The following is a 72,089-nucleotide window of genomic DNA, read 5'->3' on the forward strand; positions in this document are numbered from 1 at the left end:
CTTCTTTTTATTCAATGCCCGTTCAATTCTTTTGGTGTCTGAAATAGAAATCAGCGTGTTGGAAATATTGCAGTTGATGTGTGGGAATCAAACTCTTGCTTTACTGTTGGGATCCAATCTGTCTTCAGGGCCTCATTCTCCACTGATTGCCTGCTAGATTTTGCTTGGAGTCTAAAGAAAATAACACGAGAAAGGGCTAAATTAAAGAAACAGCCTGATCTTGGCTGAGTATCCTTTATCTAGTTTAGGAAGGTTTATAGCATTGCATAGACAGACCGGGAAGGCATTTCACAGCATATCCTTTCAAGTGTGAAATGCCAGATGTTTGGGTTTTTTTTGCTTTTTGCAGCTTTCCTTAAGAAGTCACCATGGTGTGAGCTGCTGACTCAGCACTGCCTGACAGTGAGCTGCAGGATTTGTGAAGCCGGAACATCGGGCATGGAGCAAGTCCTTCCATCAGCAAAGCCAACCTCTGGGGCAGACTGTAATCACACAGCTGAGCTCTGAGGTGATAATCAAAAGGTTGATGTAAGAGAAAATGGGATGTGCTGCCTGGGACACCAGGGTGGGCTGCTCCTGAGACGCTGCCCTGCTTTTGCTTGCCTTGCCCAGCAGCGTTTGCCAACTTTCAATTCCTGGTTCTCAGTATGGAGAATTTTTTCCTTTTTGCCAGGTGGAATACATTCACTGAAGTGAGGGTACTTGGTAGTAAATTCTTTCTGGAGCTCTGTTTAATGTTACTTGGACATAGCACCATTTGTCCATCTGCTCATTGGCTGCTGTGCCTCTGATGGGTGCTGAGACATTAACAGCAATTCACTCTTCAGTTTTACAGCTTCCACTATTTCCTTCTGTCTTCCCAGGCACTCTGCTGAGCAGGTGCCTTGCTGATTTCAGCATATGAGCTCAGATGCAGATGCCAGGACCTGGAAGCCATTTCAATTCCTCCAAAGCCTGGGCATTTTTCAGTAGTTTTTCAGCAGCCTGTGTCAGTATCTCTGAACATGCTTTGGTTTTGCTTTGTATTTCATCCCTGAGCCCTTTGTCACTGGTTCAGTGCCACCAGTTCAAGAATGGATCTAGTTTAGATTAAAGCAGTAGCTTTTCTGTAGCCTCTACAAACTGAAATTTCAGCCTGCACATTTTTCATCATTGCTCTGCCTGTAATTCGCATTGTCTCAGCAGCAATAGGGTTGTGTCATCATCTGCTTTTAATGGCTGCCAATTTCCTTTCTTTACCACATAGCTCAGAGGAAGTCAGGGTAACCTGGCAGGCCCTGAGCTGCCTGGCTTGTTGGCTTTCTCTTTCCTTTTTGCATGCTCCTGCTCATTCTTGTATCCAGTATTAGCCTGGATTTTGTAGTCTCCCTCTCTGTGAGGCTCTGCAAGCCATTCGTGTTGGAAAGGTACAAAATTTCACCCCTCAAATCCCTACAGCACAATGCAGTTACTTATTTATTTACTAATTTTTTGCTGTAAAGTGCAGCATAAGGATTTCTCTGGGTGCCAGCAGTGCTTGTATCTTCACTAGCCAAAGCACAGCCTGTGATTGTTTTTCTTTGCAGCCTTGCATGCTTCCCGTGCTGTCTTTGGTATAAGAGAAGAGGCTGCGTCCAGAACAGAGCAGCTTATCACAGAAACACTCATAAATCAGGTCTTGCCTTTAACCTTATCCAGAGCTCTCAGTGTAAGATAAAGCGGTGCCAGACCACACAGTTCATCTCGGGGCTGGAGGTATAAGCCCTGGAGCCTGGCTCCATTCCCAGGCAGATGCCAGCCCCAGACATGCTGCTCCAAGGGCCGGCCAGCTCTGGCTTCTCTTGCTTTGGCTGCTGTTCAGCTCTGGATTCATAATACAGCTTAGCGACAGATGTAATAAACCCCTCTCTCATCTGCCTCCCATTGCTACCAAAGGAACATTATGATTTTTGTCAGCTACTTCTTGACCCTCTCATCTCTTACTGCAGCTTGCAGTGAAATGTTGTCATCAAATCTTATCCGATTTTTTTCCCTTTTAGGAACCAAGGCAAAAAATAAAAGAGCTAAATTGGGAATTCAGGTCAGCTGAGTGTCCCTTTTCCCTTCTTGTTGATTCAGGTATGTATAAAATTGACAGATGACTTTAAAATTAATTTACATATAGTAGCAATTATTCAGTACTCCTCCACACTTCAAAGTCAGTGCGAGTGAGTTAATACGTGCCAACACTGCACCGGTGATGTGGCACACAGCTAAATGGCCTGACGGCTCATGGAAGCTTTAACGACCCAAAGCTCTGCCAGAGCTGTCGGTAAGAGGCACTTCCAGTAGCACATCTCCGACTAAGCCTAAACCCGAGACCGAATTCTGCTGCTTAAACGCAATTTAAACTCCACCTGCTGGCTGAGCTCCTTAATGGCATCATGTCCTCTCACCAAGGATGCTTAAGCTTCATCCCTTTTCAGTGGTTACAGGCTTAAGAATAATCTGGTGATACATCCAACTAAGAAAAAGACTAGGTGAGACATTCCAAGGGGATTACTGATTTTGAAACCTCTATTTAATAGACATAGCTCTGCTTTGCAAGATCACTGATCACCTTTGAAAATGTTGGCTAGAACAGTATAGAAATACTGGAATGCAGATTGGACTATGGAGGAGTAAAAAATGTCTGCACCAGTCCAAAAACAAAAAAATAAGAGAGAGAGAGAGAGATTATGTTTTATGAAGCAGGCTTGAGGTAGTGGTTGTGTAACCAGATGGTGCTTCATTTGCCAAATCCAGCTTCCACAACTGTCAAATAATTACATAACAGTGCACTGAACTGTACATACGCATGCAGAGCATGATGTATATGGGTGATAATGCAGGCAGTGAGGTTGGTGCAGACAGTGGACATTAATTTCATTGAAAGTCCCTGCACGCCTATGTTTTTATAAAACCATGTTCTGAAAGAAAGTTTGGATTTTGTTTTTTTCAATCTTAGTGCCTAAAAAGCAACTTCAGTGGAAAAAAAAAACATATAAAGCAGATGAATATGAGGGGCATAAGAAGCATAAGAATGTGAGGTGTGTTCAAGTACTGTGCACTACTAAATGCTTCCACCTGTGATAAGGGCAATTTAGCACCAAACTGCACATCTCTTACTTTCTAAAAACTGGCCAGGCGTTAGAAAAATGTTATCATATTAATGAGATGGAAACCTCTGAGAATTCAGTTCATAGAGAAATCAAAAACTAATTTGGGAGGCATATTCCCAAGACATGGGGCTTGTCCACAACAATCAGTGCTCTGCAAGTCACCAAATATTATTTTCTTTTCAAAGTATGCATAGAAGTATTTAGATTTTCATTTTCTCTCGTATTTGTATTTCACATTCATTTATTTTCCAATAAACTATATATGTGACTGTATTTCTATTGTATGATGTGTTTGGAAAGTATTCACCACAACTATCACCTGGAGAATGCTTTGATTTTCAAGGTTTGAGACGAGGGACAGATCAACCAGCACACGAGACTAACCCTGCTTGCCTGGTTCATCCAGGAGCCTCTCCATGACCCTCAAGGCACCACCAAACCAGTATCCTGGCAGATCTCTCATGGATATTCAGCCCAATGCTTACCATAAGCCACTTCTTATGAACAAAAATGTAATCAGATGAATTAGCAAGGAAGGAGTAGAAGGGAATAGCATAACCCAAAATCATCTGTAGGGCTTTGTGTAAAAACAGCAACAGAGGATATTTTTCTGGAAGGAAGGAAGGAAGGAAGGAAGGAAGGAAGGAAGGAAGGAAGGAAGGAAGGAAGGAAGGAAGGAAGGAAGGAAGGAAGGAAGGAAGGAAGGAAGGAAGGAAGGAAGGAAGGAAGGAAGGAAGGAAGGAAGGAAGGAAGGAAGGAAGGAAGGAAGGAAGGAAGGAAGGAAGGAAGGAAGGAAGGAAGGAAGGAAGGAAGGAAGGAAGGAAGGAAGGAAGGAAGGAAGGAAGGAAAATAAATCTTTTCTATTTGTGCATTACAGATACCTGCTTCTTCTTCTTGTGCTCTGTGACAATGTGAAAATGACAAAGAAACCTGCCTCTAACATCTCTATACCTCTCTAAACATCTCTAGACCTGTGCTTGAGTTTCCTGCCTTTGTATAATGTGTTCCTTCTTCCAGGAATCATGTAGAAATACAGTCTTAGGGATGCACACTTAGTTGCATGCTGGCTACCCCATCAAAAGCAGGACGTGGGAGCACAATCATATTGCAAAGCACATGGGAAAAAAAAAAAGAAAAAAGAAAAAAAGAGCAAAACTCAGCAATAATCATTGGGTTTCTCCTTAACATGTGTAAACTGTTTAAATGCACAAGTTCTGAATAGTTGTCAGGAAACCAAGACTTCAGTTAGGAATAATTGGTTATGGTTCATCCCCTCAGCATCTGCTCAGTGTCAGCCCTACAGCCCATCTGCAAGCAGCAGAAGCAGCTGGAGATGTGTGGTCAGCTCTGTGAAGGTTTGGGAGCCAGAGGCTGGGGTGCAGTACAGGTGATTCCCACAGAGGGAGATGTTGCTTTCTTTATTCCTTAAGTTTTTTTTTTTCCATCTAGCCATGGGAAAACTTCCATGTGTTCCAGTCATTACACAGACAATTGAACTTCATATTCATGGATATTCCTGAATGATGTTTTTTCTATTGTCCCCATGTATAGCTTTTCTGCTCCACAAAGAGCTGAAGGTGGACTGTTACAAAGTGACTTGGCAGACGTTTTTGAGCCAACATTTATGACAGCCCATGCCTGTTTTCTTAGCCCACCCCGATTACATTCCACAGACAGGGATGGAGCACCCAGCCCAGCAAAGCAGTGGAGTGGCTGTTGCTCCCCCAGCACTTCCTTGGGTCTTTCAGCCACTTTTGCCACAAACACACAGGGACAATTCTCAGCTCAGTCTCAATTGCAAAATGGTATCAAATACTACCATTTGTTGCTTTATGCTCCTTTATCTGCACAGAGAAGTGTAGCAGAAATGCTAAGTCAGGGTCTGAAGCAGTGATGGAGCACCTGGTGGGAAAGCAGGGCCAGCCCAGGGGACTCAGGTGCATGCAATGCAGATGAGTGACCTGAAGGGCTGGAGCCAGGATTCACCCCTTCCCAGACCTCATTTAAGAGTTGGCAGTGGCAGTGAGGGGATCTTGGTGGAGATCCCTACTTACCTGAGGCCTTCTGAAAATAAGAAGCTTCTTTCCTTTATTTCTGTGCTCACAGCTGTTGCATTTGAGCAAATCCTCACTTGCTGAAGTCCTCACATGTTAAAATCCTCACTTGCTGCATCCTAGGACCTTGCTGCATTGTTGTTGTTGCTGTACTTTCTGTTGTGTTTCAGTAACTTATTTCAAAATAAACAGAAGTTGCAATGGTTGCTCTGATGTAAACAAATTTATAAAGTTGTTTAAATTGAGTGCGTTAGCCTCTAGTGGTCATTTGTTTGCTATGACAATGATCTTCACAACTGCAGATCTTAATTTAATGAGTAGGGTTAATCTCATGAGATGACTTTGCAAGTCCTTGACTGCAGTGCTGCCTGAATGGTGTTATAGCAGCCTCTCAAATCCTCCATGAACCATATTCTAGATAATGTCTCTTGTCCAGCACAGGAGCTTTTTCAATTAATGTTCCTCAGAGACGTGATCTGATTTTGCTTTTGGAGGCAAAGAAATGAGAATTGGTTCGTTTTAAAAATAACCTGTTATGTGAAGTGATGCATCATAGAGCTCTCACACAGAGGAGCAGTTAGTAAAGTATTCCATAGCAACAGCCACATCTTAATAGAAGATCATCTCCTGGACATCTCCCTTTGCATTTCTGCAATTACTGACTCTGTCTCCTACCATCTGCAATTATATAAAATCCCTCTGGCAACCGTAGCTATTGCTTACATGGAAAATTAACATTGTGGAAGCTATGGGATTTAATAACTAAAAATAAGAAATATGAGTTGTTGCATGACTATTCACCAAGCTTTCCACCAGCTACGAGGAATCTCTGAGCGGATCATCGTGGGACATAATTTTGAATCCTCTGGCTTCGTGATATAAAACATAACTCTTAGGTTTAATACTTCATTTGCACAATAACTCAGAACTTCCCCCCATCCACTTGACATTAAAAAAGCAGTCGTGCAGGAGGCCAGAAGAATATCAGAAGAAAATCAACTGTGATGCTTAACACACAGCCTGAATCAGGTGATGCTCAGGGCTGACATCAGAGGCAGATCAGTGCTCCTGATCTGTGTGCTTCGGTCTTATTTTAGAGCACGCTTCTTCCATGCTGCTGGGAGATAAGCACTGATGTTTCCTGACATCTCTGCGTCACATTGCAGCAGTTTTGCTACCAATTCTATAATTCAAAACAGCATTTATCTTTTATTTAAGTGAAGTATGTTTTGAAATGCATTAGCTGGCTTTTATTTTGAAGGAGGAGGCTTTGAAATGCGTTACACTGGAGGTCAGTGTTTTCTCTTCTCTACAGATTAATTATGATTGTACCAACTTTGTCATGTTCTTAATCACAGCATCCATTATCTGCATAAGGGACTTCATAATCCAGGTTAAAAAGTGCAATTTTTAATTTTCAAGATTTGCAATGGGAAAAAAAATACCCTTTCTTTTAGAAAAAAAAGTATTTTTATCTTAAAAAATTCAAAGTGATTAAAGATTTTTTTTATGGGAGGGGCTAAGCATTGGTTACAATTAGCATAGGTGATATTTTTCTGAAAGAATGCAATTATAAAAATGGCATAGAGATTCAAGAATTTGGTTTGTCCCAACTTTCTTTTGTGGAATTGCACAAAAGGTGGCCTGCCTACCAAAGAGGTTTTGAACAAAATAAGTCAATTACGTGCTGTAACTTGCAGGCTGTTTACCAGGCTGGAAAATGAGTCCCAGACACCCACTTGTGCCTGAAAGTATCAATCTAACCGTAACATATTAGCATCAGTTGACACTTCTGCTACAGCATAACAAGCCTGGCAACAATATAGAGCCAACAGTGCTTTGAGAAAACTGAGGCAAGAGGAAATAATTGTTTTTGACGTTCAGAAGAGGGGAACTGTATGATCAGAATCCTGGGATGTGGATATCAGAACTAAGAGTGACTACCTGAAAATGAAATTAACTCTGTTTGACTGAGGTAGAGGGCAGCTGGATATCAAACAGCAACTCACAAAGTCAGCTGGTTTTATGAGGCATGCTGGAAATCAAGCTTTCCAGCAGTTTTCTATCTGTATAATGAAGCTAAAAATGGATCATTATGATCATTGGCTCTGATCCTGCTCAAAATATGTACCAAAACTCACGCCAGCACATGTTCCAGCACCAGTGCTAGGTGTTTGTGATCAATCTTGCTTGCAAAAGCTCCTGATTCTGATGGGTTAATTTTGAATAATGGTGGATCTGCATATTTTTATGGTGGCAGGAAACCAGGGCTAAGTGAAAGAAAAGACCTGTTCCACATACATTCAACTTTGTAGTGCAGAATTTCTCACGACAACAATAATCACATTGGATTACAGCAATCTGTATGGAGGCCAGTGTCAGCCTGCTGGAAATCACAGTTAATACCCTCTGCTGTCAGGAGGGATGGATTCTAGGTCTGTGCAATGCATTAGCAGTGTGATGAGCATTGACTGGATTTGGTAGGAGGTCACCGTGCCCATCTGATGCAGCGAGGATGTCAGTGGCATCATACATACTACAGGCACATAGATGTGATTGCTACCTGACTTTAAGGGGTTAAATGAAGCATGGATCAGTGGTATAGTCTGCAGAAAGAGAGCAGACTAAGCAACTGAAGGAGTTTCAGAAGCCCCTCCTGAGAGGTCGGTCATGTCTGGGGAATCTGAACTTTCTCTCGACCAAGTGAAGGTTGAAGGAAACCAGCAGGAGTCTGTTGGCTTTGCACGCTAAATCCTGAGGAAATATTTCAGCAAACTGAAGTAACCTAGGCCATGCATTCGAACTATCCAGTGTAATAAACACAAAAACACCAGTGACTAATGAGGTCACAATCAGAATTAAGGTAGCTATTCCAAAGTGAAAAATGCTTATCTATGTTTAAGAATACTACATCAGCTGCATCCCTCCCCCCCCCTGCATCACTCTGTCCCCTCTCAAGGGATATTTCCTTCTCTGCTATCTACGCTGCATAAACAAGTTGGCTATTTAGATTCTCAGTCACTCAAAACTGTCTTCTACAAACAGTCCCTTGGTGTCGCTCATATTGATTACAGAGTCAGTGTCAAAATGAGTACGGACATGGGAATGTAAGAACACAAACTGTTTATATAAACCATAAGGGCAGCAGAGCTCTTAGAAAGGTGCTTTTTATCATTCTTGATCTAAATAAATATATCACTAATTTGGCAAAGGGAAGAAAACCGAAGCCAAGGTTTGTTTCAGTGAGGTAGTTTATTTAGTGTTGTTTTACAGACTTCTGTAAGGGATTCTCCCTTTTAGAAAATCATTTGTGCCATGTTGTGTGCTTTCAAAGCCAGATAGAATGAACTCTCTTTGCAGACCCAGCAGACAGTCAGTATGATGAATCCGTCCTTCAGTGGGAGGTAAGGCAGTCAAAGTTAACATTGAAACTATCATCCACTGCTTCTACACTAGCATCCTATTCCAGGCACAAATTGTTTGGGCTCTCTGCAAACTCAGGAAGTTCCAGAGCCTGTCCCAGTTGTGTTTGGAAAGCTTTCTTCAAAGGCTCAAAATCCAGAGATTCCCTTTAAAAAGAGACAATATGAACAATGACAGTACAAGGGCACAGAAAGCAAGCTATGTTGGCTTTTAAGATAACTGTCTTCACCTAGTAGACTTGTATCAGCCCCGTTAGACAAGCAATGTTGCATATTCTTCAAATTCCACACAGACCTTTGCAGCTTTTTCTGACAACAGAGATATTTGGGTGTCTTTGGTTGGTTTGGTTTTTAGTAACATTTGTGTGGGTGACAACAAAATGGGGTGGGGTGAGGCAAGCACCGCAGGAGCTGTTCTGCTCTGTGCTCTTGCAGCCTGCAGGAAGAGTTGTGTGTGGGCAAGGGAAGGGAGTGGAGCTTGGCTGCAGTGTGAATGCAGAGGAGGAGGTGGGAGATGGAGCATGATGGGAACGTGGGGAAAGCAGTGTGCATCCTCAGCTGTGTGCAATGATCCCATGGTAGATGGCCTAATAAGGAATGTAGGCACATCTTTAAGTGAAGGGCAGACAGAGTCTACTCAGGGCTTTACTCAGCAGAGAGTCTTTGTTTAGCAAATGTGCAGGCATTTCATTCAGCCTGCAGTGAGTGCTCAGGGCACACAGTCACACCGTGCCTGCATTTGACTGCATGCTGCACTGAAACGTAATGAGGGATGTCTTGGGAGACCAGGAGTTTAGCTGCACTAAAAAGCAGACCAATCCTGGCCATTTGTACAAATGAGAACAGTGAATTTGTAAGAACTGAGCTCACAGAACTGCACACAGCATGCTTTTGTAGGCCTGCTGTAGCACTGTGCACAGCTCAGCCTGTGCTACGCCTTCAGTCCCTTTGTTTCAGAAGCTTCTTCTGAGTGATGTTTCTCAAACCAGGTGCAATGCCAACCTACATCTCTTTAGTACGATCTGCCTTTTGCCCCTGAATTTTTTTCTTCCTTGTGCCACCCCCTTTCTTTCTGCTTTTCTTTTGACATGACCAAGTAAAAATAAGGAGAGCTGGAGTGTGAGTAGATGAGACAAACCCCTTCCCTCTCCCAGCTGCTCCTCAGCCCTTCTCACCAAAGGTTTAATAGCAATGACGCTGTGTCACAGTGCTGCTGTCACCTGCCACAGCTCCAGCCTGCAAAGAACAGGAAGGAGCACCAGGAAAGGCTGCAGGCTGTGCTGCAGAGCGGCAGCAGAAGAGACTGGGAGCAGCTGGGTGAGGACAGGAGCATGCTGAGGGGACAGCGGGCCCTGTGCTCTGTGACTGTGTGCTCCCAGCACAGCAAGGTGTGCTCAAGGACATCTGTGCCTCCACAGCATAAATTCCTCCCAAAGCTCCATCTGGGGCCTTTGCAAAATGGCAGCAAGCCATTTTTGTACAGCGCGAGGAGCAGAGCGAGCAATCCAGTCAGGGCTTCTCAGCCCCTCAAACGCCGCTCAGGGAAAGAACGCGGCCTTAACCCTCCGCTTTGTCCGCTTCACCCTGTAAGGGTTTAGGAGCAGAACACATTTGCGAGAGAGGAGCGGCTGTAGATGGAGGAGCCTGATTGCCAGGAGCGGCTCTCCGTGGAGGAGCCTGACTGCCCCCAGGGCTGCTTGCAGCTACGGGAAGCCTCTCAGAGTCACCGGGCTGCTGCTTGGGGAGAGGGGGAAGCGGGGCCGGAGCCCTGAGAAGGAGGCGGCGAGGCGGAGGGCGGGGCTGCGTCAGGGGCGACCGTTACAGCACCGGGCCGAGGCGGGGGGCAGAGCCGCGGTGAGGGAGGAGGAGGAGGAGGAGGACTGGAGGGATGTGACGCCAGGCAGCGCTCGGCATTGTGGGAGCGCGCCGCCAGCCCGTCCAGCCGTTCCCGTTGGCCCCGCGGGCGGAGCGCAGGCAGCGGGAGCGGGGCCGCCGCCGCCGGGAGACATCTTGGTGCCGCCGCCGGGAGCCGCGCTGTAAGTGGGCGCCGCCCGCCCTTCGCAGCGGCCGTTCTCCGTGCTGAGAGCTGAGCGGGGCGGGGGGCGCTGAGAGGAGAGGGGTCCCGGCTGCCGCCTGGCTGAGGGAAAGGCGGAGCGGAGGGAGCTGTTTGTTTTTTTTTGTTTTTTTTCTTTTCGTTTTTTTTTTTTTTTTTTTGTCGTAGTGGCAGCGGGGTGTTGTTTGTGCTCGGAGTGTGCGGCGAGGGGTTGGAAGGAAGCCCGAGAGCGGCCGGCTCCTGCAGCCAGCCTGCCTGCCTTCCTCCTGGCGGGGAGCAGCGGGGTGCGCTGTCAGCGCGGCGCCCAAGTTCGTGCCAGACGGTAAACGGCTCCGGGAAACAAAGCCCGACGGCGGGTTGAGAACCGTTGGCAGAGATGTCCGAAGCATCCTGGGATGGTGAAGATGAGCTTTAAAAATAAAAAAAAAAAAAAGAAAAGAAAAGAAAAGGGAGGGGGTCTTGGTTGTGGTAGAGCTGTCAGCCTGCGGTGTGTCTGCCTGCAGGGCCGGGGACAGCCGTAGTGCAGGGCGGGGGATGCGGTGTCCTCCAGCTGTGGGCAGGCAAACACGGCTGTGCCGGCAGGAGAGGCGCTAAGGGAGCCTCTGCTTCTGTAACTCGTCCCGTCTGGAGTCCTTGGGTTCCCGTGTATCTTCAGCAGCCACGGGCAGAAGGCTGCATCTGGAGCTGGCTTGGTAGCAGAGGCGCTTTGCTGGTGTTGGTGGAAGGAGACGCTGCTGTGAGGTGTCTGCAAGAGGCTTGTTTATTTCTTGACTGCAGAAGTGAATGATCGTCTTTCCCCCAGAACTGTGTGAGGCTGTGACTTAGCAACAGGTCTGTGGGGAACTTTGCGGATCCGCCACCTCTCCCCCCAGTCCTAAGAGTCAACAGAAATAAATGAACTGAGGAGCAGGGAGGCAATTATTGAAAGCAGAACCTGGGATTGTAAGCGCAACAGGGAGCAGAAAGAATTAGGCATAAGCAAGACCACTACAATTGCTTTGACAAACATGAGTGCTGTTGATTGATGTATTTTGTATCGAGCAGCCTTTAGCCAAGTCCTGGTTGTGTCTTTAGAAGTTGTCTGAAAGAGTTATACTGTGTTTTTCCCAGGCAGCAGCTTCAGGTTGTTCTGATGCAGTGTTGTTGTTTTTGTTTGTTCTTTTTTTTCCAGGTAGTGTTGGAGGCTGTTTTGCCGTGTTATGTGTCATAATCTATCACACCAATGTTTTCTTGACCCATTATAGTCCTACAGAGTAACTCTGTTTTGTTACTGAGAGTTTATTTGTTGCAGAACTGAGGCATACACTTCTGATCACCAGTAAAACCAGTGCATAACTCTTGATACCCATAAATGATTTAGAAATTCATAGCTAAGACTAGAATTTGGCTTAATGACAGTAAGATAGGAAGAGTACTTAAGCACTGCTTATTTCATAAATCAGCATTAACAAAAAGAAAAACCCCAACTGCAAACTCGCAAGGTAGGGATAAAGGAGCAGGAAGATGTAATTGATGCCACGGGAGAAAAAGGAGCCTCTAGAGAGAGCCTCCCTTGGGAGAAAGGTTATTGACCCAGCAGCTAGTTCAGGGAGCATCAGGTTTTGTCAGCTCCTTGCTTCCTTGAGGTAGATTTGGGGGGAAAAGTGAGCTAGATGCAGTATCTGTAGGAAAGTGCACTGAGGGGATGCATGCAGAGAGGCTTGGGTGCCTTAGCTAGAAGAGAGGATGTTCAGGATTCAGCTTGTACTACTTGTTCCTAAAACAGTGATGCAGTGATGCTCAAAGCACATCATTCAAGGCAGTGGGCTGAGTTCTTGCACTCTCTTCCATCAGCAGTACAACATCCATAGTACACTTCTGAATTTTCCATTGGAAACATCTGCCTGAATTCTTAGTGTTTTTGCTGTTGTCCAAAATGTCAAGCAGAAAACAAGTTCTCAAAGTGTTCTTTGAAACAGTTTTTCTTCTGAATTTATAAAACAGCCTCGTGGCTTGTATCGAATCCTGTGCTTCCTACCTAACGTACAGAAAGCTGCAACACACAAATGTGTTATTTTCATGCTAGTGCTTCCAACTGGTCAGCAAAGACAACTGTATTTACATTTTCCTGTCTATTGGTGGCAGGGTGCCCAGCTAAAACTTTTGTCATCTCCCATCGCTGTTCATAGTGGGGGCTTGCACATTAAGGAGGTTTTTGTTTCGGAGTTTTGGTCCCGTTGTGGGAGGAAGGGATTTCAGCCAGCTGAATAAAATTGGGCAATAGTATCCTCTTCTGCACATGGGTTTGATGAAAATATTATTTCTCTTTTCACATTGCCATGATGGGAGTTCTAGTCTCCCTCACCTTCAGTAAGAAGGACATCTGTAAGGCATTTGTAGATGAGGAATATTCTTTGATTTGTTGGAGTGAAAATAACTGTATACTGCTGCCTTTCCAGATAAGAAATCAATGTAGTGCCAGAGCAGCTGGTTTGCAACCAGTTTCACTCCTCTTTTTCAGACCACAAAGAATTACTGCTTTGAAAAAGTGCTTAAGCTAAAACTTGAAATCACACCAGACCAAATGATTGCCGAGTTGCTCTTCTTGTATTACTGTAGTACCTGGAAACCCTGGTCACAGACTGAGACACTGTTGTGTTGGACAGGCATTAATAAAGTCCATTTTATGCTGACTCTATAAGCAGTGCACTTTATAAATATGTCAAACTAGTTTCTGATCGGCCAAGAAGAGAGCAAATTAGTTGTCAAAGCAAATTCAAGCGCATCTTTTCAAAATGAGTTCAGTGAGCAGCTATTATTATGGTACATAAATAGATTTTAGATGGAGTGGCAGCTCTTGCTTGTTAATCTTTTGGAACAGTGAAAAGAAAATAGCATTGCTGGTAAGCTCCAGTGATACAAAAGTGAACTTTTCAGCTTAGTCTTCCTCCTGGAAAGAGGAGGAAAGGAATTGCTCAGTGTTAGCATTTTTCCTATTGTAGTAATGGTGTACTGCATTCCACCATACTTACAGATGTGATCTTATAGATCTAAGTGCAGTTAATGCACTCAGGTAACCCTGGTGAGAGCAACCCCTATCTGACAGCAGTAGAACTCTCAGTAATTTGTTAAGTCGTTAAGAATCGGTACCTGAAAGCTGTTAGTATTGTTGTTTTTAATTATTACTACTGTTTGATAAAAGAGTCACATTGACTGAGCTAATGAAGTGCTGGCATTTGAGCTATTGGAGATGAGATATTTTACCAGGATGTGTGGTCAAGTATTCCAGAACTGTATGATGTTAAGCTTTTCAGAAGAGCAGATGCCTATGATCACTTTAGGAAAATGGCATTTAAAAGTAGAGTATCTATCTTTGTACAGAAAACTGTGGCCAACAGCCAATTTCAACCAGGAAAATATCAATTACGTTGATTTCGTTGCTATACCTGATCATTATTTTGTTTCTTGGAATACATATTTCTGGCTTGCAAAGCTCTGACAGCAGGCCTTGTAGTTTGAATCTTCACTGTGAGTGAATATACCATGGCATTCTCATTTCTGTGAATCTGGGAGTGACAGAAAGCAGTGTGAATCTTGCTGCAGTCCTGGAGAGCTTTTCAGAAGGCCATGAATCTGGTGCTGCAGATAGGGCAATCTGTGGCCCAGCACATACGTATACAAAGTATGTGTGTGTATGTATATATATATACACATACATATGCACTTTTAAATACATTTAGTGTATTTTTCAGTAATTTTCTTGCTAAGGCAAGAGAGGAGTAAGAAAGAAAAAGACGGACTGTGATTTTCTTTTTGTTTTGTTTTTCCTCCTGCCCGAATCCAGTCTGAACTATGGTAGATGTGATAAAGTTCCCTTTGGTGAGCACTGCTTCCCTCATCTGCAGGCTTGCAGTGACTCAGCAGACAGCTCTGGTTCATTAACATTGGCCGTGATCCAGAGTTTCTGGTGTTACAAAGATAAATCATTTGAGAACATGTAAGGCACACAGTTTTCTTTGGGTTTTGATCTGTTGCCATGCTCTTTACATCTAACTTCAATACATTTCTTTGTGTTTGCTGCAAGTGACATCTATGTTCTTTCTGTACTTTTTGAGGTGTAGAGAACCAGAACTGAAGAAGACACTGAGAGCTCCTTGGGCCATCCAACCCTTTCTCAAAGGCAGGACAGGCAGGTTCTCTAAAGTAATGATCCTGAATCCATAGTTAAACCCCAAGAACTCCCATTCCAGGTTTTATTTGCCCCTTCTCAATAAGGTGATCAGCAAAATGAAAAGTGGTACTTAAAACCTAATTAGACTTCCCTCCTTCTCCCCAACATCTAAATTTCTGTGTGTTATAAGAATGGGATCCTCAAGACAAGAAGCCCTGAAACACATTTTATCACATTTACTCGTTACGTTAAAGTTGCAGAAGTGCTTGCTTTGTTCAACATTTGAGACTCCACCTTTTTGGTTTAGATAAGTTTTCCCTCATAAATAAGATAAATGTGACAAGCAGTACAAAATAAAGGGGGGAAATGAACCTCTTAGACATTGCAGAAGTGGTAAAGTAAGCTTATGTGAAAAGGCACCCTTTTATATACAGTAGTGTGAGATAATTCCAGATGACAGAAGGTTTGAAGTTATCCATTGGAACACAGTATGTTAAAGGGAAGAACATCTCCCGAGCGCCAAATCAAAGATGCTGCAAAGGAACAGCCAAGTGTGTGCTGATAAGGGAGGATGGTTGGTTGAGCATGGCCACAGCAATAGGCAGCTTGTCAGCAACAGAGCTAGCACTGCTTTGTGATACAAAGCCAGAGACAGTGATACACAGTACCCGTTTGTTTCTGCAGATGAAGGAACCATTTCCCTTACTGCACTGTGAACAGCCGCTTCCTTGGGACTAAAAATAAAAGGGCAGTGCTCTTTCATCTCTTTCTGTTGTCAGCTACAGCACGGCCATTCCATTTGGGCCTTTAGATTGGCAAGCTGTATTTACTTCAGATTCTTCAAAGCTTCTTTGGTAATGATTCTGCATTGCCACAATATTTTACTCATGCTTTGATCCAAATGTTGTAGCAGAATACGGCTTTCCTGGAGGGGAATAAAAACAGTCAGGAGATAAGAACTTCCATATTCTCTTCCATCTGTTCTGACCATCCCACATTCAGTGACCTGGATTTCATAGGTGATGACCACAGCTATCTGCAGAGGTGTTTTGTAGGAGCTCAGAGCTGTGCTGCTCCCAGGGAGAGCTTGATCCAGCAAGGTGTTCCATGGGCTCTCTTCCCCCTTCCCTTTGACTGCATTGCCCAGCATGGGGAAGTGGAGATGGGCTTAGAACTTTCCAGGGAATTTCAAAGTTATTTACTTCCCTTTTCTACTCTACTGTTATCTTCCTTTGATGTGGAATGTGCAACTTTGTGTTCTGACTTTGTAGAAAAATGCAGCCCAGAATGAATACAGTCCCATTTGAACAGTTCTCCTGAATATAATCATTTCCTCCTTTTTTTTCCTTTCTTCCTTTTTGCTGGGAGTGCAGGTAGTCTGTTGAATTGCTCCCCTCCCAATGATTAGACTCAAACCAGTTAGAAGGTAAGATCTGTAATTAACACAGTGTATCCAGTTTCAACTTTTGGTTCCCCACACCATCCTGCTCAGCTTCAGTATCCTTGCTACAGCTGAGGAAAGTAAATTGATTTTCACGGGGAATTAATTACCTGCTTTTAGAAGTGTTGTGTATTATAAAATGCACCTTGTTGTGACAGTTAAAATCCAGTTTTTGTCTTATACAGACACTTCATTATGAAATGCTTAATTTAGCATTCAGTGTAATGCACTTGATGTGCGGATTACTAAGATTTCTCCGTATCAATAAAGAACCTGATTTCTTTTTTTTTCTATTAATGAAGTTTGCAAGCTACCTGAGATTCTCACAAGTTGCCATTTATATATGCTAGCATAGAGCAATGAAAGTGTATCTGAATGTGACTTGCATTCTGGCTTACATGGCATCCAAAAGGAGAGCCTTGAGCATTTAGGCAAGCAGTTCATACAGTTCTACCATTTAAGTGTTGCAGGTTTTCCATGGAAAAAAAATCTGGTTTTCGTCATTCTGATCAGTTACACAACAGAGGAATGAAGGGGGAAGCTAGAAGCATGGATATTTCTTGTGTGTGCTCTCGTGCTTAAATTCAGTGAACTTCTTAATGAGATTAAACATCTGTGGCAATGATGACAATGGAGTGCAGACTATGAGAATATTTGCAGGCAGAAAGCCCATAGCCAATTGGAAACCACACCCAGCCATCTTCCTAACAGTGACAGAGCTCAGATGGAAGGCTGGAGCTAAATTGGAGGGTTTTAAAATCAGTTGTGCCTTTCATTTCCTCAAGGGAGGAAAGTGGGCATTTGTCTTCTTCACAGTGTGGCTGCAGAGCTGAGCTCACAGCGAGGAGAGGGAAAGCAGTGCTTTCAGTGGCTCCCCTTCCAATTTCCTGTCTGTTTGTTGATATCACTTTCATAAATGTGGTCTGACTTTTGTCTGGCTAAAAAAACCTGGGATTGTTTTGTTTACCTGTAACAATCAATAAGCCAGCTGACATTCTTTCACTTAACGAGTTACGCACTTACAGAATGTTTGATGAGCAGAGAATGGAAGTGGAAAGGAAAAGAAATGGCTGGTTTTTGAGTTTCTTTAGTTCTCCTGAATGGTCCTCATTTGATAGTTACATAGTCTGTATCTCAGTGACTCATTGGGGTTTAAAAGATGTCAGGACACGTCGGTGCAGATCAGAAGTTAGAGCAGAAGTTGTAAAAGTAGAGTTGGTGAACCTGTTTGGCCTAATTCAGAGCTCACTCAGTCGTGGAATCAGGTGTTAATAAACACAGTCAAGTTCATAAGGAGAAGGAGAGAATTCAGTATGGACATGAGAGAAAGATAAAAGGGAAACAGAGAACTGGTATGATGGGAAATGAAGCTTAAAGAGCTTCTGTTGAGGAGTATATAATCACATTAATGACTTTGCATTCTCCTCAGTTAGGGTTTAGACATGTAGAAAAGTGCTAGGATGTACCAGTGATGCATACCTTTGGTTTCTCTGGAGCTCAGACATGATGAAGGGAGGGAGGGAATATTTGGACAGTCTCCTTTCCCCCAAGTTTATTTTAAAACCCAGTGCATGATGCTGAAAGCCTGCAAACTCTCCTTCTCTTTGGATTTGCCAGCTTGTATTTACAGCCTAAGTAGAAATCAAAGAGAAAAAAAAAAACTATTTGACAGCTGAATTAGCAGGAGGTTTTTTCGCGGAGATAAACACAGATACAATCATCAGAGGGCTGCTGGATGTTTAGACCACTGTTATGTCATGGAAGGGTCGAAGGCTTCTGATGGGCTTCAGTGTGAGCAGAGCTGGCTGCTGGCAGGTTCAAATTGCAGGGGGTTCATTTCGCTTCCTTTTGAAAGACACATTTAGTGTACAGGAGATGTAGTTTACCTTACGTAGGTCTGTGTTCTGTAAATTCATTCACACTTGAAAATACAGATTCTTAAGGGAGAGTAATAAAATGTACAAAAGCTCTAGTGACTTCAGTGCAGAAAGCAGGCTCTGCTTTCATGCTGAAACTCTTGTTTTACGTGTTAGGTAGTTACCACACTTGACTCCACTAACGGTGCCAGTTTTAACATGTTAGGAATTCCAGATTAGTAATTTCAAAGCAGATCTATGTAAAATTACTTCCCCTATTACCACTTGAAATTATTTAAATGCTGTACTTCTTACTGATCAAATTTTTGTCTTTGTTTTTCCCCCTAATATACAGAGTGCTGTTCCAGACCCAACACAGACAAAATGTCCAGCAGGGGAGGGAAGAAGAAGTCAACCAAGACTTCACGCTCTGCAAAAGCTGGGGTTATATTCCCTGTTGGAAGAATGCTCCGTTACATTAAGAAAGGCCATCCGAAGTACAGAATTGGTGTTGGTGCTCCAGTGTACATGGCTGCTGTACTGGAATATCTGACTGGTAGGTATTGCAGAACAACATGAAACAGCAACAGCAAAAGAAATAAGACAAACTGAATTTGCACAGTGGAAAAGCTTTAGAAGATCCTTTGATTTATAGGAGGCTTTTGAATGAATAAAGAAGTTATGGCTTAAGTAACTGCTGTTGTTGACACATCTGAGCCAAAAGTAATATGCAGTCATCCCCACTCTTGCCTCAGATAGCTTTTGTGCAGTTCAGTATTTGATTTGCTCTGACTCTTTCCATATAGGCAGTCAGAAGGATTCTTACATCAGTGAGTATGGCTGGATCTCACATCACTGAACAGTAGGTTTTTTTACTGTGCATTTGTTTATGTTGGTGTTTGGTGCAAAATGTGCACATGTGCAGATGCAAATGTGTCCAGGGAGCAGTGATCTTTAAGCCGTGATCCTGAGCTGATTCTCTGAGGAAGAATTGAAGTTCAGTCTTCCATTTTTTCCATTTGAGGACAAAGTAGCAAAGCATATGGTTTAGCAAGTGCCCTGATTGACAACTATGATTATAGGCATTGAAGGCTATTTTAGATACAACTCATAATAGATATTGACAAGGAAGGACAGAAATAGGCTGATCTATTTTTTCTTTTTCCTATAAACCTTCCACCCCTAAAAATGAAGATTGGTAACAGAGAATAATTAAGTGCTTAATTTCTGTGAGGTACTCTTATTACATAGCTGAATTTTCTGAGCCATTAAACTTTGTTATTTTCATTTGTTCATATTCACAGTTTTCCTTATTTGAACCTTTTCTTTAAAAGAATGCTTTTAAACTTCATAGATGGCCTTGAAAATTAACGTTTCCTTCAGCTGGGTTTCCTGCTTAGAGCAATAACAACTCAAATAAAATGCCTCTTGACTGAATGGGGCTTTGAATGCTGCCCTTTTCAAGAAACAGAACAATACAGGTGAGCTCAAGATGCTGCTAATGAGCAGCACGTGTTGTTGGTTTACTGACTTAAAGGTTTTCTGAGGTAGTGACAGTTCAAATTATGGGCTTGGGAAATAAGTGCTCCTTTAACTAACGTGGATCCAAAGGTACTGGTTCAGATATTTTTTTTTTTTTTTTAATGAATAATTGCACACACTGCTACTTTAAGAAATAGTACAAGAGGTGCAAAGGGGAGAAGGATGAAGGAGAGCTTAGGAGGAAAAGCATCTTTACCTCTCCCTCAGAATATCTGTAAAGCTTCTGTGCTGTTTTTTTCCCCCTCTGTGTGTTGGTTAGCCCTCGTGACATGTAAGTCAAGATTATCTTTATGAAGATAAATGTGTCCCAAAAACAAAGATACTCTTTTCCTTCCCTTAGTTTTGTTCTATGACTTTTTCAGCCTGACGACTTTTTTTCCCCACTTTTCTGTAAGTTTTCTTGCACTCCCTGTAGCAAAGTTTTTTTAATAATTAATGATTAATATATTTTTCTCAACTTCAAGTTTCTTTGTTTTTCAGTATGATTCAGAAATCTCCTGGAATGGGAAGCAGAGAGATTTTTGTTCTGTGTGGTTTTTATTGCTTTTATCCTGTTGGCAGTTATTACATTACAAAATTGAAGTCTTGATTTATTTCTTGAGGCTCTTAAATATGTTCACATCTGAGACTAAGTGAAGTTTGAGCCATCTGAAAAAGCAAAGCAGGAACATGACATAATGGAGATACGACGATGATAAACGGCATAAGTCAGAAAACATCCAGGGAGGAGAGTAGAAAAGTAAAATATGAAACACAGTTACAGGAAAGAAAGTCTTCAGAAAAAAAACTGAGATGAAATGGCAGAAATGTGAGCTAATGGGAAGGAGCCTACTAAGGTTTGAAAACTAGTTCATGTGTGTGCAGCATCTCACTTCAGCCCTTTGGAAGATGAAGTGCTAAATTTTGCTGGCCTTTGTGAAAGTTCAACTCTGGATGTAAATCTGAAATTAGGCCATAACGTGATCAGATCTGGGATTTTTGATTTAGCTTGGGATTTAAACTTCCATAATGCTTCCAGCTGTTCAGACTTGCAATTCAGTTTTGGGTCCATCTGTAGTTATGACTTTATCTGCTTTTACTTTGAAGGTACCTGGTAAGATGTGCTCATCAAAAAGTGAAAATTCTCTAACTACTTACAAACGGGAACATGTGCTGTAATTTAAGCTCTTCAGTCTGTGCTCAACAAAGTTCTTTTCCATTTACATTTGTGTTCTTCCCATGCTTTTCTATTGGGTTGTGTATCTGCTCTTAGCTCCAAGAGCAGGAACATACGTGGTTTTAGCACACAGGTTACTCTGGCTGCTTCAGTTGCTATGAACTAAATGCTGTGTGCATTTGCTGTGCTGATTTTCATTCTCTTGGCTTCTGATGGCTTCTTCTGCAGGAGCCAGAATACATCTTCCCTGTACTCTTTATTGTAGTGACTCTAAAAGTAATAATAAAAATTCCCATAATATTAGCAGCCAATAAAGTGATTTTCCTTATCTCACATTTCATCCTACTTAAGTATTAAAGAGTTGCAAATTTCTGTTATTACCTGTAAAAATATTATAATTCTCCCAACAGCACACCAAGCGTTCACAATTTGCTTTCTGTAGGGATATCACCTGCTTATTCTTTCCTCCTTTTTATCTAAGGAAATCATATGCATCATCCACTGTAAACAGAGTGCAAGCATGTGTGCAGAAGATATCACTGTGTTTTACCAATAATAAAGCAGTGGGTATGCTTTCTTCACTCTGGAGGAATAGTGTGGATGAGGAAGAACTATAATTTATGGGTCTTATTTCTCTTGATTAATTTCTGTTTAGCTGCAGAACTAATTTTAGGCATTATTATTAACTAGTTGGAGCTGTCAAGAAGTTTGATGTTACTAATTCCTTCTGTCATCTTTCCTTATTGTGGCTCTTTTGTTACAGTAATTTATTGCTTCCTTATCTTCACATGAGTGGAAAGCTACACTCCTCATTTCGTCTGCAACAATGTGCATCGGGATCAGTTTGTATCAAATAAAATACAGAGTCAGGCAACAAGGTTGCCTTTGGCTGGGGCATTGCAGCCACTCAGATGGCCTTGCGTGGTTTGCATTTGTCCAAACCCATCCAGCTGTATTTGTAAACAGTTGTTGTCTCTTTTGATCTGCAGCTTGCATAGGTTACAGTATGGTCCTTTGGTTACAGTGTTTGCCCTTGGAAAACACTTGCCCTTGGAAAGCCCTTGCCTTCATGTATACGTAAAAATCTCATGAAGTGTGTTTAGAGGCAGCAAGAACCAGGCCTGCAAGCAATATCTGTTCCCCCTGCCCCCATCATCTTCTCTGTGTTGTAAACAATTTTCAATTGCTAAAATGTCATAGCAAATGAGGGAAATGGGAAGTTTATAGAACAGGAATACGGAAGAAATAAGGCTTTGATTTATTCTTGTTCTGTACTTACTGAAGTAAGGTAGGAAAAAAAAATGTCTGTTTTCTCCATTAGGGTTTTTCTTTTCCCCCAGTGAGATTTTATTGCCCATTGTGTACTGTTGACCATGTATTTTGTTAAAATGTGCTGTAAGCACCTTTTCAGTCCTAGGGCTAGAACTGCACCTGGGGCACTCTGCTGCTCACCTTAGGTTTTGTTCTCAGCCTTTCTGATGTCACCAGAATCCCTTGATGGAGGTTCACGCGCCACAGTTCAGTTCATTGCATTTTCACCTTGATTAATTTTCGATGTGGAAAACTTTCTCAAGCCAGCTGCTGATTGGCTGCAAAAGAGAAGTCCTTCCTGAAGGCACTGCGTTTAACTGCTCGCTTCAGATGCTCACTTTCCAAAGTGCAAACTGATCAACTTGAACTGCTGCTCACCTCTCGTGTTCTGCCTGCTGCTGAAAAATTTTACAGGGTCACAGAGGAAAACAATGATTTGCCCTGTTTGTCGAAGCAGAAGTACTGCTGAGCTTCTGCTTTGAGGCAGAGGGGTAGCTGAGAGGTCCACAATAAAAAAAAAGCATTAGGTTAAAAGCAGATTGAAGTTCCAGGCATTCTGAGACTGCCATAAATAATGATCCTCGGGGAATAATGAAATTTAAGAAGAGAATTAATTGACAGTATCTTTTTGATACAGTTGAGACGTATTCACTACTGTGATACGTTCCTTCTATTTAAGCAGACAGCTTCAGAAGCACTAATCCCTATTACAGTGTTATGCCACAAACTGTGTCCCAGAAGAGGTTTAAGGTAAATTAAAGGGCTTGTAGGGCCCATGCCTTATTAAAGCAAGCATGAAACTACCTCTTCAGCTCCGATGTGCTTTTAAAATGGATTAATACCAGGCCTAAAGCACATCACAGTTGTTTATGCAGTAGCCTTGCAGGCAGAAACCTTTAGAAAATAGCATCATAGCAAAGCACTTTTGTAACGTTCTTCTTTTACATAAGGCTTCAGTCTTTTCCTCAACAGAAGTGAGATTGTCACAGCTAGAAATTGCAACTCTTTAAGAAGTGGCAACTTAGATTTAAAACTTGGCATCATTATAACTTGAGTGGCTAACATTCTTTGCGAATTAACACCGGCATGAATCAGTGTGCTTCAAATGTATGTAAATGAAGAACTCTCTTTCATTGATTAGCCCTTCCTTGGCTCCTACCCTGTAAACCCTTAAGTGTGTTCCTGTCTTAACTTGTTGTCCCATGAACTTCAGTGCAGCCCTCCTAGTTACAAACGCTAAGCTAATCAAAGCAACTTGCCAGATTGGTGCTCTGCTGTATTCTGCAAGCCACGCAGATCAGGTTTGATGAAAAACAGTAAAAGTGAAAGCATTTTCACGTGGTAAAAGCCCTCACAACACATACTGGTTGGTCTGTATCGATACCTACTTCAGAGGGGTACCTTTGTATCAAAATTTGCATTTGTGCCATTCTGAGATAATGTACAAAACGAGACGTCGGGGTTGTTGGTGCTTATTTGATTTTTGTTTTTACACCTTGATTAGCAGATTATTGTCTCTCACTGATAGCTGCTAAATTCAAGTTATATTTTAATACTCTTAATATAGAATTGTGTTTCCTCTTTATTCTAGTAACATTCCATCTCTACTTGCCTGATTTACAAGTAAGCAATGACTTCTGGTATAAGTTGCTGTTCAATTTAATAGTCTTGAAAGTTTGGCTTAAAGGTCAATAATTATTAAGGGGAACAGCATTTCAGTAAATGTATGGTAGACTGAAGGACAGAGTAGCAGTTCTTTGTGAGGGCTGCTATTCAGGTATTAGGTTCATAAAATATGTAATCTTAGGGCTGTGCTTCATCACTGACTATTGTAGGCAATTTAAGCATCTGTTGGACTTTTTTCTCTGAGAAATACGTATTGTTGTTTAGGTGAAAATAACTTGGGTTAAATCCCATGGTCCCATTAGACGAGAGAGCTGCTAGCATGATGGGTCACTGCTACAGGCCTTACTGCTCTCTCATAATAACCCTATTATCCCTGCCTTGCAGAACATGTGAAAGAATGCAGGACATCACTGGGGTAAGTTAGCAGTAATGGCACACTGTGGAAATATCAAACACGGTGTTTTTGACATTTCAGACACTGCAGCCCATGCGTGTAAATGCTTTCATTACTTCAAATTATCAAATATTTTATCCTGTCCTCGGGCTGAGGGCTGCATTTGTATTGTGTTCTTAAATGTCCATGGCCTGTAATAATGTTTCAATTGCAAGCAGGCCTGGTCTGCTTGTATGGGATTTGTATGGGGGGTTTTCCAGCAATTTGAAGTGATCCTGGCTCACTGCTGCCAAAACAAATTTTCCACAATGTGTAGCAACAGGCTTTTATGAATTTTGATGGAGAGTTTAAAAGAGTAATATTAATTCTCACTTTAATATGTCGGATCTGTGCTTTGGGGAGGTTTTTTTTTTTTTATGACATCACTGATAAGAGCCAGTTTCTTTCCTCACATTTTGTCTGACATGAAGGGAAGAAAGCATTCTAACAGTACTTTCCTTTATGCCATAAGGTTTGCTTAAGAATGCTTGAATTCTGGTTATGCAATGTGTTTGCATTGGATCTTAAGTCTTTTTTTTTTTTCCACTCTACATTTATCCCTGATTTTCTTTCAAGGGTGAAATTCCACACAGATTTTTAGGTGCAGCAGGATGAAATGCTTCATCCTCAATGTAAACTTCAATGGGGAAGAAATAAATTGAGGGGACATGCAGTGAAACACAATATTCTTAAAATAAATAGGCAGTACTTTTCCTCCATTACAAAAATGCCTGGGTTGCAGTAACACTTATTGCAAGATATGGGTTCCAGAAATTAGAGTAACTTCAGAAAACTGTTTTACACATCCACAGAAATAAAATCCATTGGGAGGCTAAATGGGAAGATGGCATTTCTAGCTTCAAAAGCCAGCCCTTAAGTTGCAAATGGCTGGAATCGGAGGGATTACTCTGGAAAAGCAGCATTTAGGTAGTAGGAAGAGTATTTCAAGCAGTAATCCTCTGGAACCCTCATTGTTGGGTGCCTGTTGGGGACAGAATATCAGTAAAACGTGTTTTTTTGCTCTGATGAAATTGTAGCTACTCTTTAAATTAGACTACTGCTGAAGACCCAAAGTAATAGAACTTCTTGCACGGTGTGTCCTGCAGACAGATTTAAAACTAAAACAAAAAGTGCTGAATGTCCTATTAGCCTCTCCATAACTGCTTCTGTAAAGTAGCAGTTTGTATTTGTAAATACATTTACAAAATTCTTTGTACAAATATTTCTAAATGTTTTTCTTCTAAACAATAACAATTATGTTTGCCTACAGACACCTGTATTTATTATGGCTTTCATTGCAGTCTTAGTGCCAAAAAGGACTTGGAGTTGTAGAAAGACTTAGAGACAACAGTAATTTAATGAGTCATGATGTTTTCAGCAATAAATTTGGAATCCTGCTTGCTTTGCTGTCAGAGGTGGTAGCTAATAAAACCATTATTGCCATCTGCCAGATCTTTAGAAATGAGCGTGCTACAAAAACGAGAGCACAGCGTGCATGGATTGTGCATGGATTGCATCAGGTCCTTGTTCAGCAAAGGCTACGCTGTAACCTGTGTGCTTTGCTTCTCTCTACGTGGGCATGGCTGCAATGTCCTTGAGATACACCTCTATTTCCTCTTTCTGCCCAAGGTTTGGAGTCATTTCAGCAAACTGTAGAATTTCAGTACGAAGTCATCTCCTCGTTTTCCTTGGTTAATCATGTTATGAATGTTTACTGAGTTTCAGTAGATGATTGGCATCTGCCACTTGACTTCTTTGATGTTTGGATATGCAAGTTTCTAACGTGCCTACAGAGGTCAAAGACCGAGTAGGACCAAGTCAAAGGACGTCAGCAGTCTCCTGCCCTCTGTAACAGCCAGACCAAAGCACACATGCTGCACTTGATCGAGTAATGTCTGGCAGCAGTTAAATTAATCATGTCAGAGTGTATTTCTAAAGCATATGTAAACTGTTAGGAGCAAGAGCAGAGTGTAAACTGCTGGGTAGGGAAAGCTCCAAAGGAAGAGAAGGAAAAAGGCAGAGTTGGATGGGAGTCTGTAAGTCAGTGGAGGAGAAATAGGGGATCGCTTTTGAAATTAGTACTCGCAGTGTGACTGTGGTAATAAGTAACATTTTAGATTTCAGAAAGTTCCCTCTTAAGTGTCACCATGAAGTGAATTCATATACATTTTACTGACAACATTTAACCTGAAAATTTACCCGAAAAATAGTGTGTTAAATAGCATTGCATCTCCTACAAGGAAAGGAGAAACAAAAAAAGCAAAAAGTTTCATATAAATTGTGGAAATGAAAAAAGAGCTGAAGAGCAGTGTGAGTCAGATCAGAAGGCTCTAAGTGGAAGTGGCTTTTGTGGCCTGAACTCGAATTCTATGTAAACAGCAGTCTGTCATCTGCCTCACAGAAACACAAAACTTAGAATAACTTGGCAAAGCCCGCAGTTTCTCCTCTAAGGGGCCTAGTTTTGATACAGCTCAGGGACTGAAGCCTGAGAGTTTTTTATCGCATCCTAAGAGAATGATTGCCCTGCTGAGAGTTGAGGTTTCACCAAAGCTTGTTCATGGCAGTAAAATATCTTGAATTGATTTTCACTGCATCGAATTTCCATGACTTTGAACCAAGGCTGAGAACTGTTTTACTGGAATGCATAAGAGGGAAAGTGCTGTTAAATGATTCTGCTTCCACTGCTGGGACGGTGGATTCCGGGGGGATTGGGTGGAATACACAGAAAGAAGAATGCAGGAAGCTCGTAATAATCTTTGATGATTGGGGTTGATTGGGTTAAAACCTTCCGGAATCGTGCAAAATGATTCTGAAGTCAATAAATTGCTGATGGAAGGTTGATTAATTTAAAATACAATGAACAGACTCCTTGTCATATTGCTGGTCTGTAGCCAATACGCTTTTTCTCAGTGGAATTGTGTCAGCATTCATTTTTCTTTCATTTCTGGATATTGTTCTCCAATATTTTATTGTGAGGAGAGGCTTTGAAATTTCTTTTGGAAAAAGTTCCTTGTTGGAGCTCCAGCCTTCAGAAGTTGGCTTCATGTCAGCGCATCACCTGTTAGTTGTTAAGGGTTTAATTTTCAAAGCTATGATTTCATCTCCCTGAAGAGAAGGCAGACAAAAGGATTCAATGCAACAGCAGATTTTGAGTTTGAGACATAAACAACAAGAAAAAAAAAAACAAAACCAAACCCAAAGCACTTTTGGGATGAACTCAGACATGATTAAATCGAATATTTACATTTAGAAAGTACGACAGCCTGAATGCATGCTAAGCTAAAGGCTTTGTCATTTAAGCTCCAAAGGAGTTTTAGTCAATAATGACCGGTAATACTTTGTTAGGGTAAATGAGCTGGTGGGAGTGGGAGAAACACACACTTAATTTTGTTTATATCCAGGTCTATAGTTACTGTGCCTGATTTGCTTATGTCCAATAGTGATTTGTTTTATTTGAACCTCGGTGCTGAGTTCTTGTTTCAAAATCTGCAAGTGTTATGAAATACCCAAGGCCTGGTACTCAATGAGCAGCAGTGAAATAAATGCAGGTAATGGAACTGGGAACCTTGTAGGATGTCCAAGAGAGGATCAGAGCAGAGAGGTCTCTGCAAGTGAAGGATGAGGAACTTACTCTGGCAGCTTGCTCCAGGATGAGGTTTCTGTAGAGACTTCTAACATTTTTTGATAGTGTTTGAATAGGAAAAGCCTCGAGAGCAGCCTTTCCTGTGGTCTTATCTCAGGCTTAAGTACAAAGATATACAACCTGTTTTCTTTTCTCTTTTGAAAATGTTGAACTGAACTTTAGAAACCTCAAGAGGGACAAAAAATAAAAGCTAACCAAAAAAAAACCAACAAAACCCTGGTGCTTTTCTTTGAGTGCTGAGAACAGGCTTAGACCAGTTTTCATTACCAATATCCATTTGCCTTGTTCCAAGCATTGCAAAGGATTTGTCACTTGTATAAATTAAATGAAACTGAAGTTAAGAAAAAATTTCCCAACTTAAGACTTTCTTAAACTGTGTATTTTGAATCAAACCACTGTGTTCATGATGTAGTCTGACTCCTAACACACCCACTGCTACAGAAAGTAGTTCATACATCAGTGTATCACATGTAGGCATTCCTATTTAGTTTTTTCTTTCACAATTGTTTGCTTTCTTCCACTTTTTACTGGATTTTTTTCTTACATTTGCAGGTGAAGTAATGTGTGTTGTTCTTGGGTTTTTTTTTTTGTTTTTTTTTTTTTGTTTGTTTGTTTTTTTGTCATTTGAAATGCATTTAAAAGCACGGGGAAAATCATTTATAAGCCAACCATAAAGAGCATCTCTTCCTAGTAACCTAAATTCCAATATACGAAAATTGAAGAATTATGTCTTTGAAAGCTTGTCGTGATGAACAACTTGTGTATTTCCCTCCTGTTAAAAAAAAAAAATACATTAAAAAAGCTCCTTTTATAAAGTATGTCTCATAGTTGCCTTTGCCTGAGTGGTGGCCATGGAATTATTCTCTAGGGTGGAAATAACTTGGGTAAATATATGGCAGAAGCGGAGCAGACATTATGCAACCTACTTTCCTCCTTTCTGTGAGCCCTCATTTTTGCAAAGTGATCTTGCTTTGTTCTTCTGGCTGGATATATGTGCCTGGTGAGTCTGATATGGAAGCTCATAGGACTTTATTTATTTTGCCTCAGCCAAAGTGAAGCTTTACATCTTTGATTCTGTTGAATTGCATGGATATTCCTGAACATTCATTTGATGAGAGCTCTCATAGATGATCATTATTTATTTACTTGTTCACATACTCAGGCAGACTTTGATTGCTTTGTGTTCATAAATGAAAAACTTAGATATAATTAAATCATTAAATCTTTTACAGTATTAAAAAAAAAAATAAAAAGTATGTATCTGTGCATTAGGCCCTTCATTTGGTTGCCTGTGTTCCAGCTCCGTGGTGCTCTCTGTAGGGATGCTGCACATCATTAGAACGTTACCTTTAATGAAGCAGAGCGCTTCGGTGACTCAGCCCCTTGATGCTGATAGATGGGTGCTTCCAACATTGCCCCAAAGAAGGATCTGACTGCAGAATGGGGATCAAACCACAGTTTTAATTACCTTTTCCCACCTACTGCTCTTTCACCACGTGCCTAAATTCAGAGAGATTGTTCTGGAAATGTGAATCGGCTCCCTTACTGACAAGGCTGGATTTTGCCTCATTTAAGATCAGCTTAAAACATTGGATGAAACACCCTTTAAATCTTGTAGATTCAGAGTAGGATAAAACAGCTATGAAAGGGAAAACGGCTGCAAGCAGAATCCAGCCACGTATTTTGGATCCCATCCGGATCCAGAAGGTCTCCATTTCCAGGAGGATATGTAAGGGCTCTGATCTGCTGGCTTTGGATTGGGTTTGTCTCTGTCAGTTCTAAATCAAGAAGTTGTTCTCTGTATTGGTCCCATCCCCTTTGAGGGTCCCCTCTTTCTGGCCCTGTGCGCACAGCAGGGTTGTGCAGCTCCCTGTGCTGCAGGCTCTCTGCATGCACAAGCAATGCCCGATTATGGCTGGAGCTGTTAGGAGAAGGTCAAAAGAAAAAACCCACCCTCCATGCCCTCCTCCTCTCCCTGAGCTCCTCTTTTGAGGTCCTCAGCAGCAGTGCAAAGCGTTCTGTTCCCAAAAAGGAAGCGGGGTACCTCAACTTCCCTAAAGGACCATTAGAAAACTGTAATTTCAAAATGAGTTTCCTGTCCAAGGAAGAGGGCTTAGCACTTGCAAGAACAGTTCTCCACTGTACAGGGCAGACATTTGAGTTTTATGAGGAACAAATAAAACATTCCTCTGTGCTTTACAGGCATAACACTTTCTTAGACTCTTTAGTTACAAAATGACCTGCCTGCATAGCTATGCCGATGGGTTGCAGAGAATAACACGGCCCAACTGTTCAGCAGTGCCTGACGCAGTAAAGGAGCGGAGGTGGGGGAAGTTTGTTTTTTTGGCAAACCAAAAAGCGGCCTGCTGCTTGCAGCCGTGCTTTTCAGCCAGTAGTAAACTCTGAGATACAAACCAAATGATTCCTGCTCTGGAGAGGTGGAGGTGGTGGCATTGCAGTGCCAAAGAATCTTATTGAGGTCAGTGGGAATGCACAGGGTGTAACCAAGAGCACAGCTTGCCCTTTGGAATGTGATACAGGTCCTCTGTCACAACAGGCAAGGCAGGCTTAACCACAAATGTCTGAGCTGTGGCTTATGAGAAGTATGTGGAATGGATTATGCCAGCTTAATTCTGTTCTTTGGAGGTGTGGAAAGCATAGCCAGGTTGACCTTACCCTGCTAATCCTGCTTTAAAAATAAATTAATTGTTGTCAGCGTGAGATGTTATAAGAGTTCCTTTCCAGGGCTTAAACTTTGTGTTCTGTCTTGCCCTATAAAAAAGTAAATTGCCCGCTTTAAAGAACACAAAAATGGTGAAAGTCCACCAAAATCCTTGATGAAACTTCACTGCAGAAGCAGCTGTACGTTTTCCTGTGGATGCCATTGTTAGCTCCTTATGGGGCTTGTGATGAAAAATGATGGAGAATCACGTTCAGTCTAATGAAAAGCCAGTCTGTGCTATGTGGTATTGCTTAACAGTTACTGTGTGCTACAGTAAAGGCGTGTGGTCACACGACCCTTGATTTTGATCTTTTTCGTGTTAGGATTACAATCTTAATTTACTTCTATTTGCCTCTAAAGCAAGCTTATGGGAGGGCTTTCTTGATATAGTTTCTCATTAAATAGGAAAGCACTCTGATACACAGGTTCTAATGTTAAATTTTAGCATGTTTTCATGTTCTAGGTGTATAAAAGGCAATTTTTTTTTGTTTCCCTCCTAACACTTCCAGGTTTTAGAGAAGGTAGTGTTCCAAAAGCAGTGTGAAACAGTCTGTGCAGAGGGAGGTGAAAGTTTGGATAATGAAAGTATGGATAATGAAGACAGTCATAGCTTGTAACTGCAAAATCAGATAAACATATGATGTCTTTTTTTCTTGTTCCCCTGGCTTTGTTTTAATTTATGATGTTCTTTGCCTAAGGCTTGTTGAGTGGAAGACAGAGAAATTAGCAGGTAAGGCTCCTGCCCTGCACTTCATGGATCCTTATAGGAAAGCAAGTTAATCTTTCCTAATTCCAATGAAGGTCATCATAGGCACAGCTGTTAAGTGTAATTTGTAAGGGCTGGAAATTTCTTTTAAGAGGATGATCTACTAGGAGCAAACAAACATGATTTATCAGTTACCTTTTCTGGCCAACTTCTTAAAGAGACAAAAAAAAAATCATTAAGTGTAGCATCTGCATAGCTTGTATTTGCAGTATCCTAACTTGGATGTGTGCTTATATGCTTCCATAACATTACAGGTAAGGAACTGAGAATAGCAGTTTCTCTAGTAATTAAAAAAAGTGGAAGCCATGCAAACCAGAATTCGTATTTGTGACAGGTTTTAGAAAAATCTGCCTTTGTGCATCTGGTCCTGTGCCACCTTATAGAAAAGGGAACTGGGGGAAATAAACACACAATAAGCTTGAGAAGGACACAGAAAAGTTGAGAACTTTATAAGGACGACAAAGTAAATATAGTTTAGACCACAGGTCTTCAAATGTGCATTTCTGCCTTCAGTGACTGCACCTAGGAAAGCATGCAGTGATTTTAGGTGTAGATGTTGAGGTTATATGACAACAGTCAGGAATAACATCGTACTGTTCACATTTATTTATTTATATATATATTTAATGGATGCTAAATAATATGTTGTAGTCATTAAGAACAATCACTATGTAATTAAAAGGGGCTTACTTTTTTTTCCCAGCGGAAATTCTGGAGCTGGCTGGAAATGCAGCAAGGGACAACAAGAAGGGTCGAGTCACTCCGAGACACATCCTGTTGGCTGTAGCAAATGATGAGGAATTAAATCAGGTAAGAAAAAACCCCACCGTGTGAGGGCCAGGATTTCCTTCAGGGCTTTTAAAATTGTCTTTCCATATAGCTGAACTGTAATTCAAGACCTCTGCTTCTTGAACAGCCCACCACGAAACAACCAATTCGCTCACCAGCACACCGGCTGTGTAACAAAAAGCACTCAGCTTAATTATGTATTTCAGGATACTTCCAATGTGTGAAAATACACAGGAAATGTGGTGTGACATTTGCTTGCACTGTTGCAGTCACTTCTGTTGAAGACAAGAGCATTATCACAAACTCTCAGAGGGCTTTTTTGTTTGTTTGTTTTTTGTCTTCCCCCTTAACCAGCTTAGGACTCCATGGGACTTATCCTGTTCCCATCGAAGTCTGTCTTGGCAACCCCAGCATGAAGAGCTCTGGAACTCTTGCAAGTCTGTGTCCTTTACAGATTTCAAGATGTCTAATTTAGCAAAAAAATAATTGGGCATTGTTATTACAGTGTTGTGGTGTCAGCCAGAGGCACTGGCCACAGTTAACGTCCCTTTTTTGGAGGTGCTGTAAAACATCTGATAAGATATTGTTCCAACCCTGTGTGTCGTGATAGAGCCGAAAAGAAATCATCCTCCTTCTGTTTTTGTGTGGAAGTAAATAATGCTTTCCTTTTTAATAATATCTCCTTTTGTAAGCTGAGAGCCCCGCTGGGTTGTGGTTGGGGAGCAGTAAATGTGAATCAGAAAGTGGGAAATACCTGAGAGACTTTGATGTCACTGTTTCTATCTTCCCTAATACTTAATTAGTCCCAGTAAGATGTTAGGAAAAAATAAAAGGTTTAAGTGGCTTTAAATACAGACCGCGATTTATTTCACCTCTGCTTTTAAAGGCTTGAATGAACTGCACACTTTTGAGTATTGATCTGCTTTTCTTCAACTACATACAGATTTTTTTGAAGAAAGACTTCCAGGTATAGAGATTTGTACAGATGTTACCCTCCATTTCAAGTTCCTTTTTCTAAGAAATAATTTCTGTTTAAAAAAATGCCTGCCGATGGAAATTCAGCAATAGAGACATATGTTGTGTCTCACACAGCGTGGTAATTATTGCAGTCCTGTATCATGGACTTTAGGGTCCCGTTCCTCGAAAAACAAAGAATCCCCAGCCACAGATATGAGGGCTTTGCAAGGCAGCCTGGTTTCTGGTAGCTGGGTAGCAGCCTTCATTGCATGGCTTCACATGGCTTCACAGCTTAATGAAGAAACAGCTCTTGTGAGAGCTCAAGTGACATTCACAGTAACAGCGTATGTGCAAGCAGAATACGTACTCCCTTTACACTCACACCTCAGTATATGATTAACTTCAGATCTTTCGTGTGCTTCGTGTTGTCTTATTCAAGATACACGTTGAAAAACATAGCAGAATCGGTTAAAACTCAAGACAGTGTATGAAGTTTGCAGTAAAAGCCATTTTCTGTTGTTGGTGTGTAAATGCTGGAATTTGTCATCTGCAACTTTTATTTTTCTTATTAGCTGTTGAAAGGGGTCACCATAGCCAGTGGTGGAGTGTTGCCCAATATTCACCCAGAGCTGTTGGCAAAGAAGCGGGGCTCAAAAGGAAAACTGGAAGCCATCATCACTCCACCTCCAGCAAAGAAGGCAAAGTCTCCATCACAGAAAAAAACTGTATCAAAGAAAACAGGTGGAAAGAAAGGAGCAAGGAAATCCAAGGTAGAGTAATCCATTTATTTTCAACCCAAACAAGCTGTAGGGAACATCACCTAGGGAAGTTTAGCATGTGGTTAAAGATAGTGATTTCAGTACAAGCACAAGCAAATGCTGAGGGAAGAGTGCTGCCCAATCCCTGCAGTATGTGGAAGAAGTGGCAGGCAGGCAAGTGATGAGTGCTTTAGTCTTCGTCAGGTTGTTGGGTGAGCACTGCTGGAGGCACCAGCAGGCACAAATGGGATCTCACATAGCAGCTGTAGGGATCCCTTTGCTGTGATTGCACAAGTGTCTGCATTGCATTAGACAGAGTCAACTTGGTTGGACTTTGTTTGAGTATACTCTAAAGTTGTAAATGTTGAAGAAAAACAGTACTCTAGGTCACTTGCCTTATAATAATGTCAGCAGCCATTAATGTGTCCGTCGTGTTTTCAGATGTTGTTTTTTTGTGTGGTTTCTGGATTAATCTTTTTGCTCCAGGTTAATATAAGACTCCTCTTACTGCAGTTCATTTGCTGAAATTCAGACAGGGTGAAATAGTCCTTCTGAAGTAGGATGCAATTCTCCTGGAGCAGGTAGTTCAGGCTTCTGCAGCATCAGAGAAATTGCATTAACTGTGGTCACACACGATTTCTTGGGCTCAGCTGAAGACTCACAGTGTCCACCTGTTAGTATGTTATAAATGAGATTCTTCCATGTTTAGACTTAGTGTTTTACCAATGAATTTAATTTAAGAAATTAACTCAAAAGGAAGGTGGAGGAAGGTTGAGGGGAAGAACAAGAGGTCCAAAATACGATTTTCTTATGCAAGAAAGCCAAGAAAAACATGTAGCTGCCTTTTTTCCAATTTTAGTTTCAGTTTGCAGGAGTAGGGAATCTTTCTAATGTGTGCGTGTGCAACCAAGGAAGTTTTTTCCTGCAAAATAACCATTGTAAATCAATAGATAATGGAAGTAGGAGGAAAAGTACACACGCACATTTTCCTGAAATAGACAGTGCATTTGAAAATGTTCCCTTCTGAGTCAAACAGAGCTTCTGTATTCATCCTGTGTGTCTCTCTTGTTTACTTGGTCACTATCTTTACCGTTTCACTGTGTTTTGAACTGCTGAATTTAATTCTCCCTATTAGAACACCTACTAGCTGACATTTCAAGTGCAATGCTTCTTATAACTGTGCACTAATAATTTTTCTAAATCTGGGTTGTTTTTTCTGCTTGATTACAAAAGCAGGAAGTCTGTTGTGGGTTTCTGTTTTTCTTCCACACAATAAATTGTGTGGTCTCCTTTCTATATTGGTATTCAGTTAACAGTAAACTCTAGGGGAACTGAAATGGGACCCATGAAAATGTAATTTTCAAAACATTTGTGTAAAGAAAAGCATGGCAACAGCTTCTAGAAGCACAAATACACCTTTGTATCAGTCGTCTTAGTTGTTCAGCTGCAGATTTAGTTTATATGCTTTGGGAAGGAGTGATAGGAGAAAGGTGGCTGCCTAGTGTTCCATGTGTGCTTTCAGCTTCAGCACTTGTAGTGCTGAGGCAACAAAGATTTAAATGAGCTCACAAGTAGTAATTCAGTTACAATATGAAATGATTCTTGGTACCAGTTGAGTCGATAGCTGCAGCAGTCAATTCACTGTCCTCATGAAGCATCCTTTTCAAAGTGTTCTTAATTCTCTTTTTTTATTCAGTAAGTCAATTATGTCCTGCAACTTATCATTTTACTTCAGTCATATAATTGAAAGGAAGGAATAGTGATTGAGGAAACTGCCCCTCCACAGTTATACTGGAGCTGAAGAAAAATGACCAGACAAGACAAAGACAAGTTCAGCCTATTCCTTATGGGTATGCAGGCAGAAAGCACGATGTATTTCTCTGCGCTGTCCCTAAGGGAAGATGCATTTCAAAACAGTATTTCTAAAAGGTCTCCTGAAACCTGTGATGACAGTCCTTCACAGAGACAAACTGTGCTCTCTGACAAGCCAGTTTTTACCTTAAAATGAATGTCTGCCTACACATCAATAGAAACAGAATTTTTGCACACAAACCATTAGAAAGCTATTAAAAGTTCATTTTATCTTTCATCATTTAATGCATTCGTCCCCTCAATTGTGTGCAATCATAGGCAAGAGAGGAACATAAAGATATGCAGACATTGAGGTCATTTTTGCTGTGATTCTTTCAGCTTTTATCAGCCACTGCAGACTCACAGATAAAATCCAAACGCCAATGTTTGTAGTAGCATTTTATTGCTGGTAAGCATTTGTGTGTGTCATATTTGTTAGTGTTATTAAACGCTGTTTTACCCTGAGTCTTGAGTTAATTAATTAACTCTGTTTTTGGAAGAAGAAGCAGGGAGAAGTGAGCAAATCAGCCAGTGCTGACAGCACAACAGAGGGAACTCCTGCAGATGGCTTCACGGTCCTGTCTACAAAAAGTCTGTTTCTTGGCCAGAAGGTATGCTCATGCATTTGTATAGATGAATTCTTATTTGTCTGTGCTGCTTAGGGAACAGCCCTCCCACCATCCCCTACCCCCAGAACATCCAGGTACAATTGACGTTTCTCCACTGCGCGTGTGGAGGTGTATGAAATCAGTTTACAAACACAGAAATTCTCTGAAACAACCTCTAGAACATTTTAAAAATACATAAACGAGTCTTCATAAGCCTACATAATTAAATATTCAGATAGAAAGAAAGCCTGTGTGCTTGTAATCTATCATGCCTTACCCACAGACAGCACAATTGCCACAGCTAAGCTTTTGCCAAAGACAAAATTACTGTAAGAATAAAATGGCTTTTCTGAAGGGCATCCCACCTCATTGCTGATGTGGAGGATGTGCAGTTCTTAATCAGAACCTCTTTTAGACCTTTGTTTATAATAGTTGTCTCGTGTTCTGTTCTATTTTTTTATTATTTTTTGCGATAGTTCATGCTGTGTAATAATGAATGATGCTTTTATGAAAAGCTGGAAGTCCATGATCTTTTTTTCTCTGTGAATATGCTTTGGGACATGGGGTGGTTTGATGCAAACACATCTGTTTAAAAAGACAATTCATTTGAAGAGACAGTTGAATAAGTTAATTTGGTCTTTTATCTTGGAACCTGCCTTTAGTTTGCAATACTAAATTTTATTAAGTAAAACTGCATCTTTCTTCTATCATTCAGTAATCAGATCATTGTGTTGTAAGCCATAAAAGATGAACCATTATTGTCCATTGTGGGATGTATCCTCTGACCCGTTTTTATTTCATATTGAGGATGTTCTCCATTTATCCTTCCACAATTTGTTCGCTAATTTTAACGTGCATGAAAGTAACATTATTTCTTGTAAGACTTGTTTTCCACTGTTAATTGTACACTGAGAGCCAGATTATGAGATCAGTAGGGGTTTTTTTGTTAGGTTTTTTGTTCTTTGACTACCTCTAGGGGAGTGGTTTACAATGTAATTTTAAAGACTTGCAGATGACTGAATTAGAACCCAAAACTTACAGTCTAAGTTACTGTATGAAGAAGGCTAAGAGTGTAAGGCTTTTGGGTCTGACTCTGAGCTCCTTGTAGTTACCATCAGAAATCTGTAATAGGAAGTGATGTCGTGTTCTAACAAGACTGGCCCTGCAGATCAAGGGGGCTTTGTGACTGGGCTCAGAGGAAGAGAGTTGTGAACTCCAGAACTGCTTTAAAGCAGTGATGAGCAAAGCCTCTGTCTGTTGTGGACGTTCCAGCAGTACCTTGTATGGGAAATGGGCTTTTTGGCTTGCTCGTACTCTTGTGAATGCAGCTCCGATCACTGGTGGTTTGTATCCATCCTCACACTGGTTCTTCACCTGTTGGGGCTGCATTTTTTACCATTGACACTTCTAACAAATATAAGAATGGTCAGTATCTTGTTATGTGTCACTGCAAAATGAAGCTCTTTGATGCTCTGATGTACCCCCAAAATAGCACATTTAGACCAACCTGAATTCTTTCAAGCACTCTTGTTAAGAATGAAAAAGAGAGAGCCTAGAATACAAAATCTTTGCCCTGTGGTGATCAGACATCTTATTTAGCACACTAACCAAAAGACATTCCTATTACGTTGGCTTATTCCTAGAAGTATTTTAAAAGTATTCTACAGAATACTGTGCACGACAATAATAATTGGGAAAATTATTCTCCAAAGATGCATTTTCCATATGATCAAAATATTTGTTTTCTAGTGATTTTAAAAAAGAGCAAAGATAAAATATTCAGCCATGGAATCAGTGGGACTTCAGTGCTCCCTGTCCCCTAAACTTGGGCTGGGCCAGAGCATCTGCTGCCATGCAGGTCTGGCAGTCTGGGGTCTCACTGCCAGTTGTGGGGCTTTATAATTATTTCTGACGTGGAAATCCCAGATAATTGCTTATTTATTTAGGAAATTTAGAAATGAAATGTAGCAATTATCTTTAAAAACAGCTGTGACGTTGAATCAATTAAATGCTTCTATGTAGCCACTGCTATATGCAACTGATGTTTAAAAAGATAACATTGACTTTAAAATGCCTTAAATTAATGCCACATGATATTCATAAGCGTAACGACGAGAATTTTCCTCAATAGCTGTTGTAGACAGCAGTGCTGTGGTTCGATTCCTTAGGCTCCTGCATGGTGCTTATTTTGGGAGTATGTGAGGACAACAGGTGACTGCCGGGTTGCAGGATGACCTTTCTTCCACTCAACATAACCTCACTGCTAAACAGCATTTTGAGGGAGGGAAAAGCTTCTGGCCTCTCTGGGGTTGAGAAGACACCAGGTGGTTCAGATCGAGGCCTGGGATATAGGAGTCCTGGCTTCTGGATTTGGCCAGCTAAGAGACACGGTGAATCACCTCTCCCTGTTGCTTTCCCCATTTATGGAATGGAGATACAACTACACTCCTGACACTTTCTGGATGGTAGAAAAGCTTAATGTGTTAAAACATTTTGAGCTGTTCAATTTGAAAGTAAAAATATTCCTACTGATCATAGCTGGTTAATTAGTCTTGTATTTCTGTTCTGTGTGTTCTTAATGGAAAAGTGAACTACAGTGCGAAGTGTCAGACCTCAAGCCTGAGCATCAGAGTTTGGGCTTTCAGAAAAACAGCAGCATGTTGGGCTGCAAAATCCATCCTCACTTTGCACTATGAAACTCATCCTAGGAAAACTTCCAGTAGTTTGAAAGTTGCACATGGATGTGCAAATAGGTTTTTTTCAGGGTGGCCCTTTAGAGATTTGTTTCTTCTGTCTCAAATAAATGCTTCATACTGTTAAAAAGTAAAATTGAGCAATTGCTCTGTTTAGTTCTATGGGAAAAGTTTAATTTGTGCTGTACTGTTTGACAATCAGCTAACATTGCATTGAACAGCACGTGCAGAATTGAACAAATAGCACTTAGCTGCTGACACGAGTCATCAGTAATGGGCAGCTTTGTAAGCATTTCATTGTTCCTGTTAAGTTGAAACTTTAAGTAGCAGCTGGTTGCTCTGTAAATCCCTTCTGTAAGTAGGTGCAGAGATAATTTAAGGTCTGAAACCAACACACTGCACAGCTGATAAACCTGGGGCAAAAATTTGTGGAACTTGATTAGGGATCAAAAAGATTCACCTATAAAATGGATGAAATGTGCTTAGGAACATACTAAAATCTCCACAAAACAGTCTTTTGGTGTGTGCATGTATTTTGTTTTTGGATATTTTTTATTATTACGATTTCAAAATTCATAGTTTATTTAATATTTTGGTTTGGTTTTATTTGACTTCCTTTTCTTTTTTTTTTTTTTTCTAAACAGCAGTTGCTTGTAGTCAAACTCAAGACTCAAACTCCAGTATGAATAACTCACCAGGTGTGAAGTATTAAAGGACTCTCAGCTATTTGGAAAGCAAGCTTGCTTCGATTTTTATTACAGACTCCCAGACAGACCCATACTTAAAACAGGGCTGAATTACACTCATTTTTAACCAGAATCACCCTATTTCGAGGGAATGCAGTTTACTCAGGGAACATATGCAAATTATATCAAATTGCTGACTTTTAAAAAGAGAAAGAAGGTCAATTCATGCAATCACATGAATGAAACGGAAATGTTTTCTTCAGAAAACTTAAATGGATGAACGCTGGCCTCCTTGAACGACCCATTCATTTGTATTGGTTTCATGAATTGATTCGTGTTCCCTATTAATAAAATCACATAGACGTGGAGAAGACACAAAGAGTTAAGTTTACAGAATGTGGGTTACAAACCAAGAGATGAAATTTGGTTTTTGATGAGATTAATTGCCATGTTTGACTGTATGTCTTATGTTTCATATGTTGAGGATGTGGGCTTTGGGTTAGAAGGAAAGCCTCCCTTAATTTCAGTTGGCTTGAAGGGTTGCATAAATGAATAAGAACTTATTTTTTGTAGTTGCTTTCCATGTGCCCCAATTAGCTGGCAAAGCAATCATTTTAAAGGCGTATACATATTGTAGATATAAGTTATGATGCAGTTTTTCTATCTGACGTAACAGTGCCTGTTTACAGTACTGGATCGGGATGGCACCAGCAGAACTGTGTGTGAAAGCCAAAGTGACTGCAAGGCAGGAGATGGTGACAGGAGCATGGAAAGAAAAAAGAAGTGCAGCCTTTTATTAGGGTGGAGTTGTCTCTAAAGACAAGTGCCTCCTTTCCTAAAGACGTGCTCAGGCTCACTGGCTTCAGTAAAGAGAAGCTGTGCCTTTCATCCAGTTTGAGTGCCGAACAGCCACGGCACATCCCTGCAATGGGTGCATAAGAGATGGTCAGGGTGTCTTTCATCTGTCCTCCAAGAAGAGACAAATACCTTTTTTATGATGCTGAAATAAGAACCTCCAATAGAACTCAGCACAAAGCCAAAATAGGGCCTTGTTGGTAGGTACATTTATTTCCTCACAGTGTCAACAGTGTTTGAGTCTTGGGTTTGATGTTTTCAATTGTTTAATTATTTTTTTTAATAACAGCCCTCCTTTATGACTTGCCTTTTATTTTGCATATTTGTTTGCAGTGATGCTATCTCCATCTGTGTTGCAAAGCTCACTTTTCTGCAGCTTCTCTGTGATTTCCCAGCTGTCCTGTTATTTCCCACCTCATGCTTTTCTTTTCAGCTGAACCTTATTCACAGTGAAATCAGTAATTTAGCCGGCTTCGAGGTGGAGGCCATTATCAATCCTACCAATGCTGACATTGACCTTAAAGATGACCTAGGTAAATGGGGCATGGGTTGACACAACTAATGGTCACATGGAAATTATGGAACCCAGAATTTACTCTCTAGGGCTTCGTTCATGAAATAAGAGCCAAAATTCTAATCTTCCAGGTTCTCTCTTGTTGAAGAACTGTATTCAAAAGACATTCTCACCAAATCTGAAAACTTGCAACAACTGCTAGCCTTCAAGTTGAATTCAATTTAAAAAATCATTTAAATTCTTTTCCATAATGATCATATGTGACTGTTAGCTATTTTGGGGGGTTTTTATGTGGCTTCTTTGAGGACTAAAATACTTTTTTTGTCAGGTTGTTTTCAAAATAAGCAGTTTCTCCATTCTGACTGCAATCTCTGATGTTATCTCTTTTTCTGATACTCAGAGTAGGCATAACGCTTCTCAAAGAGGAATGATTAAACTAGACCCAAATTTTCTGTATCTTAATTTCGTGTGTGATTCAGTCAAATTATTTGTTTCAATTCTGTTTAGGTTGCTCCCCATCACAATCACATTCAGCTGAAAACAAAAACTGATAGTATACCAATGCTGAACTTGCAGATACTATCACTGATGTTGTATCGCTTTTAAACCTCCTCCTGTTCCAGATTCATCAACTGTCTGTTCTTCAGCAAGCATAAAAGAAAAATTGACTTTCCACACATTATGTACTGCACTCCACTGTTATTTGATTATACCTGCTGTTGTTTTTTAAATGGAATGCAACCCATAATTCTGCTGCTGCATTTCCTGTATGTAATTTAACAAGAAAAAGATTCAAGAAGGGTCATTTAAAACCAGTCTTTCTCAGGTACATGTATGTTTTTACACCTGTGTCTCATCCTTTGGAACACATAATTCGAAAATAGGCTTTACCTTTAAAATATAAACTCGATCATTTACACATTTTAAATCAAATTCAGTAAAATCCCGCCATACATTGCTTCCTACATATGAAGGAAAACGTCGGTTTTAGCAACCAAGTAATGAATTGCTAAGCATATGAAGATGAGTTCCTGTCAGCTTATTGATGCTGACAAAATGGAGAAACTAGTTATTTTGTTTGGCTTGACAATCATGAATTTCTTTTTTTAAACAGATTCCATATTTTAGTGTCATGCTCTGTGGGGAACTAGTTGTTCTAGGATGCTGCCAAGTGAAATGGGGTGTTAGCTGATCTTAAATCTTTGGAAATGATCTCGTGTGATTGCTCTGACTTGTCATTTTAACATCTATTTGATCATGTCGTACTCAATATTCCTCCTCCTGTTCCCTACACCCCTTTCTCTACACACACCTGCACACACCACTCAGCATTACTCCTTTGGCGCAAGGTTTGGAGATGTGAAGGTAGGAAAATAATGGACGTTGGTACATGTGTAAATGTAGAGCCTGTGCTGGGTCTCTGTCCAACGTGGTTGATATACATCTGTTTACCTGTTGTAGTTGCAAGTTGTACAGGCTGACATTGCCACGATCGACAGTGATGCTGTCGTTCACCCGACAAACTCTGACTTCTACACCGGTGGTGAAGTAGGTAATGGAAAGTTCAGTGCTGCGGAGTTTGTATGTGTGTGCATGGTCAATCAGCAGCCACAAGCTTGTTGTAGCTATGCAGATTTGCATTTATTTCTCACTTCCAGCAGTCCTGACTGATAACAAAAAGCAATGAGTTGTTGCAAACTCAGTAGGCATTCCTGATTTTTATCACCAAATCAGACTTTCAAAAGTAACGATAGAACGCACTGCCAAAATTTGAAGTGCAAGAACAGCATATGTACAATGCAGGCATGCGACCAAGGAAAATGAGCTACAACACTGTATGACATGGAATACAGCTTATGCCTTGATCTTTAGAATTCTGGCCAGTTCCAGTACACTCTCTCCATGCCAAGTTTCAGATGTTCACATCTGACATGCTGGATCTAGCCCACCTTATTTTCTGAGCACTTTTATGATGGATTTGCTTTTTCATGTTTTAACTCGTGGACCAATTAGCTTGTAGCCCTGCTCAGTGGTTGCCTTTGTCACCGGCATGTGGATAGACACACCAGACACATTTTTCATACAGTCAGTCATCTAAGCTGCACTGATGAGTTAAGGTGTTACATATTACAGACCGTCTTCAGTAGTTATCTCTGCTTTGCCCTGAGTAACTCCTCTCTTGGTTATACCTTTAACTGAAGGATGTTACAAACAGGTAGCCATGCTTTACCTGATCTGCCTTAGTAATTTGAGAAGGCAAAATCAGAATTGGGCTGAATGTGGAAGTTGCTGATTAGGGCGATGACACCATACTTAAATAAATCAACTGCACGATCCCAGCCTCTTACATTTCCTCTCGGCCTCATCATCACTGCACAAAGGGTCTCCCCTGTGGAGGCCCCTTGTCCCACTGCAGGTCAGCAAGCCTTGCAACACCCACTGTTTCTTAAGGAGCTCCGTTCTGAGTAAGGCACAGAAGAACGCAGCCCTTTGTGGCCTGTTAGAGCGGGAACAGCTGCGACTTGGCTGGCTAAACGTTATGCAGAGACATGAAAAGAAGAGTGTCATAACTCCCTTTATCTGAAGAATACGCTTCTAAAGCCTGTCAGGCTCATTTAGACAAGGTGCTCGTGTCCTGCCCTTTGGCAGAGAAATGCTCAAGAAGCTGCTCTACAAAGACAATTTTCTCTCAGAGCTGCGCTGCTCGTACCTTAGCGTAGGTTCCTGTTGCCTCTGACTGCTGTAAGAAAGAATAGAAGTGCACAAATGCCTAGCTTCCAGTGATTAACTTTTACCCATCTAAATTCATTTATTTTTTAATTATTTTTTTTGTTGTTGTTGTTTTTTTCCCCTAACAATGTAAGTGTACTGGGGGCTTACCCTGAGAATTTTAGAGCCTAAATTTCTGCTAACGCTGTTGTCAACACTGATACCAATGCCTGCTTCAAAAGCATGAGATAATGACCTTATTCTCATGGGAGTGGCACATATTTATGCCCGTGAGCAAATAAGCTACTAACCTTGAAGCTCTGAAGCGAGACTTCCGTTCCAGAAAGTTGCTAATGTAGTGGAAAATGATTCAAGGCAGTGTGTTCTTTCCCATTGACAACATAGTCCTGAAATATCATTTCAATATAAAATGAAAGATAATTTCAGTATAAATCCTCACTATTAATCGGAAGCACGTAACTGAGAAGTAAGTGCAGAAAGCACCACTGATAGCACATATGTTCTTTCAACCATATCTGCAGGAGCTCAGTGAGATGAGCTGACAGGGTTGTTCATTGCTTTTAATTATAAATTAATTCCCAGTAGAAGGGAAAAAGCTGATCCTTTTAGATTGAATTAGGAAAAACTAGGCTAAATTCCATTAAATGTACAACAGCTTTGCAATGGCAAAGAGATGACCCAGTTAATAGGTCTTTTCTGTTCCTAGGTTCTGTTCAAGGCTTAATTATGTTTCCCCTTGAAACAAGAAAATCTAAGGATTATGAATGTCATGGGTTTAAGGACTGATCTCAGTTCATGGACTCAAGGGGAATATAACTGGAATGCATATACAGATCTGAGCAGAAGAGATGAAATACATACAGCAGAAATACAACTAGAATGGAAAACTCTTTCCCTCCCTATCCCTTCCCTGTCAGAGGGGTTTTACAGATCGCTCACGTCAGCCACATCAGGGAAATGGGTTCAGCCACGGCTGCTGTAAAGGCAGTGCTCCTCTGAGTCACCAGTCCTGGCCACAGCTCTCTTCATAGCCTGCTCTCCTAGGACACCTTGCTGCTGCAGATGAGCCATTGCTGTCTCATCTAAGAGATTTGCTAGATGGTGCCTTGTACACAGTTGCACAGCTAAATGAATTTCATAAAAGTCTTAGTGTGGAGTTTGTCTAAAGCTTAGACCAAAGTAGTTACATAAAAAAGCTTAACTGAGTCCAAGGAGCAAAATTACACTGACTTACCCAGTCTGATCTTGCAATTCTGAATTAGTTATGAAAAAAGCAAAACATGAGACGTACACTTCTAAATTATGCTCAGCTTTTGTATCCCAAAAGCAATAAACCAATAGGAAAATAGAGGCAGGGTCAGTTTTTGAATGAGCAAACAAACGCCTTCTTGTTTTCAAGAAACTTCTAATAGTCATTTTGGAAGAAATTTAGCAACGGGGTCGAAACGAAAGCATCTGGCAGTCCTCTTAGTTCTCAGAGCTATAACTCTTATTTATTAAGCTGAACCTTGGAGGAGGGGCTCTGCTTCATGGAGCATACAGTATGTGCACTTCCATCAGAAAAATGAGTTTTTTCTTTCTCCATCAGTGAAAGTAAGGGGCTTCACTAAATAAAAGCCTAAATCTTTAGAGATCCTAGTTCTGAATTTTTGGAAATCAGTTTTGGGAGTAATATGTGAAATCAGAGCCTTTATGATACCACTGCTTTTTACTTACCTGCCTTATTAATATGCACAGCGCAGAATTATTTGGGATGCTTATGTAGTTAGGAAACTGCTTTCTTGGGCTGTTTTTTTTCTTATACATATATTTATACCTAAAACTAGAGCTGCAAAATAAGATCTAAACCATTTAGTGATGGACTGCCTTTGGTAAAAGCATACCTTTTGGTTGCCTTGAAACACTGCACAGCTCTTCTCCTCCCAAAATGACTTTGTCCAGCTCCTTAGCTGTAGTCAGAGAAGTTCATTGGAGGAATATGTTCCTTAGAGATTCTCCTTATTTCTGAGGCTCTTCCTCTTGGTTAAAGGTGGCTCAACAAGCTGGGCAGTTACCAAGTAAAGCAGCCCGCTGCACTCACGAGACTGTTTCATTCCTGGTGCCACCTGTTGGGGTCAGGGACCAAGATCAGGTGAGTTTCAAATTCTTATTGTGGCAAATGGCTCTTTAAAAACATTTATAAGAGAGAGGGGAAATGAATCTTAAGGGAAGGAATTATGGAACTTCAATCACTTTTGAGCTAGCACATTCTTCTGCAGCATTTCACATTGACAGATGCTCATGATAAGGAAGGAGACAGGGATGTCATGTCAGATGTTTTGACATTAAAATCAGTCTGAGGATGTTAGCAAGGGATACAGATGGAAGGTTTTGGGGTTCTTAGGGTTGTCTTTTTGTTGTTGTTTTTTTTTCGTTGTTGTTGTTGTTATCATTGTTGTTTTTAATGAATAGCTAACTCTGAAGTCCCAAAAGGTTTAGATCTTACTTTGCAGTCCCCAAAAAAAATGTTTGGGCAGAAATATGTAGAGCGATGTAATCACAAATAATGATAAGTCTTCTCTGCTGTGGGAACCTGAGACGAGAGGAATAAAATAACAATTCTCTGTTCAGGAAGCACTTTGGAAAAGAAAGGTGGCAAGGAGTTTGTGGAAGCTGTCATTGAGCTTCGGAAAAAGAACGGGCCCTTGGACATAGCTGGAGGTGAGGCTCTGCGCTTCGGAACCACGTGGCTCCACCAGCCACACATCTGCACTCTGCTTGGGTTCCTGCTGTCCCCAGGCATCACTGCTGGTTGCACTGTGATCTGTGCTCTCCAGAGTTATAATGCACACGTTGCATCTTAAGTAGCCATCACCAAAGTAACCAGAAAACGGCACAGTGATGTAATATTACAACTAACAGAGGGCTGTTCACAGATGCACACATACACGAGGAAAGTTGATCGTTAAGGGTACGCTTCATAAAAGCAATTAATTGGATACTTATTAATCAGGGTGGTTGAATTCAACTCTATTAAATGTCTGCTTTGCCAAGATGCCACTGACTTTCACCAAACTTAAGCACGTGCTTAAAGTCAAGCACCCGCTTAATACTTCATTTCATCAGTGCCAACATCATCACTGTAGAAGCTTATGATTTTTTGATGTGTAGTTATCAAATTTTAAGCAATATTTGAGAAAAATCTACCAGAAGAGTACTAACATTTGGTAATGGCAATTTGACACCATCTGTGATGTTGCTGATAGGTGCTGGTTCATATAGAATGTTGGTTCTGCCATCTGTGTTTATGCTATAAAAATAAATACAGAACATGCAGTTTTGTAAGCCAGTTTTGACTAAAGCTGAGGGGGAGATGAAAGACTTCAGCTATGACAGAAGGAGTTGTGACTGTTTGCTTCTGGTGCTTCACAAAGATTTCTTCCTTGCTTTTTAAAAACATTACTCAGTTTTTCCTTGGAATTTTTGTTTTGCTAAAATATTTGGAATCTCTCTTTTTTTCCCCTTATCTACATTACTCCTTATCTGCTCACCAATGAACAAGACAAACTGTGCTCACAAACAGATTGCAATTTGGAGGGGGGAAAAAAAAAGTTTCTCTCAGACATCAGAGCACCCCTCAGATCTGAGCATTGCATGGCAGTCTCACCCTGTGGAGAGACACATTCTACCCCAGAGAACCTGACTGCTAGAAAAGATTGGACACAAGTCAACTTCCCCATTAATGGATATGCAGTTTTCAGATTTCTCAGTAATATGGGTTTCCCTTTTCATAAAATAACCAGGACCCTTACCTGGACCATGACTGTAACTAGCACAGAACGATGCAGTGGTTCTCTTTGTTTGTTTCTATAGCAAAACTTATTTCCCCTTTCAGAACATTTGCATTTAAAGAAAGGGACAGCTGCTCTGGGTAATTAACAGCTGTCTTCAACAGAATCCTAATTGAGTTAATGACTACTCTCTGTCACTCCCTGTCTGAGGAACACTAAAGTTGGTGATGTATATCAATACGACATTTTATCCTTTCAGTGTGAAGGAATTACCAGCATTTCACATCTGACTAGAGATATGTCAGCTGCTTTGATGAGATTTCTCTTGGATTTATGATGTAGTCTGGAGCTGCCAACATTTTAGTTGCCTTTAAGGACAAGTTAAAGTTGCCTGGAGTTGAAGCTGTGGATTCGTAGATTCTCAGCACATTGAATAAGAGCATCAGCCCTTGTGCTTCCATTGTCCTTTCAAATGTATTCTTTTGATGAGTCACTCAGAATGTCACATGGCAAAGTCTATTTTATGTGATAATAGCACCCAAAGTTCTCTACTGTATTTAAATTAAAAAAACACTTCATAAAGATTCCAGAATGAAGTAGAGGTTGCCTGGCCTCTCAGCACCTTTACAAATCTGATTTTTGTAAAGATTCCTGGTATTTTTCCTACTGTTTTGGAAGATGCAAGCTTTGGTTTTTAACCTGTGTTTTTGCAGTCTTATATTTTTGTATCCCACAGTCTGTTAGAGGGCTGACTGTTGGCGAAGGTTCAATGCATGATCCTGTAAGACAGTGACAAGTTTCTAATTGCAGCTGCAGACCTGCGAGTTCAGCTGCCATTTCTGATGCTCTTATCCAGCTTTCTGGAGACTCACTGGCTGTCAGTGGGCAGCAGGCAGTGCTCCTTTGCCTTGGTAATCCTTCTGTGTCCCTGCCAGCATCCCGGTGATAGCATGCAGCTGGTGTGGTTAAAGTTCCCTGTACATACAAGGCTTCACCTGTTGGTGTATAAACAGTGTGAATCCAACTTTGTAAGGCTATTACTGCATCCTGTCCAACTGTCTGTCAAAACTGTGGAAAAAAGAGTCACTTAAAAGTGGCATTGTGTAAGCAGTCTCAGATGAGCCATTGACAGAAAAACTTGAATAGAGCTGGGCCCAAAGTTACGAATTGGCACAAAATATCTTCTCTACAATTACTCAGAAACAAAGCTGGAAGGAAAAGCTTTAATTTACCTCTTTTCCAGCCTTCCTTACCAATCTGTGGAACACTACAAGCTCCAAACTGATCCAATTTGGGTTTAATTATTATCAGAGGCTAGCTGGAAAAAAAAGTTTAGCAAGAGTAGCTGAAGGTCACACAAGTCATAATTCCAGCAGGGCAGCATCCTAATACTTATTGTAGCTCTGCTTTAAACTCTGAACCAAAGCAAGATCATCCCTAGAACGGATTTACATTCTAAGAGATTACTGCCTTTTTTCTCAGACATTACACAGATTTCCACAGTCCCCAGTATAAATGCATTTCCTTTGATGTCAGTCATGAATTCTTGCTCTCCAAAATAAGCTCTATTATAGTTATGATGTATAAATTACCGTGGCAAAGTACAGCTGGAAATAGGAAAGTCTCTGTAATCATGTTGTTATATTTTAAAACTGTGTGATTTCTAATCTGAAACACTCAGAGGGGATAAAGGAATATCAAAATATCAAAAACATCAAAATATCAAAAACAATATTTGTTTGTTATTTTAATCACATATGCATTCTTTGAATGCTATGAGAGGAAAGAGTTATGTTTCACTTTCGTTTCTTACTAGCTGTTGTCAGTGCTGGCCATGGATTGCCTGCAAAATTTGTGATCCACTGTAACAGCCCAGGCTGGGGCTCAGACAAATGTGAGGAGCTGCTGGAAAAGACGGTGAAGAACTGTTTGGCTCTGGCTGATGAAAAGAAGCTGAAATCAATTGCGTTTCCTTCAATTGGCAGTGGCAGGTAAGGCTGTTACACAAGCCTGATTCTTGATACTGACCACGTTTTCTAAGTGTTATCATTCCTGTCTCTTCTTACATACAAAACTCATTTCTACCATGCTAACTTCATTCTTGTTCATTCATTTGAGTTCCCCAAATTAAGTGTTTCTTCTGGGTTCCTTCAAGCTGCACGTGGAGCCTGTAATATTTTCCCAACTTTGGCACATCTAGCATAATCCCTGCAGTCTTAAAGCATACAAACAGATTAAAGAGCAAAAGTGTCTTTTAACAGTGTATCAATTTGAGACATAGAGGAGAGCATGAAGAAATAAAGCCTATTTTACCTGGTTTTAGCACGTAACTAAACCTACTACGGTTTTGGGATGGCTAAAAGACATCTTAGCATTTGTGTAAGCAGCAGACCTGAGGAGTCTTGATTCTCAGGATTTGCAGAGTCACTTCAAGCTTTCACCCCAAATCCATAAACTAAACTCCACAGAGTTTACATCATGGGGCTCTTCCAGAAAAAAAGTTATCTTAAAAGTCGTTGCCAAGATTTTTAAAGCCTAAATCTAAAGTTCAGTTCTGTAGTTTTGTGCAGGATGCTCAGTGCCATTAGGAAGTTGAATAACGTCCTTAAGAATCTAAACATGGACTAGAATTTTGATGAACTTGGATTTGAGAAGGGAGGTTTGAATCATATGGCCTTTGCTGGCTCACTGTGAAGACCTAATCTATGCTGAATTACACAGTAGTATATTTAACCCTAAACAACTGCCACTTTCAAAGTTGCCATGAAAGAAGTTGGCTGATCCGCAAGAATGTCCTTCCCATCTTGTAACACTGGATTCACCTGTGCTGTTCTTTGTAGAGCAGAAAACACCGCTTGAGCTTTAGGGTGAAGAACTATGAAGAAGCAGAAGTTTCACTAGGATGGTTAATACAAGTGTCTTGCATCAGAAAAAGCTGCAAATAAGGCTGTTTTGAGTGGGTGTCATTTTACAAAGTTTGCTTCTGTTACTTCCTTAAAACCGTGCTACAGTGGAGGATCCATACTGACCCATTGAACTGATAGCTGTTGGTTGAAAGGCTACTCAGTGAAATGAAAAGTTTTCTGCAGAATAATCCCAAATCCACAAGCTAGGCTGTTCTGTGAACTGCCCTTCTGGAGAAACTGTGCTGTTCCACAGACTGTAGAGTAGCTAAGGAATTCAATATGTAGGTGCCTAAAAGCAAGGCTATGAGAAATATGTTCCACAGAGCTCTCTTTTCTGGAGAGCTCCCATTTGAGACTGTTGTTGCAAAGCAGTTAATTGATAGTGGGAGATGATGAAACCCTGAATAATCATAAGATCCACGTTCTGTTATGAAATCCAGTTACTGACAGGCAAGATCTGCAGCTGTGTTAACTTGGCGTATGCATGTTGCTCTCACTCAAGCCAATTGAAGTGGTGCTTTTAAAACATGGAGAGAAATCAACTGGCATGGAGAAACATATGTTGTTTATTTTCCCTTTTTTCTTTAATTAGAAATATTCAAGCATAAATTAGTTTTTGAGAAAACAGAGTATATTCTGCCAGTACTCTTTACTTGTTTTTTTATGAAGTCAGAAGTGTTAAAAAAGTAAAGCTTTCAAAGACAGCAAATACCAAAGACACCACATGTATGCAGCTGTTCTAGTACAGACATCTGTCAAGCAGACATCACCCAATAAATCCACATAAACAGTTTCATTCTCTTTTATAGTTGAGGAACGGGATTACATGAGGGCAGTTCAAATAAATCATGGGGGAAAATAAAATAGCATACTTGTAGCATTCAGTGGGCCAGATGCACAGAAACAGCCAACTCGTGGCAAGCACAAACTGAGTGCTGTACAAAGGTAGCCTGGAGTTCAGTCTGGTAGGGCCAGCAGTAGAACAGAGAAAGAAGAGTTTGAAATTGAAAATAAAATAAAATCCTTAAAGTGGGGATTTCATTCTGAGGCTCTAATTTTGGACAGAATTGACACCAGCTTGGCTGAATTCTCAAACAGCCTTTTCACAACACCGTAACTCAGACCAGAAGGTCATTGTAAGAGGCTTCTGTTTCACCTTGCAGCCCATACGTGGCCACTGGTCAGCATCCTACTTCTGATTTCCCCCCCCCCCCCATCTGTTTATTTCCCCTACAGTGGTCCTGAACAACTCATTTTATTCAGCTCCCCTGTGTGCATGCCTCCCTTTGAGGAGTCTCCTCTCTTTCACCTGTTGCGACCACTTTGCAGGAGCATCAAGAAGCTGTGTGACTTCAGAATCCACTTTAAACAATTCAGAAACAGGGTATACCTTGATTTTTGTGTTCTCCTTCATGACTGGTCCTTCTTAGGAGCAGAATTCCTCAGATGTCTGCTCTCTATATATGCCAGGATGCAGCATTCATAATGAACCAGCAGACAATCAGATGTGGAGGCATACTGACTCCATGCCCTCTTCTCTGAGTAAGCCAACAGTAGGAAGTAGCTCTGGTGTCAAAACTGCTGTCAGATCACACAACTTATTCTCACCAGCCAACTCAGTCAGCTTTGGAAATGTACAAATGTTTTCAGAATGTTGTTTTTTTTTCCCCCTCTTCTGCTCCAATAAGGAAAAAAAAAAGTGTTCTTTTTCAGAAAAGAAAGAAGCAGATGTACTATTCCATGTAATCACTCCTGAAATATCACATGTACTGTCTTCAGGTGGCATGAATAACATCACATTATAGGCAGCAGTACTACAGAACTCCTCATGGAGTGTATTTTGTGGTAAGGTAATGTGCAGTGAACTGTCCACGACGTAGGCAATTGCCTTTCTCATTTTATGTCCTACTGCATATAATGTTTTATTATCAGTTTGGTGCTTCAGTGGGCAAATACTAAGTCACGATGCACCTGTTAATAGCAGAGGTGAATTGAACCCAGCTTCTATTCTATGTTTCTTTAAGGTTTTGAGGAAACTGAGAAATCCATCTGTGTGATCTGTATGTTATTAATATTGCCCGATGTTATGTGTCAGTATAACACACTTCAGTTGGCTCAAATGAAAGACTGCATTAAAGGTCATCAGCGTTCTCTATTTTACTTAACTTTCTAAAGCTTCCTTCAATAGAGAAATGTGATTTTTTTTAAAATTTTTTTGCTGTTTGTTCTCCCTTGGAGACTACTCACACACTGCTTGAATTCAGCAGCAGAGCTTCTGCTGACAGAAGAGTTTAAATTCTGGAATTCTCTTAAGTTGTACCATTCCTATCATTACCACATTCCAATAGCATGATGAGTGCTGAAAGAAAGATACATCTCTGAAAGCTGCTAATCGCTGTAATGCATGTAACGTGATAAAAATCACAGCAGTGACAGCAGAGCAACAAGATCCCTAACTGCAAGTGAGGATTCACTCCAACCCAACAGCAGTAAGCACAGAAAGAAGAGAAAGCAGCTGCTTGCTTTCAGAAGGACTCAGGCACACAGGGACCTCCAGAGAGATAACCTTACTTCCAGTGCCAGCACTTAAATGAGGTGTGGGAAGGGGTGGATCCTGGCTCCAGCTCTTCCATCACTCAGGTACACTGCATGCACCTGAGCTCCCCTGTGTTGGCCCTGCCTTCCCACCAGGTGCTCCATCTCTGCTTCAAGACATGACATAGCATTTCCACTACAGATGTAGCTATATGGTTATGTCTCTTTAGAGATAGGCTGAGTTGATGAGGCTGTGGGACTTGTACAGAAGTAGTTTCTGTGAAGATATTGTTCTTAATTATAATGAAGAAAGGAGGAAGACGTGATTCGTAGTAAGGCAAAAGATTGGTAGTGATCTGTAGAGAAACAAAAGAGGGTGATGTGCTTGGAAAGTACAGTCTTCACAATTGAGGAAAACGTGTGTAACTTCTTCATCCCTTCCTCTGCTCCTTGCACGCCTCTTTTTATTGATTGCATCATTAAATTAATTCTGTTGCTGTATTGTTTGTGTACATAACTCTTAGAAAAATGAATCACGCTTATCAAACCTGTCACAGACGTATTTGCATTGTGATTTCAAGCATCCATATCATATCAAGCATCCAGTGCTATGCTGCTGCTGCTCTCCACGGCTCCCCTCATGGCAGTACTAATTTCATGATGTCCTCCAGTTTGAGCTTCCATGAGGATGCTGGCTCATACTGTTTCCAGGTAACCAGTAGCACAGTGGGGTCACTGGATAAGCCTGATAGTACTTCCATAGGGCTTGCTCTGCCCCGTGTCACTGATGCTGACTGAGCTCTCTCTTCCTCTTTCTAAGCACGTGCAGCAGGAATTTTCCCTTGTCGTGTGTAATTGTAAGCAACCACACTTGGAAGAAATAATACAAAGAAAATAATTAGTTCCATAGGCTGCCATACTGTGACACCAGCTGCATTCTGCTGACTTCCAGGTGGCTGTGGTTCTAGTCAGAAACAGCTATTGGTTTTTTCTTCGTCAAAAAATAACGGCAATAAATTTGGAAAGAAAAAAAACAAAACACACTGACTTGTGGAATTACAAGGAATAAAAAAGAAAAAAATCTCGCTGTTATCAAAATTACAACTGTTACCACCCACCTCCATTTCTGTATTGAAAATTCATCTGAGAATGGTTTTAGTACATCCTTATCACTGTTTGCCTAAGAAAGATTTGAGTAAATACACACTTTATAGCAGTATTGACTGTCATATCTGTAAGCGCATGGTTTAGCTGCCCGCTGGATGAGAACAATGCAGCCAGCAGATATTGAAGGGTTCGACCCATTAAGCGTGGACTCTGCATTCCTATTTTGGGAATGCTTTCTTCTGTTTGAGCATTTAAGTCTTGCCTAAACAAACAACTTTGTAGCTTCTAATTCAGATGGTAAACACTGGCTTTGTAGCTTTATTTACTGTGCTGCATTAGGAAAAAGCCTGAGCATTCCATGCAAGTTTACACTATCAAAGTCTTATTCAGCAGGGCTTGATTTTCTGTCTTCTCTTTTTTTGTCTCTCCTACCAGAAACGGTTTCCCAAAGCAAACGGCTGCGCAGCTGATCCTGAAAGCCATCTCCAGCTACTTTGTGTCAACAATGTCCTCCTCAATCAAGACGGTGTACTTTGTGCTCTTTGACAGTGAGAGTATAGGGATATACGTGCAGGAAATGGCCAAACTAGATGCCAACTGAGCACAGAAAGCTGCAGTACCAGCCCCTTCCTACCCTTCCTCTTCTCCAAAACCTTAACTCATTGTGAAGCAGAGCATCCCTTATTTTAAATTTTGCTCATCTAGGGAAATAAAGGTGGTTTTTTGGATTTATTTTAGTTTTGTTTTTTTACTTTCTAAGATGTTTTATGTTGGCACTGATAGTTGGCATTACTGCTGTTAATGCACTGTACCCCAGGCATTGTCTGAACTTAGTGTAATCTAGGAGATTTTATAGTTTTATTTTAATGAAGTATGGATCGAAGCAGGAAGCTGTTAGGAAAATGTAGTCTTTTACTTGTGAAAGAAACAGGCCGACCCTATTTTGTAACTGTGTTGTGGTGCTTTATCAATACATCGAGTGGCGTTCCTTTCATTTTTTAAAAGAACAGATGCTATAAACCTAATTTGTGTTTGTTTATTGTCTTAATGATAAATCTGGAAAAAAAAAAGATACAGAGACCCTCTTGTCCTTAATTATATTTACAATTTTGAAATCGTGTGAATTGATTTAGTAAAATGTTTGAACTGTTGCTGTTGGTGTAGTGGAATTTTTCTCTTAAGTCTTCATTTTTTAAATTCAGGGAAGTTAGCTGTGAGAATTGCAGCAGATTTCAATTAGCAGCCTGGAATCTGGTCTGGAGATGCTGGGCATCTTGTATGTACTGAGTGGATGTCTGCACACTCGGTCACTCACAACTGACCCTTTCTTCTGTGAGCATTCAGACTTTCCAGTTGGTGCTTCAGATCTCCCGTAGAAGAAGCTGACTTAATTGGCTGCTTAGTGTGAGAGATCCCAGCCTTTTAAATCAAGTAAGGCCTAGGGTTTTTTTGAACTAGTTCCAGTCATTGAATATTGGGTCGTTTGAAGCCATTCTGTATGATTTCCACATCTTTATGAGCCCAGTTTGCACTGGTTGCCATATCGCTTGCACAGCTGAAATCCATACCAACAAAAACCTTACGGAAGCCACTTGTTTTTGTACTTTGAGAAAGGAAAGGTTACACATTCAAAAGCATATGAATGCTCTCTGAAGAGGAAGCCCTTCCTTTGAAGTCTTTAGCCTGCTTTCTAGATAGTAGGCATACGTTTTCCATTGCTATTAAAAACTTCATTTGCTGATGAAAGAGTGCTGCGCATCCCTCCTGAGTTGATCCAGGGCAATGAATGGAGCATATCTGGCTGCTTTCAGTAAACTCAGTACCAAGTATTAAAAGCGGGTAAGCTTAAGCTCTGTCAAGAGTTTGGCTTTTTTTTGTTGTCTTTTTTTTTTTGCATAGGATTGTGAATACTGTCACCATTTGAGTGCTGTAGAAGATCAACAGTGACAACGCTGGAAGGCAAAATTTAAGAAATGGTGCTGTTCCAAACAAGCAGACAGAGTTAGGAGCAGGGGGTGAATTAATTCTGTGCATCAAACACATAGGGCGTCTGACCACACTGTGAAATCGAAGTGAAATGTGTTGAATCACAGTGTCAATCTTTAACAATAGCAGCTTCAGCAGCAGTAAGGAAGGTACCGTACCTCAGCACTGCGTTGTGAATGGCACATTGCTGCCCTCGTGTTGGTCCTCGTACAGGCAACAGCAAGCTGCACTTTCCACAAATATCACTAGGTGTCACTGAAAGGATTGAAAAGCAGAGAAAAGCACAGCCAAGCATGTGGGAGAGAGTCCTGAGACACCTGAGAAGGAGCCTTCCTTTTTCCCTGCAGAAGGAACGCACGTCCCAACAAGCATGTCCCCAACAGATTCCAGCTCCTTGGTCTCTTTACACCTTATAGTACATTCTAAAGTGCAGTCTTTTTTCTTCCCTCCAAATCACATCAACAACAGAAAAAAAAAATGTATTTAAATACCGCTGGTGTTTTCAGAGCAGTTAAAAATACAGCCTGCAGTCGTAGTTAACAGATCTTTCACACTGCTATACAAGATGAACAGATGTCAACTTTGAACTGAGACGTTCTCAAAGCAAAGTGTGCCATAATTCAAATGACACGGGCTTGTTTCTTGTGGCTGCAGATCTCATCCACTTCTTCAGCCGCTGTGAGTAGCTCACATCATTGCTTGCAATGCGCAAGGTTTGCTTTGTGTGAATTCAGCCCTTAATTCGCTATGCATCCATGAACATCTCCCACCTGATGAGGATCTGAGCTCTCAGCATCGTGTTCCAGAGTAAACAGAAACAGTTATCAGTGCTTCTCACGTGGCTTGGAGCAGGGGAACGCCTTGCTTCTCACAGCAGGCAGAGCCCCAGCCTGAGAGCTGTAAGGTCTCCATCCTCGTTGTAACCCAGCTGTGGAACATCACTTGCATCACCGTATTCTCCTTTTGTACAAATTCCAGAGCATCCTTCTCCTTCCTGGCACTCATACAGAAGCTCCTAAACCCTCGGTGTTTCCACTGACTCCTGTGGATCACCCACCTTCCCCACAGCCTGGAGAACGTAGCTCTCGAGTCCTGCAACCCAGCAGGCTGTGAGGGGAAAGCAGAAGCCAGAGATCCCAGAACAAGCCTGAACTCAGCCACGTGGTGCAGCCCCAGCAGACTGTGGCATAGATTCAAAAACCTGAAAAGAAACATATCTGGTTACATGGATAACAAGAAAAACAGAAGAAATTGCTGCTAATGTGTACTGGGACCAAAACAACATCGCTTTGGGACTTGTCTTCCCAGCATTTTTAACAGCTAAACGGACTAGTACCATATGTAAAAATAAATTTATCATTTAAGGAAGGCCATACACTGAAAGTCTCAGTGAACTGGTCTTTGCTGCTTGTTCTTTCATTGCTGCAGTCCATTAGGACTCCATTATCTGAAAACAGTGGTTAAATGAATGTTCTCTGAATACTTTAAGGCGTTAAAAACATTGCAGCCAGCAGCATTTTCCACCCACTGCCTCAAGTCTTGCTTTCCACTGCTCTTCTGCTTTTACTCCCCTGACTTTCCCTCCTGTAGGTAATTCATTGTAATACTGTCCTTTGGGTGAATCAAAAATTGTGTTACTTTAGCAGTTCCCCCTAATTCTGTAGGCTATCATCCTGCCAAAGCTTTTTTCATCCCAAGTTGTCAGGCACTATGATTAGTTGAGCAGGTATAATTATCCTACCACAGTCATGGTCAGGTTGCCAGGCTGGCTTTCAGATGCAATTAGCTGCTGACAGAAGTGTTACTTTGCCCCAGAGAGGAAGTAAGCAAAAATGCAAATTTGGGGTCTCTCTCTTTTCCCCACAGAAGGGGAAGAATTCATAATCGCGCTGCAGCTCATCTGCCTCTTTGAATCCTTCCTTCCTGAAGTCCTTCCTCCCCCTGAGAAATGGAAGCAATGAATAACAGCATTTGTGCAACCTTTACTTTCCCAAAACGGTTGGAGGAGGGCAGAGTATTTGGTAACCGCAGTGCAGATGTGTCTCGTGGATGATTAGTGCTGTGATGGACAGGTTAGACTTTCAGTCTCACGTTACATTCCGCTGGAATCAGCCCTCCATCCTTCACGATTAATTTAAGATTCAGTAACAAATCTTGCTGCATCTCCTTCAGCTCTCTTCTAGATCTCGACTTATCGGAAGTTTGGATTTAGCATTTTGGCAGATGCTGAGATACAAGCAGGCTCCTAACATCCACATCTGTCCTGCAACCCTGACTGAGATCTGCGCCCTGTTCTTAGACATGCCCTGGGCAGAAGTCTGGGAACAAGCCTGTCTGCTTCAACTCTTCCTGCTTCTCTGCCTCCTTGGGAATCCAGTGCTGTGCAGAGATTGAGGCATCTGGGAAGGTAAAGCATCCATAACCACAGGTGCCAGGAGGCACAGAAATACTGTAGGGGCTGTCCCTATTCTGATCCCTGCTTTCAATCCGAGGGTACAAATATCTCTGAGTGGTATTATAACCACAAATATCTGCTACAGAACACACAGCGTCACTTTTCAATCCCACATTCTGGTTCTCCTGCGGTGCTTTTCCCCACATACTGCTCATCCTTTCCGTAGACTCATAGATTCATTAACATTCTGATCATCCATTAGATGATATCTCTTCTCTGCTACAGACTGTGAGGGCATTGCACAGGCTCCATCTTTAACTGTCACAAGGCAGAAGGACAACATGCAGCAAAGTGAGGAATGCACCTGATGGGACAGCACCTGAACGTCTGTTCTGCAGAGATTTGTCATGAACAAATGCTTCCATGTACAAGATTTCATAACTGTAAAATATCATTTTATGATTCGTTAGGAGAAGCATCGTGATTGTAATTACTGTATGAAAGCATGAAGGGATGGATATCGACAGCAAGATGTGAGAGCTTCTGATCTTTCAGCCTGCAGCCTTGCTGCAGTGAAGGCAGTAAAACAGCCAAGTGTTTGTACAAGTGCGAGGAGGCTGGAATCTGACTCACTAAGCATGAGCAAAGCACTCTTAGAAATGCTCGCTTTCCAGTAAAAAGGAATCAAGAACTCTTTGGTCTGTGAACTCTCCAAAGCCAAAATACATACATCCAATGAATCTGAGAAATTAAGAATTCAGAGGAAGTACACCAGAAGGTGAAAAACACAGGTGGAATGTAGGTAGCACATATGGGCTGACAAGGTGAGAGCATTCCTCGTTAGCCAAACAAGCAGAAGTCTGCAGTGAAATCAGGCTCTAATTTCCCTATGTTTGCTAACCTCAAGTTTTTGTGAGCTCGTTTCCCCTTGATCCCAGCTAAAATTGGCTTTCTAGCCTGAAAAACAGCGCTGACAGGAGCTGCAGTTGCCTGGCCACTCAAAGATCAGGTCTGCAGCCCGTGGTAAATAGTCACATTCTCTGCTCTGTGATGGTTTTGCAGAGGACAGTAATACCTACAGTTGTAACAGCAACTCAGAGGGAGCAGCATAATTGATAGGCCTGAAGAGCGCAGGTAAGTAGAAAGATTGCATTTATATCCCTGGTGTGAAACCCAATGGGAACCAGACTATTGCACTCTGGCTAAAGTGCTTGAAAATTGCCACCAATTCCTTTTTGTGTTGAGTTCTACAGAGATTTAGTTCATTCCTCCATAGAATCCCACTTAATGCCTCCACAACTCATGTTTAACCATTATCACTAGCACCCAGCTCATAAATGCTTCTTCCTTGTCAGACTCCACACACAGGAATCAAGGGGAGATGATGCTGCTGTTTCCTAATGCAAAGCAAGGACAACATTTCACAGCATAGCCTACAAAATCCCAACTCTTCCTTTTTCCTTTTTTGTTTTTTTTTTCCTTTTACCAGCCTGGTTAACAGGAGAAATGTGATATTTCTGTACCTTGAAATGACCAGCCTCCTTCAGCTTCGGAGAATAAATTAAAGTTGAGCCAAAGTATACCTCAGCTGCAGCGATGGGCAGATTGATTTGCTTTCCATCTGGGAGATTAAATTCCACTGCCAAAAAAAAAAAAAAATGGCACCAGCATAATTAGCTGTCAGTCAAGTTGCAAAGAGACAGACTATGTGGGATAATTGAAAGCCCTGCAGCTTCTCATTACATACTACAGTAGCCCTATTTGCAAATTTCCACCTTGAGGAGGTTCCCCTAACATTGTCAGGTTTGTACTTACTCCTCCTGGCACATTCTTCTGAAGTGAAACAGGAACACTGGGCAGGGATGGATTAATTTTAAGTAATTTTTGCTTAACATAAGTTGCTGATAATACATTTGTCAACAGCCCCTGACAGCTCCACTAGGCTTTAATTGCACACAGAGCCGAACCACCAGAAGGACGTGGTAGATCTTCACACTGCTTATGCCCAGGAGATGCTTTTATAGGCATAGAAATCACCTTCCTGCCTTTTTCTTTCTTTGCTCTCCAGCAGCATCCCTCCCTCGTGGATTCTCTTATTCAGCGAATTGTAACTCATAATGAACCTATCAGCATTAGGTATTAGAAATATAAATTTCATATAAAAATAACCAACCTTCCCCCTCCCCCGTTTCTTGCATTTTGAGCATGGTTTGGCAATTGCTGAGTGTACATAAAGCATTGGGAGAGCCCAGCAGTGCTCTAGTGATCACAGCAAAGACTGAGGGCTCTTCTTGGTCCTCCTAAAACCATAGGAGTACACAAAACATCCTACTTCCGAGCATAGCAGGGGCCAGCATGGACCAAAGTCTTCCTTTTGGCTGGGTGTGTGTACTTTCTGTCACCCTTCCCCAGTAACTTCCACGTTCACCAATAAAACAAGGAGGATCAGGTCCATCATACTCGCCAGTATTCCACTTTTTAACAGGAAACAATGACAGCCAGCTCTGGCTGAGGGCTTCGGCCATCCTTCACTCCCGCAGGGAAGAGGCAGGGCTGCGCCACCTGCCTTACAGCTGGCCGCTCTCTCGTCACGTCTGCACTGATACACTTTCATGCCCATTGAAGCAGATTCGTTGTGGGACGGGATGGGAGAGCTGTGGGCTTTGCCTGCCTTTGGCAGCTTCTGAGTTCTCCGATCCAGGGAGGTTACTGCTTCCCACAGAAGAGGGAGCCAGTGTCACACCTCCCACACGGCTCCGAAACCTCCGAGCTAATAAAGCCTGGTCTAATACACTAATAACTCTTAAACCAGAGCTTTCATTATAAAGAGTAATTTATGTTCACCTTTAAGAGCGCCACAAACCTGAGCTCTCTTACAAGCACAGCTTTGCCTCTTTGCTCCCAGCTTTGAGGGAGTGCTGCAGGGAGGCTTTCCAGACCTGCTGGGGACTCATTGGTGGGAAGTGGGAGCCAGGCTGGGAACAGAACAGGTGCTCATAAACCACTAACACTCGGGCCACTATCTCACTGCCGTGATGTGGGAGACTGGCTTGGCACAGAACAACGAGAGAGAAACTACAGAAAATGGTGTGAAACTATTTCTGATGATTCGAGCTCTATCAAAAACATAAATGCACCAATCTACCCCATGTCCAGAGGGAGCAAGTTAGGATTTGGCTTATCCTCACCTATGGTGGGAAAGGAAAAATTGCCCCTCTTGTCTGTGTACAATGGCCCTTTATGATTTATGAGACAGTCCTCCTTCTTTTTGCCTCAATTACTCACTTCAAAAGGGGGTGGAAATGGGACATTCCTAGCCCTAATACTAAATGCATGTAGTCAATAAAAAAGCAAAAACTCTGAAAAATATTTAAAGGGAGGGTGCTTAAGTTATTGCAGCCCTTGGGAGCATTAATGTATGTGCCAACAAGTTACTGTATGGGGCTTTAACATGCTTATTTATTCTGCTGTGCTATAAAACTCTGTCTTAAATATTGCCAAAACCTGTTTGCCATGGCAACCCCTCATCACACATGTGTTCCAGTACTACTTACAAGCACCTTCTTAAAGAGAAATACACAGCAGGATGAATGGCTCGTGACCTCCAGGGCATTTTACAAAGTTTTAAGCACCCAAGTAAATATTACTTTGGGCTCAAATATTTCTCCCATGTATTTCCTTCCCCCCCACATCCCTTTTTGAGTAGCTCCTTAAGCAGTAACACAAAGCCCGTTCTCCTGCTCACTTCTCTCCAAATGGAGCTCTAATGACCTGGACAAAGCACGTATCCTGATTTTTACCTTGCAGTGCTCAGGTGTTGCCAGAAGGCTGGGGAAGCATGGCAGAAATCAGCTGGTCTTGTGTCTTTTTAGGGGCACCGCAGCTGTTCCTGATGTAATTAGCCATCCTTTGTATTAGCTAAAGAAAATAGATGTTTTCCCTCCTCCCATTCCCAATAAATTTTTGCTCAGCCAACCCACTGGCCTTTAAATTCAAGTATGCACATGTTCGTTATAAAGCCACGTAATGTTAATGTTACGCCAGCAGTGCTGCAAGCACTCAGCCCAAGGAAGAGTTGGACTCAGGGTCCTTTATCCACTGCTTACTTCGTGCTGTGACTTAAGCTGCAGAGAAAAGCTCATTTCCCACAGCACAGAGAAGATGCATCTCAGCAGCAAGTTCTGTCGAGTAGCTGCAGGATAGGCTGCTAGATGGTCCTCCAGATACAGCACTCTGCTGTGTGGGAATCCCAGCAGGAAACCGGGCCCCTCAGATTGCTTTTTCCAACGTGTGTCACCACTGTATCTCAGTTACGTACAGCTCTGTGTGAAGAACAACTTCCCCAGCCTTTCTGGATACAAATCCCACTGGCTCAGCACACAAAGCTTGACTGATAGTGGACTTTAAAGAAAAACTGTTACTGTTAGTTGTTCCACCAATGCCTGCGCTGTAGCTCAGGAACAAGTCCATGAGGCTCCAGGCAGGTTCTGCCCCGGGAGCAGGGCTGCCTTTGGGTAGGCCTGCCTAGAAAGGGTTCCCTGCCTGCCCTTCCACCTGCCTTCCTTATCACCCACTTCTTCTGGAAGTGTTCGTGCTCCTTCTCTTCCCATCTGAAAGAGTCTTATTTCCTATTTCCTAATCTCACTGCAGCTCAGTACACCTGTGCTGGATGCTGCACCTTTACTCTCCCTGTTTGGAGAGGGCAGAGCTGGGGGTGCAGCCCACTGCTCCACCTGGCCAGATACCACTGGGGGAGTCTCACCAGGGGCTGCGAGGATCCCCCTCATCTGCACAGCCCCCAGAGGGGATTCCCAGGAGAGCCTCACCATCACCAGCATACCACGTAGGTGGAAGCCCTTGCCTGGGGCATCCACAGACCTGCTGAACTCACTGGACTCTGTTCAGAAGATCTGTAGGAGGATCATAGAATGGAACCATAGAATATCAAATCTGAAGGGACACACAACAATCCTCCGATCTAACTCCTGGCTCCACAAAGTACTAACCTAAAAAATGACTACTTTTGGAAGGTTGGGAGATATCTTAGTCCTCCTCCATCACAGTGCCAAGAATTTCACCACAAGAAAGCTTTTTAATCCTGACAGAAAAGAATAGCTCTGAAGGCAAAGTGAACATGACCAGAACCGATCATAGTGACATCTCCTCTCATAGTCAGCTCCAGGGAGATCCTAGATCCTTCCAGCACCCGGGGGTGAAATCCTAGAAAGTACCAAAACGCAGTTGTTTGAAAAATAAATAGATGTATATAAAGCCAGAAAAGAAAACAGTGTATTCTTAATGCTCCATTATAAACGGTACTCAGTAAGGGATTTTCTGCTTTGCTGGAGCATGTAACAGGCTTAAATAAGAATCCCTATCAGAACATAACTTTGTAATTATGCAGATAACATTTTGCTACTGTAATGGCGACACAAATGCTCACAAACGGCGTTGGTTACACGTTCCTCTGAAAGGCAGAGATGTCTCTCAGCTTGCACTTCATTGAAGACCACAGGCGCGTCACCTTGACAAGAACTTCAGCCTCCAGGCATTTTGTTGTGTCGTCCTTTGCTTTTGGTGAGAAGTTCAGCTCCTGGTTCCTGGCACGCATCCCCACAGGAGTTGTGCCAGGGATGGATGCTGATTTCCCAGCCCCATGCTATTTGTTAACCGTTCCCAGCCTGCATCAATAGCACATCCCAGCAAGAGCTCAGGTGCACCTGGTGCTCAGCAGGCACTTCTCAGAGGGAAAACCCTCAGGAGCTCCCAGTAAACACAGTGGTATTTTTGAGCTACGCTTTCCTGTTATCACCACGTTTGTTTGTAGGAAGTCTCTCCAAAGAGAGCTATCCAAACACTCCACTGTTGCTCTGCATCTCCCCAGAATAACGATACCACTCCAGGGGGGGGTAGCAGATGAAACATTCTGTTGATTTCCTTTTCTCAGTGACTGCTCGTGTTTGTGAACTCAGCGACCATCATGGAATACAAACACAGCACTGAGATGCCTGCAAGTGTAAGTGACAGAATGCAACTCAAAATTTCCACTGTGTGGAAATGAAATGTAATAGTTACGCGCAGTAAACAATTCCTTCTGGTAAGCCACAACCTGCTTCTGTTCTATTGCAATGAGTGTGTTTTATTGCTCTGGCAGTGGGACCGAAGCCTTCCAAAGCCAGTCTTGTAAACAGATACATCCCTTGCTGGAGAGCTGAAACGTCCTGATTACCAACACTTCTGCCATGTCTCACAGCTTCCTAAACCCCAACTGGAAACCATCTTGGTATTATACTGTGTCATCACAGTGTAAGAACATATAAAGCCAAGTTTATTGAGTTGCCGAATTGCAGTGCATTTGCAAAATTCAGAAAATATGTTAATGTGCCATTTCTCCTAGAAGCAGACACTGAAAACACACACTGATCTACTCGTGCACATGTTTACTGTTATTTCTGCCCATGACAGTGTCTAAATAGCTGTTAGAAAGATTTCCACACTAGAGCGTATATGTTCAGTTTCACTAAAATTCCCATAAATGCATATGAAATCTCTGCTGCCTGGAGACTTCTGAAAACATAGTTTTAACAGGAATCAAGTATCATGAGTGATGCCTATTACAGCATCCTACCCGCCTCCTCCATTACAACTTGGAGACGTCGCACTATTTGCTGTCATTACATAGTGCTGGAGGCATGAAAACTCCCCAGGCTGATTAGCATCTTCATATTTCTCACAGCAAAGCACCTAATCCACCAGGAAGGACTGTTGGGTCTCGGCTGATCATTCATTTGTCTCATTGAAACCCTATGACTCCATTTTAAGAGCTTTTTTATAGACTCGTATAAAGGAGAAAGTGAACTTTTTAACATGTTTGCACTCCACTAAGTCAATACACATAAAAAGAAGTACAACTGGGGTTCTTACATGGATATATGGCCCAGAAGTGCTAAGCTGGTAAAGAGATACAGCTACCAGTTAGGCAAGAGATTAACATTTGATTGCCTTTTCTTCACATTGCTAACCAATTCCTGGAAGCACGGGGCATCCAGAAACCCAGTGGCAGCATGAGCCAGATCCCAAACTCCCCACACAGAGGTTCTGCCCAGAAAATTCCTATGTGTAATTTTCCCCTGCATTATTCTCCCAGAACAGTACATCTTACTCTGGTTATTGGTTTGCTGTTGCCTACCTGTCCTTTCAGTGTCAGTCCAAAGCCAATGGAGCATGAAGGCCTCATGGCAGGAGTTAGAAAACAATCTCTGTTTGGACACACGCAGGAGTCCCATAGTACTCTTTCTAATGGACCTTACTGCTCAAGAAAAGATGCAGCTTGAGAATAACAAATAGCTTCTGTCCCATCTCTGGTGCTTGTCTGTGTCTTTCCCACGTTGATTAAAAAAAAAAGCTGAGTCAAGGGAGAGAGAAAGGAAAAGCAGCTTCTCTCCATTGGTGCTGTTGAAGACACCTGGCTCCTCTCTCTGATGCCTGGAAGATGGCAAGAGAAACACAGAGGAAGCAAGACAGAACGCTCTCAGCAGCTGCAAGATGCAGCAAATGAAAGGAACATGTTTTTAAATAGAAACCACCAGTACCAGTACATCTGTCAACTGTGCTTTGCCCCAAAAGTGAATTTTTATTAAGCTCTGTAAAAACTTCTAAATCTAGAACATTAAAAGCATTTTTTCCATATAAAACAAGAGTTGAAGATGGCAGATCTTTATTGAAAGTCGATGTTAAAGCAAGAGTTCTGCCAAGAGAATAGCTGAGATGAATGCTGCTATGAATTTTCATTTAATCATCTACTTCTTAGGCAACCTTTCACAAACTGTCTGAAGCTCATCAGGATCTCCCATCCAGATGGCTAATTAAATAGCATGAAATAAACACGTACACACCAAGAGAAAAATGTTCATTGGTAAGCCTAAAATTTGCAAGAACCCAGCTGCATTGCCCTGCTCCAACACAGACTGTGCAAGTCACTTATTTTCATACCCATAACTGCATTAAGAGCCTAACTGCTGGAGCTTCAGTTATGATAGGCAATTTGACAACAATCTGAAATATGCCATACCCAAAATAAACTGACTCAAGCAGCACATACAGCGTTTGTCCATGCATTATGAGCTCGAACATGTGGAATAACATAAAATGAGAATTTGAAATGCTTCAAAACTTCATTACCTCAACCATCGCCGTGTTAATTATGCCTAATTTTAATCCACCAACTACCCTAATTTATTTGGGGCAGGTATGTCCTAACAAACCAGCGCAGAGTTACCTGCCAGGGAATGGTGGGAACCACACGGCACAGCCACACTGCATTTATCCAAGGAGCAGCATTCCTGCTGTGCTTCTCATTCTGAACGGCTTTGTTGAAGATATGACAGGCAGTACAGTTTTACCTGGCCCTGCTGGCGGTCCTGGGATCAGTTTCACCGTGTTTCTCGCAATGATGGGTTCCTCAAAGATCCTCCAGCTTTCTAAGCTGTTCATTTCAGAAAGATGGATCACGATCCTACTCACATCTTGCAGAAAGGCCTTAACAGACTGGCCCTCCTGAACACAACTCTTGGGTCAAAATACATGGATCTGTCCATATTGGTACAGTCCATCAAAAGATCAGCATCTCCCCTTAATTCTAAATGGCAACACTTCCAAGCAGCTATTTCCCTTTTTTACTTTCTGCGTTCAGACAACCTGCTTTTCTTTAATTAAAAAAAGGCAGTACCCTCCTGAGAGATAAACAAAAGGGAGGGAGAACCACGGCCAAGTGAACAGGATCCACTCTCTGATATGCAGTTTGTGCATGGTAATGGATGGTGGGCATTAATATTTCTTACCCTTTTGTCTGTGTTCACTGTAATAGAAACCCCTGTCTAGACTGAGTGGCTACTACAAGTAATCCCAGTAATATCCAGTAAAATCACTCTGAAATGTGATAGCTACAGTTATCAAGGAGCACCAGGATTAACTTGATTGATTGAACAATGGACTTCTGGTTTTTAACATGATCTATATATGTCCCAAAATAAAAAAAATATACATACAGTTGTAAATCCTTCTATGCAAGGCAACTTATCATGGTCTGTAAATGTACTGACGCACCCTAAAAGGAGAAAGACTAGTGCAGCTCCAAAACCAAAGGGTAAATAGCAGTGGCCATAAAGGAATACTTTTACTGAGCAGCCATCGCTTCTGCAAGGACAGGACACATCAGCTGCCCTGCTGACAGCTAGGGAACAAACTACACAAAACTGGCTCAGCCTTTCCTTAAGAGGCCCACTCTTGAAAACAAATCACAGACAAAGATGTCGGTACTACGTTCAACCAGGAGAGACATCTCTATCCAGAGCAGCCTTTACAGGGACTCTGTACACTGGCATTTCATTGGATAAGGAGAGCTGGCTTCTACCCAGAGGTATAAAATTACTTGCAGTGCATTTGATGAACTTCAGTGGGTGGTAAAACTTCTGGGCCCAGGCGTAGAGTGTCATCCACTTCCACTATGAAATGGTTTTCTTGCCATCCTAGGCCTGCAAGGGTGCACCTGATACCTTTGCTTTGAGCTGAGATAATCTGGGGTGCTTAAGACTGACCTTTCCAAAGAGTGATTCACATCCACAAATAATTAATTAGTCAGAGATATAAGACCTGGAACCAGAACTTCTGCATCCATTTCTAGCTCGGTCCACAATCCTCTTAATGAATGTGGTCAAGTATGTGAGTTCTTTTTATGGATCTTTATGAGCCTAGACTCAAGAAAAACTGTGTCTAGCAAAGTAAAGAGCGGATTATTTCTCATACCAGGAAAACATCAATGTTTAGAAAAGCCATACCTTGGATCCCTTTCATCCAAGGAACGACCGCTTCAAAACAGTTCTGTATCTCAAATCCAAAAATCAATTCCTACTAACTTAAAAGGGAACCATGTAGATATATTTGCAACAGTGCCTTGTTATAAGAAAGGCACCTACAATTAAACACATGGATGATGAAGTTCTGGTACAGCAATATTCCCTTTAATAACACATTTTGAAAGTGAAATGGGCTTTTCCTCTCATCTGTAACACACAGACAGGCAACATAATCACATAAAAATGGAAAACTACAAACTATAGTGAATTCTTCAGATGCTCGTATTAACGATTCCACTCATGTAATGAGGCAGCATGTTTAGCCATCACATTTTCTACCCCCACCACATACTGTAGCAAAGAGACAAGTTTCCTTCCCAAGCATCTCTGCCTTCCTGTTGGTAACACACCTGTGCATCATAATGCCTTTTGTTCCTGCATTAAAATGGCAGAACAGGTGGCTCACAAATTAAAGAACTCTCACTCTATTGCTAATTGTTCAGTACCTCTCACTTATTTACCTGAGCCAAGCCTCCTGTAACAAGGTTGCTTGTTCTCTCTGTTTCTGTAAGTAATCCAGTCTGAATAGAGCAGAACAGGAAGGGAGTTTCACAGCAAGTCTCCAGTTTATTTAGCTTTAATTTTTCTGGTGGAAGTGCTTTCACTTGCAGAATGTGTTGCTGTAACCACTGCCCAGCCTTTCTCAAATGGTGGTAGAATCCAGCGTCTAAAGTGAGCAAGAGGTGCTTGACTTAAATTCTATCCACTCCATCAGCCTCTATGGAGCTTTGACAGCCGAGGTGAGGGTATGTTCCATGTCTAACAAAACATGGTTAGAGAGCTCCCAGCACTGACCTGACATTGAACCTTTTGCTGAGCCATTCTCACTGAAGGAAAATATTTATTATAGCCCTGCAGAACTCATCCAAGCCCAGATATTCAGATTAAGACCAAATGTGGTAAGCTTGCATTAGGTGAAGCCATGAGAAATTTGTATTTGGGATTTTATCTGTGCTTCTTTTGTAGATGTTAGTGATTTGAAAGGGCACAAAACAAAAGAACCGCTTCATAATAGTTCACGTGACACCTTGTAGGTTCTTCTGGGGACTTTATGAAGGGGATCGCCCTTATCCTGTTTCAAATGTTGTTTTCAAAGGATTAGGTAACTAGTCTCCCTGAATCCAGAGAAATTCCTTTTACAAGAAAATTCATGAGGCTCTCCTGGCCGGCTGAGAAACGTGAAGTCTGAAGTGCTGGCTTACATCCATTCTCTGCATATCACAGCCTGAAGGCATCTCCAGACCCTGCTCAGTAACGGCTCCAACCATCCCAACAGCAACAAGGAGGTGAAGGAAGGAACGGCTCCCCAGCACCCACTGGAAAGGCGTCAAGCAATAGAGAGCTCTTAGCGGATGCGTGTCACCAGGCTCAGCCCAGATTTGATCTTGGGAATCCCGAAAAATGACAGAAGGGACCTGGGAAAATGACAGAAGGGATCTGACCTGCGCTGAGACTTCAGCCTGGGATGAACGGTGAGACACTCAAGAAACACTCACACGTTCCTGATTTTCACTGCATTAATGGCTGTTCCGATGGCAGTGAAAGAACTGAAATCTCCTTGGGTTAGACACTGATGAAACCTTTAAATAGTTTTCTCACCAGAGTTTGTAAGTAATCCACGTTCTCATGGTAACAGCAAAATTCCTGTTAAAATATACTTGCAAATATCCTGTTTCTTTTTATGGCTGAGCTGATATATCAGACCTGGGATATGAGATATATGATATTTCCATTACAACCATAATGTCTCCTTGGGACCTATATGGTGTCACCAGACTTCAAAAGTGATCTTGAATACGAGGATTTTATTTACTAAAATATCACATGCATCAGTTCCTCATTCATCTATTGTAATACAAGGATAATGAAAAATAATGGAAAATAAAGCATATTCCAATATTTTAAAGCCCAAAAGAAACTTTCAGATTTAGATGGTGTGGTAGGCAGAGAAAAATAATGTGAAATATTACAAAAGTTCTGTTCGTGACCATGAGAGAAACACCAAACAAATGCCATGAGCTTTTATTAGTGTCTCTGGACTTGTTTCTGTGACTGTGTGAAAGAAACCTTTATAAAGGAAGTGTTATTAGAAGACACCCTCACCCCCCTCCTAGGTTTTAGTACTATTTGCTGAAAATGTAACGGTATATATCACCAATACTGAAACTGAGATCAGCCACAGTGTGATCTATCTGACCTATTTGGAAGTAGCTTGAGACACAAGGAAGGGTGGTGAGATGCAGATGTTATCAATTAGCCAAAGAAGTTAGCAAAACAACTTCCAACTGCAACAGTTGTTCCAGTTGAGAAGTCTGAGGTATGAAATGGGTGTTTAGCTGTTGCTGTATGCTCACTTCTGTATGCACTGATAGGAAGTCAGTCAGACCACAGCTGTGAAATCCCAGCTTTGGGAACCAGATCCTTCCCATCAAATTCAAGAGGCAGCAGGCAAGTCTGGCATCACAAAAGATGCCCAGTCCCAAGGCACAAGCCACAACTGAAACACAGCAGGTCTTGTAAAATAGCATTTGATAGACTGCAAGTGATAAAAGTAAAGCCTCTTCTGTCAGAGGCAAAGCTGGCAGTAACACAAAGGTTATGAGAATTGCTGTTAAAAGGCATTCGCCCAGGTCATGGTAAATAAGGAAAATATTTGGGAACCAATGATCAAGGCTAGGAATAAACTGGAGTTTTGTTTGTTCTTTGCCCTGAAGTGCTATCACCTGACTGAGCTGCAGTAGAACCGGAGCGTGCGGGGTTTTGCACGTACTTCATCTTACAAAGAAGAAAGCACAAACTGAAAACAGTTTGAATGCAAAGCTGAGTTGTCCTAGCCTTGACTGTGACAAGACCTTTGATAATGTCCGTGGCCCAAGGTCTTGGGTGAGAGATAGAAATATACCACAGTGCTCAGCAAATAAGGCTCGCTGGTGACCAACCAGGCAGCGACCATGGGTAATGGTGTTGGGAGCATAAGGAGAGCAAAATGATGGAGAACAGCTGAGTAATTGCACTTAGCACATTTGATTAAAGAGCCATGTGATTGAAAAGAGTGCAGCCAGAGGTTTATAAGACAAAATGTGCTGTGGTTTACTAGAAATAACAGCAAGAATTGTTGCACACTCTGATGTTGAAGTGACAAGAGAGAAACGGTAAAAAGTGGAGAGGGAAGAGATTTCTGCCTTGGAGCAGAGATCTCCCTTTCCTACCATGAGTCCTGCACGACATGGCCACTATCCCAGAGCTGTTGCTATTTGTGGTGTGTCATTTGGATTGCATCTGCTGTAGTCTTGTCTAAAGCAAAGCACTAACATCACTGATTTTGTTTCCAAGTCCTTGCCCCAGCACACAGGCGGTTTGAGCAGGGTCTGAGTCATGCATCTGTGGCACCTGGTACGCCAGTCCTTACATAAAATAGGACTGAGAGAGGCCTCTTGGGCCACTGCGCCTTGTCTCCTGCTATCACAGGCACCGTGTAGTATAATCCCCTTCATAAACACAGCAGCAGCTGTGGGAGAAAAGCCTGGAATGGCTCAGGATGCTGAATGTGAGGTGTGAGAGGGTCCTGAGTCAGGGGGATTTGAAGTATGCAAAGAATGCAGCTTTGTGCTGTTTAGAAGAGCAAAACAATATTTTATTAACAAAACTGGAAGGTCATACATCCAGGGAAACACCCAAGACCTTAATTATGCCGGAGAGGCACGTTGGTAATGAAGTATTTGCTTTCTACCTCTGGCCCTG

The 72,089-nt window shown here is 41.6% G+C and overlaps 1 protein-coding gene across 5 annotated transcripts; it reads left to right on the forward strand.

Moving 5' to 3' along the window:
• Positions 1 to 18,479: 18,479 nt before the first annotated feature.
• Positions 18,480 to 54,744, forward strand: MACROH2A1 (macroH2A.1 histone; the record flags this gene model as incomplete). Of its 5 annotated transcripts, none has more annotated exons than XM_079542559.1 (8): positions 18,480 to 18,651; positions 31,998 to 32,104; positions 33,613 to 33,810; positions 36,150 to 36,260; positions 40,925 to 41,024; positions 46,346 to 46,435; positions 49,322 to 49,496; positions 54,489 to 54,744. In XM_079542559.1, the coding sequence occupies 8 exons, from the start codon at positions 18,480 to 18,482 to the stop codon at positions 54,652 to 54,654; spliced, it is 1,119 nt and encodes a 372-aa protein (XP_079398685.1). In that variant the 3' UTR covers positions 54,655 to 54,744. The 5 variants fall into 5 exon arrangements, with proteins under 5 accessions (XP_079398685.1, XP_079398687.1, XP_079398686.1 ...); XM_079542561.1 differs by lacking the exon at positions 40,925 to 41,024 and adding an exon at positions 42,467 to 42,557; XM_079542560.1 differs by having other exon boundaries at positions 36,153 to 36,260.
• Positions 54,745 to 72,089: the final 17,345 nt, after the last annotated feature.

Source organism: Tetrao urogallus (genome assembly GCF_951394365.1).
Source record: "Tetrao urogallus genome assembly, chromosome: 14".
Taxonomy (NCBI): Eukaryota; Metazoa; Chordata; class Aves; order Galliformes; family Phasianidae; genus Tetrao; species Tetrao urogallus.